Here is a 65,677-nt window from a genome sequence, read left to right on the forward strand (position 1 = left end):
CCACTTTAGGCTTTTTGGTGGTTAAGCAGGATCCTCAGCTCTCAGCCTCCTGAGTAGCTAGGGTTACCGGCATGAGCCACAGGCACCTGGCAGCCACTGAAGTTTTTAAATCTGGGATTTCTAAAACAGGCTAGACTTTGCTCTTCCTCATAACATCTCTAACTCATTTTGCAACTAAATCAGTCCTAATGTGGTCCCCAATGAAAATGAAAAAAAAAAAGTGGGGCGAGTTTTAAAACCTTTCTAAAATTGGAAAACAATTTCATTGTATACATTTAAGGAATACAACTTTAAGATTGGAGATTTAATATATATATTGTGCAATCACTGCCACAATTAGGTTACTTAAATATGCATCCTCTCATATAGTTTCCTCTTTTTTTATTTTTTGCCAGTCCTGGGGCTTGAACTCAGGGTCTGGGCACTGTCCCTGAGCTTCTTTTGCTCAAGGCTAGCGCTCTACCACTTGAGCCACAGCGCTACTTCCAGCCTTTTCTGTGTATGCGGTATTGAGGAATTGAACCCAGGGCTCTGTGCATGCTTTAGGCAAGCACTCTACCACTACCTTCCCAGCCCCCTCTTTTTTATTCTTTGTGATGAAATCAGTTCAAATCGACTCTCTGCAAATTTTAAGGACATAGTACAGTATGTGTTAGATTTCTCCAATTTATTGTGGCATAAATGAAACTTTGTACCCTTCAACCAACATGTCCCCTTTCCCCTTTCCTTCTAGCCATAACCACTGTTTTCTTTGGTATAAAAATGTATAAAATGAGGATAGAAATAAGGTCAGGCCAGGTCCTGATGGCTCACACTTGTTATCCTAGCTACTCAGGAACCTGAGATCCGAGGATCACGGTTCAAAGCCAGCCTGAGCAAGAAAGTCCATAAGACTCTTTTTTTTTGGGGGGGAGAGGGGTGGGGTCCGGTCGTGGGGCCTGAACTCTGGGCCTGGGCGCCATTCCTCAGCTCTTCAGCTCAAGGCTAGCGCTCTACCACTTGAGCCAAAGCGCCACTTCTGGCTTTTTTCTTTTTGCTTATGTGGTGCTGAGGAGTCAAACCCAGGGCCTCAGGCATGCAAGGCAAGCACTCTACCACTGAGCCACCTTCCCAGCCCTCCATGAGACTCTTCTCTCCAATTAACCACCAGAAAACCGAAAGTGGTGCTATGGCTCAAAGTGGTAGAGCACTAGCCTTGAGCAAAAGAGCTCAGGCATAGCGCCCAGGCCCTGAGTTCAAGCCCCACAACTGACCTAAAAAAAAAAGAGCTCAAAGCAACCTTTGCCCCTCCACCCCAGCCCACCTCTTGTTGATATTGGGTTCACTTCCTGCTCTCTTCATTCCATGAAGTCAGACCCTGTGAATGGACTGAGATTTTTCTCCTCCTGGCTGACGATATACCCCAGCTTTCCATATGTATCTTAACACAAATACCCCAAAATTCTGTAGTCACAACCCAGATCAGCAGCCCAAGTGATTTCATGCCCCATACCCCAATTCCCACAGGCCTTACCCCGACGGCCAGGCATTTGTCTGCACTTGCCTGGGTTGCACCACAGGAAGGGACCCCTGGGATCAGGATGCCGAGTGGTTATCTGGGCTGCCCATCCTCTCCTCCAGGGAGACAGTACAGTATCTGGAATGCCACTAACGCCTGAGGGCAGACGGGGAAAGGGTCCCTGGGTTGGAAGGTGAGCCGGGGCTCCCAGGACAGGAAGGGGGAGGTTTTGGAACCTTAGACTGCCTGTGAAGACAAGTTCCCTATCTTTAAGAGGCTGCTCTCTGTAGCTCCCAAGGCAATGAATTGCTCTCCAATCAACAGGCATGAAGCTTGTGGACGGACCCCTTTGCTTTAAACATGATAAAGTACCCAGGCCCCTGGGCATTCACACACAGTGAAACCAAGGAAGACACTCTTAGGAGAGATACTTGGGGCGGGATACCTGTGTGCATCTGATCACATTAAATAATATTTATGGAAATCATGGAGACAAGAAGTTGTTTTTTCTTCGTTGATGTTTTTGCTTTCTTTTCCTTTTGTCTTATTTGTTCATTTATCTGTCTTTGGGAGCATGAGGGGGGACACAGAGGTGGGAGGAGGATGGGTGAAGGAATGCAGCAGATACTCGCTAGATGCTGTGTTAAAAAGGAACTATATAGCTCGTGGGTGGGGATGGGGGAAGGGGAGAGAGCCAGGGGAAGGGTGACAATGTTCAAAAAGAAATGTACTTTTTTTTGTTGTTGTTGGTCAAGGGGCTTGAACTCTGGGCCTGGGCGCTCTCCCTGTACTCTTCAGATAAAGGCTACCACTGTACCACTTGAGCCACAGCTCCAGTTCTTTTGTTTTTTTGGAAGTTTATTGGAGATAAAAGTCTCAGTGAAGAGCACTAGCCTTGAGCTGAAGAGCTGAGGGACAGCGCCCAGGCCCAGAGTTCAGACCCCACAACCAGACCCCCCCCCCCCAAAAAAAAAGTCTCACCGACTTTGCTGCATGGGCTGGCTTTAAACCATGATCCTCAGATCTGAGCCTCCTGAGTAGCTAGGATTACAGGTGTGAGCCACCAGCGCCCTGCTTAGAAATGTACTCTTTATCTGACTCATGTAACTGGAACCCATCTGTATATCACATGATGTACAATAGCAATTTTTAAAATGTGGGAGGGTGGGGGGACCCAGCCTGGTGGTAGGAAAGTCCATGAGATACTTATCTCCAATAAACCACCAGAAAACTGGAAGTGGTGCTGTGGCTCAAGTGGTAGAGCACTAGCCTTGAGCTGAGGAGTTCAGGGATAAGCACCCAGGCCCAGAGTTCAAGACCCATAACCAACTCAAAAAAATGCTGAGAAACCTTGGGAGAATGATCACCCCTTAGCTCCTGGTTTCAGACATGAGGCACAGAGCAAGGATTACTGTTTGCATTTTTAAGTACAGAACAAGCTCTCCCTAGCTGCCCATAACCTGCTCAAGTCTTTTAAAATGAATATCTCCATGTTCTTCTTTTTGGTCGTTGTCAATTATTGTTTGGCTTTTTGAGACCAGATCTAGCTACTAACCCAGGTCAGCCTGGAACACTCTGCTTAAGCCTCTGGAGTGAAGGGATTAAAGGTTCACTTGGTCAAATTCTTCTTCAATTGTCTGGCCTACACAGGCCACAAGCGTCCTCTAGTGACTTGGATCTAGGGCTGGGGGGGGGGGGGGCGCGGTGGAGAAGCTCCGTGATGCCCAGCACCACAACAGAAAAGAAGAGAGATTTGCTCTAATTGGAACTGTAGAAAAATGACGAGTCTATTCAATCCGCACAGAGGCTGAGGGTGGGGCTCGGTGCTAGAGCCCTTGCCCAGCAAGCAACAAGGCCCTGGGTTTATCCCTAGCATTAAGCTTAAAAAAGAACAATAGACCAACCAGATATAAGCAGTGACTGCAGGAAATCCACCTAAGATGAACCTTGCTGATAAAGATGCAGTAGAAGCTTAACTTCAAGATGCTAAAAGCCAAGCGCCATATCACACGGCAGCGGCTAGGAGGGAGGAGATGAGGCACTTACTGCTGGCTTCATGGCAAATTGGAGGAGTTGGGGGCTGTACCTTGGTGGTTTCTAGGAGGTTGAGGCGATTCATAATTTATTTAATTTTTATGCTAATACTGGGGCACTGTCCCTTAGCTTTTTCACTAGAGGCTGGCATTCAACCACGTGAGCCATGTCTCCATGTCTAGCTTTTTGGTGGTTAATTGAAGAGTCTTGTTAACTTTTCTGCCTGAGCTGGTTTTGCTCTTTTTTTTTATTATAAAGGTGATATGCAGAGGGGTTAGTTATATACATAAGGTAATGAGTACATTTCTTTTTGAACAGTATTACCCCCTCCCTCATTTTCTCCCATTTACCCCTTCCAACTCCCCCCCAGTTATAAAGTTCATTTCCAACACAGTGTATAGTGTATAGTGTATAGTGTACAGTGTACAGTGTACAGTGTATAGTGTATAGTGTACAGTGTACAGTGTATAGTGTATGGTGCGGAGCGCTGCTGTTGGTTCACCCTTTGTCCCACTGTTTCTGTGCTTCCTCTTCCTTTCCCCAAATCAGAAAAAAACTTATATATAAGACAAAGGGTACAGAAATTTAAAAAGAAGTGACAACAGTGATAGACCAAAGGGGAAAAAATAGAAAGAAAAGAAAGAAATAACTGAAAACAGTACACTTAAAAAAAGTATCATTTTAGATAGTCATATGCACACAGCTTGAGCTATTATGATCCTTTGATAAGAATATCCTAGACAAATTCTAGTTATTACAAATGAGGGAAACCATGTAGCCTGTGTTTCTTTGGGTCTGGCTTACTTCACTTAATATACTTTTTCCCAAGTCTTGCTATTTCCTTAGGAATGGGGCGATGAGCTGTTTTTGAACCGTGATTCTCAGATCTCAGCCTTCTGAGTAGCTAGGATTGCAGGCATGAGCCATCAATGCCTACTGGTGGTTTTAAATCAGCCACACCTCCTCTAGGAATCTTGCTGTCTGAGTGTTTCGTGTATGCAGTGCCTCCTAGCCTTACTCATCTATATATACCTGCCTATGACAGCAGCACTGCTACCCAATCATTGGAAACAATAAGTGTTTATCAATAAGAGAGTGTATTAACAAATGACACAGTATTGATTCTCTGTATCTTGAAACAGTCAAGATTATCTAGAATGACCTAACATGAATCTGGTTTCCAGTCATAATGTTAATAAAGAGTATCATTTATGATTATATTTATAGGAACAGTTACAAAATTCAGAACCAGTTATATTATTTATAGTTTATGATTTTCTTGTTAAAGTTGGAGCTCAAGGACAGAAAAGAATGCGCAATAATTTCAGATTAAAAATTCATTTTGGAATGGAAGAATAGGACTAAACTAAATGGAAGAACCCTTCAACTGTACTTGAAAACTATTAGATGTTAAAGATATCTGGGAGAGAGCACAAAAGGAAATGTACTCAATTCCTGACTCATATAATTGTAATCCCTCTGTACATCAGTTTTAATGCAACAATAAAGTAAATTAAATAAGTAAACACAAAAAAGAGGGCTAAGAAAGAGTAATATAATGGAGGTGAATTTGATCAAGTATGTATGTATGTATGTAAATATCATAATAAAATCTCTTTATACAACTGATAAAATATATTTGGAGCATACTTGGGGGTATGCTTCAAGTGGGAATGAACTTGTCCAGAAAATGCAAAGCTCTGAGTTCAACCCCAGCACTGCCTATAAGTCTGAAGCAAAGATGGCAAAAATTAAACATGTTATGTAATCTGTAAAGTATTTAACTGGATGGTTATATTACTTTTCTCCGTGTCTTTTTGTCTATGGGAAATAACTTATAATTTAAAGCAGCTAAACAGCCTAAATAACTAACTTAAATAGTGAAACAAGTCACAGTGAACCCACAGGATGAACATCGTGAATCTTAAAAAAACAAAAACAAAAAACAAAAAAAAAGCCACTCTATCAAAGCTGGGTGTTGGTGGCTCACACCTGTAATCCTAGCTACTCAGGAGGCTGAGATCTGAGGATCGCGGTTCAAAGTCAGTCAGGGCAGGAAAGTTTGTGAGACTCTCATTTCCAGTGAACCACCAGAAAACCAGAAGTGGAGCTGTGGCTCAAAGTGGTAGAGTGCTAGCCTTGAACACAAATAGGTCACAGACAGCACCCAGGCCCTGAGTTCAAGACTCGTGATTGACCAAAAAAAACAAAAACAAAAACAAAAAGACAAAGAAACATTCTATCAAAGATTAAGGGAAAAATACTCAAGACACATTAGATAAAAAAGGGAAAATTAGAAAAAAAAGGTATGTGTGAATAATAATGAACCTTACAACTTCCTTGCGGGGGAGGAGGGGGAGGGAAGGAATAGTGGGAGAACAATGGAGAAGGCAACCAGGCTCAACAAGAAATATGCCTTCCTCGTGTAAATGCAACCCCGTGCGCCGCATCTGTACCATAAAACACAAATCTAAAAGACAAAAAATAGATGTAGCTTCCCCTCCAAATCGCATATCTATAAATATAAAGATAATTCAGACTGTTAACCTTGACTACACATGTATATTGTTGTCATGTTAGGTGTCATGTGGTTTTCTCCTATATACCAATGTGCAAAGAATTAAATAGTTTAGTTGTTTAATCACATAAAAGTGATGAATCTAATAATTTGTGAAAGTAATTTGTCTAAATTAAACTGAGCAATTAATGGCAACATTCAATTTCAGATGAAATACTGAGTATTTTCTGCTACTGTTTGATGTATTTATGCTGCCCTCGTGTGGAGAAAGAGAATGCTTTATGAATGCAGACTTTTTTTAAATATACTGTGTGAATAGTGTATTTGCTGTGTTTATGCTGCCATCGAGTGGACAAATGTGCAAGAACTAAAACTTTTTTTTTTTTTTTTTTTTTTTTGCTATGACTATGACAGTATTTGCTGTACTTATGGTGCCATCTTGTGGAAATGTGGAAGAAAGCTTTATGACTGGAGAGTTAGACTGCAGATTAGGATTTTATATAGTGATAAAGGTATTACATATCTTTTATAACTAAAAATTAGCACATGCTCATACATAAAATTAGCACATGTTCATACATAAAATTAGCATATGCTCATACACAAAATTTAGAAAACTTATAAAAGTAGAATGAAATTCAAAATGAGCAGAGTGGTGGCACACACTCCCGGAGTGTGAAGAATCCCCTCACCTGGGAGGCTGAGGCCGGAGGATCTTGATGGAGTTTGAGGTCAGCTGTGGATACATGGTGAAATTCTGTCCCACTAAAGAAAATACGAGAAAAACCAACCCATAATTTCACTTCAGCCACAACTCAAGGCTCTGAGTTCCTAGGCAGGGTATGTCAATATTAGGGTGTTATATTTCTCTCAATATTAAGTCAACTTTTCTATTATTCGAGTGCTAATCTTGGACCTGTTCTAATACTTGATTCTTGCTTTGTTTTCTTTGTTCACACAAATTGCTAGTAGTTCAATCGTGTTCAGCTACTGTGGTTGGTTTAAATTAATTTTTTTTTTTGGTCCGGTTGTGGGGCCTGAACTCTGGGCCTGGGCGCTGTCCCTCAGCTCTTCAGCTCAAGGCTAGCGCTCTACCACTTGAGCCACAGCGCCACTTCTGGCTTTTTTCTTATGTGGTGCTGAGGAATCAAACCCAGGGCCTCGAGCATGCAAGGCGAGTGCTCTACCACTGAGCCACCTTCCCAGCCCTTAAATTAATTTTTTACTATTATAAAAATATCTTCATATAGAAAAAATGGCAAAAGTACCTAAATATTCATATAGTGCAAATCATAGACAAGGTCTTGTTCAATGACTACTTGCCTTTCTAAAGTCAACTGATACTGATAAAGGGTCCTTCAGAAAGTTACAACACTGTCTACCTTTCCAACAATGCTTGCGCACACATTTCCCCACCCCTACCTCTACCCACCAGGCATCATGCAACTTAGCCACCTAATTCTTGCCAATTTGCAAGAGGTAGAAAATGCTATGCTGTTATTGTTTGAGTGTGTCCTTTTTTTTTCTCTCATGGGGCTTGAGTTTGGGGTCTCAATCCTGTCTCTGAGCTCTTTTTTGCTCAAGGCTGGCACTTTACCACTCTGAGCCACAGAACCACTTCCAGTGTTTTTGGTAGTTAGTTGGAGACAAGAGTCTCATCAGTTTTCCTGCCCCAAGTGACTTCAAACCATGATCCTCACCTCTCAGCCTCCTGACTAGCTAGGGTTACAGGCGTGAGTCGCCGGCAACGGGCTGAGTATGTGTGGCTATGAGAGAGATTGTTAATTTAGGCTTCTTTGGATCCTGTTGGGTACCTCAGCTTTTTTTTTTTTATTGAATTCATCTTCCTCTTTTTTTTTTGTCGGTAATGGGGCCTGAACTCAGCCTGGGCGCTGTCCCTCAGCTCTTCAGCTCAAGGCTAGCACTCTACCACTTGAGCCACAGCGCTACTTCTGGCTTTTTCTGCTTATGTGGTGCTAGAGGAATTGAACCCAGGGCCTCATGCATGCAAGGCAAGCGCTCTACCACTGAGCCACCTTCCCAGCCCTTCATCTTCCTCTTATATTTTAAACTTTCAATTTTTGAACCCTGCAGTACTGAGGTAAATACGCCCTTTGTCACGTTGCAACAGTTACATGTTTCAGTTGGCATTTTGTAATTCCTTCCTTATGCTTTGTCTGTTTTGCTATCCAAAGACTTAAAAATCATTATGCAGTAAAATTAGTAAATTTCACTTTTCAGTTTATGGGCAAAGATCAGTTATATTTTAAGAATAACTAACACAAACTAGAGACTAGAAACTCTAGTTAGAGAAGCACCTGTGCATGGACAAGGAGGAAGAATGCGGGGTGCTACACAAGCGAAAGGAGAACAGAGCCTCCGCTTGGCTGCTCATCCTGTGAGAGAGCAACGTGGATTCATCAGCTCTGGGATGCAGCGCTAAGGAGCTCCACAGCTGCTCAGCGCTAAGGTCATGGCAAGCAGAAGCAGCTGGGGAAATGGTGCTACTGGGTGGGTGGATGTAATAGTATAAAAAGTAGCACGTGGACCTGTCTGTTGTTTTTGGTTTGGTTTTGTTTTGCCAGTCCTAGGGTTTGAGGTCTGGGTCTGGGCACTGTCCCTGGACTCCTTTTGCTCAAGGCTAGCACTTTACCACTGGAGCCACAGTGCCACGTCCAGCTTTTTCTGTGATTAATTGGCACCACTGGCACCCGGCAGACCTGATTTTTAAAACACAGAAAAAAATGCCAGTCATCCTAGCTACTCAAGAGGCTGAGATCTGAGGAACACAGTTCAAAGCCAGCCCAGGCAGGAAAGTCCGGGAAATTAATCTCCAATTAACCACCAGAAAACCAGAAGTGGTGCTGTGGCTCAAGTGGTAGAGCGCCGGCCTTGAGCTGAAGAGCTGAGGGACAGGGCCCAGATCCAGAGTTCGAGCCCCATGACCGACCAAAAGAAAAAAAATACTTTGGACATGGTAGTGCATGCCTGCGGTGCCAGCACTCTGAAGGCTAAGGCAGGAGGATAATCAGTGGAGGGCCAGCCTGGGCCACACAGCAAAACCTTACCTCAAAGAGAAATAAACAAGCTGGGGCTCGTGGCTCACGCCTGTCATCCTAGCTACTCAGGAGGCTGAGATCTGAGGATCACAGTTCAAAGCCACCAGGCAGGAAAGTCCATGAGACTCTTATCTCCAATGAACCACTAGAAAACTGGAAGTGGCGCTGTGGCTCAAGTGGTAGAGCACTAGCCTTGAGCTGAAGAGCTCAGGGACAGCACCCAGGCCCAGAGTTCAAGCCCCATGACTGACCAAAATAACTAAATAAATAAATAAACAAGCCGTGTGCTGCAGGCTTATGCCTGTAATCCTAGCTACTCAGGAGGCTGAGATCAGAGGATCACGGTTCAAAGCCAGCCAGGGCAGGCAGGAAAGTCCGTGAGACTCTCGTCTTTAATTAGCCACCAGAAAAGCAGAAATAGACCAAAAAACAACAAATAAATAACAAAAACACAAAAGAACAGCAACAAGAGACTTGATTAATGTAAATGTATGAAAAATTACTGAAAATACCTACATTCTCTTTTTTTTTTTTTGGGTCCGGTTGTGGAGCCTGAACTCTGGGCCTGAGTGCTATCCCTCAGCTCTTCAGCTCAAGGCTAGCACTCTACCACTTGAGCCACAGCGCCACTTCCGGCTTTTTTTTCTTTTTGCTTATGTGGTGCTGAGAAATCGAACCCAGGGCCTCAAGCATGCAAGGCAAGCGCTCTACCACTGAGCCACCTTCCCAGCCCCTTGAAAATACCTACATTCTCATCACAGTATTTAATCCATTTCTATCTCATCGTTATTCAGACAAATGTTGCAACAAGCATGTCACTAATAAGGGATCAATATTTGTTTACAGAGCTTTACTTTGCATATGAACTTTATAGACAATGAAAAACACTACTCTTTATTATTATTATTATTATCATTTTTTGCCAGTACTAGGGCTTGAACTCAGGGCCTGGGCACTGTCCCTTAGCCTTTTTGCTCAAGGCTGGCTCTCTACCACTTGAGCCACAGCTCCATTTCTGGGTTTTGGTGGTTTATTGGAGAAAAGAGTTTTATTGACTTTCCTTTCCTGGACTGACTTTAAACAGTGATCCTCAGATCTCAGCCTCCTGAGTAGCTAGGATGACAGGTCTGAGCCATCAGCACCTGGCTGAATTTTCTGTATTAGCGTCTATTAAATGTATAACTTTGAAATGGCTGAAGCCAAACACCAGTGACTCAGGAGAGGTCAAAGAAAAAAAAAAGAATGGCATTCCATGTCCATTGTGTTCTTTTCCCTCTTCTTTGGATCACTGTCATGGCATCGCCTTGGGTTCCAAGAAGGATAAGATGGACTGGCAAAATCTTCATGAAAACGGACTACGACGTTGACCCGTAAGGGAAGGAATAGCGAAGGCCGCAGGGCGGACCACTCACAAGAGGAGTACAATTGCTGCTGCGGAACTGCACCCTGGAGCAGAAGCAATCATGTCCGGGAACGCAGACGCTCTCCTTAGGTGCTGGTAGCAATAAAGCTGCTCAAGAACCTCTAGCAGAACCCGGACCCAGGGAACGGTCAACCAGGCCACACTGTAACCAGATCTGTGTAACTCTTCATACTTCTCTACCCCTGCCTCCATTCTCCCTCTGTTTAAACCTAAAGCTCTCGTGTGCACCCCTCAAGGATGAGCTGTGTTGTGTAATAAATCTCCTTTCTCCAACCTTTATCATGACACTTCTCTTTAGTTGGTGTATCGGGGCAAGTGACAGAACGTGACCTATTAGAATCCCTGCGGTCGGGCCTCTGTCTTACAATTATGTGAAACAATGAGTCTTACTATGGTATTTTCATACATACATACACCTTACTGAGACAGGAGTTTGCTGTGTACCTTAGGCTACCTTCCAACTCCAGACCCTTCTGCTTCAATTTCCCAAGTGCTAAGAGTACAGCTTGACCAATGAAGTGCTCCTTAAATTATCTGGCTTGCACAGGCTGTATGATTCCCGGAGCTCTTGCTCTAGGGATGGGAATGAGCTCAGTGGTAGAGCATCTTAGCATACTCGGGCCCCAGAACCCATCCCTGTACCAAAGGAAGGAAGGAAAGTAGAAGGAGGGAAGGAGGAAGGGGGAAGATAATAGAAAAAATAAAATGAGATACGGTTTGAAAGAACAGAAGCTGGGCTGCGCCCCGAGCTGAGTACATACCTAGCAAGTGGGACGCCGCCCATTCCATGCTCAGCACTATAAAAGAAGACAAACAAGAAGCACTGGACACTCCAATGGACATGTTAAATTGTAACCCCCACGCACAATCATTTGATTCGGGGGGGGGGAAGGATAGGTCGTTCACATTTGTCACCCCAGCTATTTGGGCGGAGATGAACACTTTTTGGAGGGATGCCAGCCCTGACAAGAAGTTAGTGAGCACCCCTCTATTTAAACAAAATAAGGTACGAGTGATGATATATACCTGTAATCCAGCTGTTGGGGAGCATATGGGATGCAGGTAGAAGGATTATGGTCTGAGGCAGGACAAGGCAAAAACACAATACCTAGTCTGGAAAAAAAAAGTTGCAGGTTATATCTTAAAAAAATAAAAAAGACTGATGGTGTGGATCTTGATTTCTATTTGGATGTGTAACCATTTTATTGAGCTGTGATCTACATGAAGTACAATTACCTTATTTACAGTCTATGGGCCAGTGGTTTTAGTCATCACATCACCTTTAGAATATGTTCATCCCAACAACATAAACCTGCATTAGCAGCCAGTACTCAGTCGTCTGGCAAACCCCGCTGACTGACAACCTATTTTCTGCTTCTATGAATTTATCTGCTCTGGGCTCTGTACCCTGTAGTATCTGGTTTCAATCGCTTAACATGTGTTTACAAGATTCACCCAGATGGTGACAAGAAAAATAAATTGATTTCCTGGGTTTTTCTACACCAAGTTCACCTCTTTTAAGCACAGAACAATGCAGATCGAGGTACAAAGGCTAGTCTTGCTGGGCACTGGTGGCTCATGCCTGTCATTCTAGCTACTCAGGAGGCTGAGATCTGAGAATCACATTTGAAGCCAGCCCAAGGTGAAAAGTTCTGGTAAGACTCTTATCTATAATTAACCATCAAAAAAACAGAAATGGTGCTGTGGCTCAAGGTGGTAGGGCCCTGCCTTGAGCAAAAGAGCTCAGGGACAGTATCCAGGTCCTGAGTTCAAGCCCCATGGCTGGCAAACACACACACACACACACACACACACACACACACACAGAACTAGGGCTATCCTCATAAATGCAACAGACCATGTGCAGCGAGGGTGCTCTAGCAGAGCTCCATTCACATACAGATTTAACGTCCTTGCAAGATTTGTTGAGGATCCTTGCCTTTGAAACATTCATACCATCACCTGTCCTTCGTAGGTGATTCACAGCTACCTCAATGCCATCTGATTGCTAAAACCTGGGAAATCAAATTGAGGGGCATGGTCAGGAAAAGATCTCAAGCTATGGATCAATTGTGCAAGTGGCCTGAGGCTCATGTGAAGGAAGCTGCAGGAGGGGCACACTTCCTTGTGCTTGATCTCCCCTCCCCCAGCTCCCATGGGTCCCTGCTGCGTCCTCCATCACTCCAACCTTCCAATTCACGCTGCAAGGCCTCTGCTTAGCCACCGCGGGCTCGGTTGGAAACTGCTGTCCTTCTCAGATCAGCCCAGGGTTCTGCCACTATGTTGCTGCTTGCTCAGAACGCCCGCACTTCCCGGCAACAAGGGGCAACCCAAGCCTGGAACTTTCCACCGTATAGCCAGTACCTTGCTGCGCCTGCGCTTGCGCGTGCGCCGCGCAGCTTCCGTGGGCGGCGCTGGCTGTGGCGCTGCCGTGGCCGACGCGTCTCGCGCCCAGCGCGCCACGCGAGACCAGCGCGAGCGCTCACACCGCCGCCCGCCAGCAAGGCCGCGCAGCGCCCCGTCCCACGCCGTCCGCCACGGCCCCGACGTCCGTCCGTCGCGTGGAGCCCGCCCCGGGCCTGCCATGTCCCCCAGCGCCGCGGGGCCGCGGCCGCCCTGGGAGGAAAGCCGGCGGCAGGCAGGTCGGCCGGGGCCCGCAGGCCTCGCCCGCCGCGCACTGCAAGCCGCTTTGGCCGCCGCCATGAAAGCGTGGCAAGATGAGCACTCGCACGTGCGTCCTGCACGCGCCTCTGGCAGCCTCCTCCGGTGCGCATGCGCGCGTCTGCCGCGGCCTCGGTTGAGGGTGGGCACGCGCGCTCTCGTGGGCGGGAACAGCCGCCAGGCGCGCGCACGCGCGGCCCAGGAAAAGCCCGCCAGCAGCCTGCGAACCAGGCCTCCGCGGCCTAGGCCTCGGCGCCACGGCTGAGGGCAGGCGCACACGCGGGGAGGCTGCGGCCTGCGCGGCTCGGACCCCGCACGGCTGCTGCACGGGCGGCACGGCTGCCCGGGACCCATGGAAGCTGCCAGAACTCCGCAGCTGCAGGGCTCGTGCATGGTAAGGAGACTCAGCCACTTCTCTGCGCGCTCGCCGGGCGGTGCGGGTAGCAGGGCGGGCGTCGCCGCGGCTGACCTTCGTTCCCTGCACGACGCGCATTCCCGCCCTTTCACACAGAGCGGCGGGGTTCGACGCTCGCCTAGCACCGCTGGCGTCCCGGCTCCTGCCCCCTTCTCTGGTGAGTGACGAGGCCGGGGAGACGCAGCTTTCATGAGGTGAAATCCCAACTCCGCTGCTAGAACGGGGTCGCCCCATGAGCAGCGCCCGCCGCACGGCCTGGGGGGCCCGGCTGCCCCCGTTGCGTGGCTGCTGCAAACCCGAGCTGCTTCTCGCCACGCTCCCGGGGCGGGAGGCTGCCATGGCAGGGTTCCCACCGTCGCCGCCATGGCTCTCCCCGCGCCCGCACACGCCACGCGGGGCCCTCTGCGTGCACGCCAGGTAAGCACGGGCGGCGCCCACGTCAGCACGCTGAGTGGCACAGGCCAGGGCTGCGTGCAACGAAAGGCGACACAGCCGCCCCCCCCCCCCCCCCCCGCCGCCCTGTCGCCCTGCTCCTTCCTGCCTTGGCCTCCCCCACCTCTGCGTCCCGCCTCCCTCCCTCGCTGCCCAGCCCCGTCCCTTCTTCCCTTCTTCTCCGCCATGCGGCTCCTCTGCTGTCGCCTCCGCTCTCAGCCTCCCCCTTGCCCTCCTCCCTCACCACCGCCATGCCTCCTTCCTTTCTTCCCAGCCTCCCCCCCTTCCATCATCTCTCCGTCCCATGCCTAGCCTGGTCCTTGTCGCGTTCATCTGTGTCCCACTCTGTCCTCCTTCCCTTCTGCGTCCCCTACCTCTCGTTCTGCTTTGCTTGCTTATCTTTCCTCCATCTTTCCGCTTCTTCCTCCCTCATCGTATTTGTATTTCCTGCTTCCCTCCCTCCCACGCCTTCTCCATTCCTTCCTTCTCTCCATCCTTGCCTGTCCTTGCTCTACCTCTCACACTTCGAACCTCTCCCTCTCACTTTTCTTCTTTAAACCTGAGAAACAGAGTTATACAAATGATGCACTTTGAAATCTGTGCTTCCTCTAAGCAACACTGAAACGTTTCCCAAACACTGACACATAATGCTGACTTGCTTTGTAATACCCGATGAGAAGGATACAGGAGCCAGGAGCCTGTGGCTCCCGCCTGTCATCCTAGCTACTCAGGAGGCTGAGAGCTGAGGATCTCGGTTCAAAGCCAGCCCTGGCAAGGAAATCTGTGAGGCACTTACCTCGGATGAACCACCAGAAAAGGGGAAGTGACGCCGTGGCTCAAGTGATAGAGCACTCGCCTTGAGCTGAAGAGCTGAGGGACAGTGCCCAGGCCCAGAGTTCCACAACTGACAAACAAACAAACAAACAACAATATAGCATAGGTTTTCAAAATATCTTCTGAAAGTATTTTTAGGATTTTCCCCATGTGTCTCAGGCTCATTGGGTGTACATTGCACTTAAAGGTTGCTACAAATCTCTGATCACTTGCTTAGGAGGAATTCTGTGTTACGCAAAGGAAGCCGTCAGAGGGTTCTGGGGTCTTTTTAGTGTTGTTTTGAGGGATGTTTCTTTGTTTCTTTGTTTTGGTGGCAGTTTGAAGGCTGGAACTCGGGGCCTGGTTACTGGATTTGACATGGTTTGGCTCAAAGCCAGCGCTCTACCCCTTGAGCCACACCTCCGTTTGGACCCCTTTTTCCTTTTGTTTTTGGGGGGCAGTTTGGGCAGTCCCTGGGATAGGAGCCTCACGGACTTCCCTGCGCAGGCTGGCTTTGAAACCATCACCCTCACGTCTCAGCCCCAGGGTAGCTCGCCTGACAGGCACGCGCCACGCACGGGAGCCCGAACGGCTGCTCCCTTCTCTCTGCTTGGGTGGTCAGTTGTAGGGAGCGGCAGCGCGTGTGCCGTCTGGCATTTGCGGGCTCGCACCCGCTGCCCTTGAAGCGCTCCTGGCCTCACACTAGCAGGAGCTTTCCTACTCGGCTGCTGTTGGCCCTGCGCCCGCTGCTCCCCAGGCCTGCCGTGCCAGGCCCGACTGGCAGGAGCTCCTTTCGCAGGGATTCAACGCTATCTTCCCTAGAGGCGCGAAGTCAGGTGTCACGACTGCATCCCCCCAAACGGACGCTGCCGCTGCCCACACCTGTTCCTGTACCTGGACACGGGCCTCCACACGATGCCTCCTCCAACGCTGCACGCTGGGACTGGCTTTGGGGGGGAGGGCAGGGGGGAGGGCAGGGGGGGCAGAAGGCGTACGTGGTCAGCGGGATGGGAAGCGTGGGCTGAGTGGCCATGGCTGAGCAGCCACGCCCCACAGGCCGGCAGAGAGCACGCCCGGGTGCCCAGCCAGGCAGCAGAGCCATTGCCAGGGCAACCAGGCCTGGCTCACAGTGCTGAGCTCACAGTGGAGGGCGGGGCAGGGGTGGCACTGAAAGGCCGGCCTGCCAGGCCCAGCTTCAGAAGGCCCGCGGTGGGCCGCCGTGGAGGAGGTGTGAGAGGGGCTGGTCCACGTCACGGCCTCTGGCCAGTGAGCTGACCGCCTCTCGCCAGCGGGCTCGCCTCCCTCCGCCACAGCCACATCGCGGCATCTGCGCGTCCCTCCCAGTGAGCGGCCGCTGCCTGTAGCAGGTGAGATGGCGCCTCCCTCCCTGCCTCCCTCGGCCTGGAAACCGCTGGTGATCGCCTGGCGTGATCGCCTGCGTCTGGGGAGAGTCAGCGGTGACCTGGGCACTTAGACACCCAGCCCGGGGGGGTCCTTCCTTTCCCACCTCGAACACAGCTTTGCGGGGTGATGGGGTTTCACCCTGCTCACATGGAGGAGCCTCAGGTCCACCAGCTGAGCCGCGGCAAGTGTGAAAGCCTTTTAACTCCTTCCCTTTCCTCTAACATCGCTGCTTTTTCTTTTTAGATAAAAGGATCATCCTTTGAAAGCTCCTCACTTGAGGTAAGATGAAGACTCAGGAAGGCTAGTACTTTTACTCTATTTCTGCCATTGAGCCCTTTCATTCTGTGGTGTGTGTGTGTGTGTGTGTCATTCTGTGGGGTGTGTGTGATTCTGTGCTGTGTGTGTGTTATTCTGTGGTGTGTGTGTGTGTGTGTCATTCTGTGGGGTGTGTGTGTGTGATTCTGTGGTGTGTGTGTGTGTGTGATTCTGTGGGGTGTGTGTGTGATTCTGTGGGGTGTGTGTGTGTGATTCTGTGGTGTGTGTGTGTGTGTGATTCTGTGGGGGGTGTGTGTGTGTGATTCTGTGGTATGTGTATTATTCTATGGTGGGTGTGTGTGTGTGATTCTGTTGTGTGTGTGATTCTGTGGTGTGTGTGTGTGTGTGATTCTGTTGTATGTGTGTGTGTGATTCTGTGGTATGTGTGTGATTCTGTGGTGTGTGTGTGTGTGTGTGATTCTGTGGTGTGTGTGTGTGTCATTCTGTGGGGTGTGTGTGTGTGATTCTGTGGTATGTGTATGATTCTATGGTGTGTGTGTGTGTGTGATTCTGTTGTGTGTGTGATTCTGTGGTGTGTGTGTGTGTGTCATTCCGTGGTGTGTGTGTGTGTGTGATTCTGTGGTGTGTGTGTCATTCTGTGGTGTGTGTGTGTGTGTTTCTGTGGTGTGTGTGTGATTCTGTGGTGTGTGTGTGTGCGTGATTCTGTGGTGTGTGTGTGTGTCATTCTGTGGTGTGTGTGTGTGTGTCATTCTGTGGGGGGTGTGTGTGTGTGTGTCATTCTGTGGTGTGTGTGTGTGTGTGATTCTGTGGGGTGTGTGTGTGTGATTCTGTGGTGTGTGTGTGATTCTGTGGGGTGTGTGTGTGTGATTCTGTGGTGTGTGTGTGATTCTGTGGGGTGTGTGTGTGTGATTCTGTGGTGTGTGTGTGATTCTGTGGTGTGTGTGTGTGTGTATGATTCTGTGGGGTGTGTGTGATTCTGTGGGGTGTGTGTGTGTCATTTTGTGGGGTGTGTGTGTCATTCTGTGGTGTGTGTGTGTGTGTGTGTGTCATTCTGTGGTGTGTGTGTCATTCTGTGTGTGTCATTCTGTGTGTGTCATTCTGTGTGTGTGTGTGTGTGTGTGTGTGTCCGTCCGTGTCCGTCCTAGTACTGGGACTCGAAGCCTCTAGAGCGCAGACCCATAGCTTTGTGCTCCAGGCTAGTATTTGGTAGTTAATTGGAGATCAGAGCTTCATGGCTGTTGTTGCCTGGGCTGGCTTCAAACCGTGATCCTCAGATCTCCACCTCCTAAGTGGCTAGGATGACAGGCCTGAGTACCCAGCACCTAGCAGCACCTTCATTCCTTTAGAACAGAGGTGACATCATAATGGACTTTGGGCTTGCCTATTTGTTGAGCCTCTCTTGATGTGAATAAAGCCAGCAAATACTGAGAAAGCCAAAAGCACGGGGCGCATCCATGCACCCGGGGCCTGAATTGCCCTTTGTTTCTTTTTTTTTTTTTTTTGGTCCGGTCGTGGGGCCTGAACTCTTGGCCTGGGCATTAAATTTCTTTCCTTCTTTCTTTTTATTGGTCATGGGGCTTGAGCTCTGGGCCTGGGCGCTGTCCCTCAGCTCTTCAGCTCAAGGCTAGCGCTCTACCACTTGAGCCACAGCGCCACTTCCGGCTTTTTTCTTTTTGCTTATGTGGTGCTGGGGAATCGAACCCAGGGCCTCAGGCATGCAAGGCAAGCGCTCTACCACTGAGCCACCTTCCCAGCCCCGCCCTTTGTTTCTGTGTGACTTACTGACCTGAGCATGGCATTCAGCCTCTGTATGCTCTTTCCTCTTCTGTGACCTGGGGCTCATAATCGCGGTGTCATAGATCGTCACGACAACTGGATCCATTAATTTTCCTGGAGGACTCACAGTAGGGCTTGATTCACACAGAGCATAGGATAAGAATTCAATGAATATTTGGTAAAACACAGGATTTGTGAGATTTTCTTCTGGCCCCAAGGTCTGCCTAACGATATTCCTTTCGGGTGATTCATCTCTGTGTCTGTTTTCAGGACAATTAGCCATTTCTCCCTTCCTGCTAAAAATACTTCCTTGAACAACACTGATGAACATCTGATTCGAAAATGTGCGACCACGTACGGAAAATGTACAGGTAATTTTAAACAATAACTTCTATGGACTATTTCAAATGTGGCGTAAGGTTCTTTTTTCCTTTATTTCTGTACTTCCTTCCTTCCTTCCTTCTTTCTTTCCGTCTCTTTCTTTCCATCTCTTTCTTTCTTTCTTTTTGTTCTTGGACAAGACATATGAACATTTCAACTTCTTAAACATCTTTTGGTCTCTTTCTTTCTTTCTTTCTTTCTGTTCTTGGACAAGATGTATCGACATTTCAACTTCTGAAACATCTTTCGGTCTCTTTCTTTCTTTCTCTTTCTTTCTCTCTTTCTTTCTTTCTTTCTTTCTTTCTTTCTTTCTTTCTTCTTTCTTTCTTTCTTTCTTTCTTTCTTTCTTTCTCTCTTTGTGTTCTTGGACAAGATGTATGGACATTTCAACTTCTGAACCATCTTGTCGCAACCCCAAAACCATTTTCTGTGCTGCTGTGGGCGTTCAGCACCTGCCTAGCAAGCACGTCTCCATGCATACTCCGGCCACAGTCTTGGCTTTCAAGGCTTCCTGTCCTCTGACCTGAGCGAGGTAGAAACTCAGAAGCACACAGAATGCTTCCAGGGAGCTCTCAGACAGGATGGGCTAGAGACGGGCATGTTCGCACGAGGTACGTGCTCCATTCCTAAATCATGACACACGCTTGCTTTCTCCTCTACCCCTTTCTTCTATGGCGTTCCCGGTGTGGCTTCAAGAATCCTCAAATTCACCTTCTTGGTCTCAGAAATGAAGCAAGGAAGGCTGGAGTTAGCTGCCCTGGCTTGTACGTACATCACTTGGGCCTTGGGCATTATCTTAGCAATTAGTCGACACTGGCGAATCTGGGAATTTGATGCTAAGGAGGTCCAGATCGTTTTCATCGGGCTCTGGAAAGTGTATTACTACCAGAAGGTGAACGGCACCGAGTCTCTGATCGGTGTGACCATGCACACCGGCAGCAACGAAAGCTGGGTCATCCCCCCCGAAATTCAGTATGGCCGAGATCTCATCCTCCTAGCCAACTTCATGAAATCGGTAGTCCTGATCTTCAGCACGGAGGCCATCTTAGTGAGCTGGATTAAGGCTCCGTATCCCGATTTCTTGAGGTCGCACTATAACATTTCCGTATTGTTTCTTCTGCTGAGTAGCTTCTGCACCCTGACTGCGGTGTTCTGGAATCATATTGTCGATTTTTATGGCCAAACCACCTTCCAATTTACGAGCACATTCCCGGTCCAAAAAGAAGAGCTGTGCATGAAGCACTTCTCTTATGTACCCCCCCTGGGGATCTTCACGGTCACCCTGTCTGTCTCGACCGCAGCCATGTTCATCTATGAAATCTGCGCCCTGAGAGAGATGGCCCAGATGTCTCAGGCGCTGGTTAAATCCAAGCCCAAAAAGGACCAACTGATGATGGCCACGATGTCGGAAAATCTGCCATCCCTCAGTTGAGCCAGTGTCCTCCATGAACATGCAGTTTTGGCACATGTGTGCTCATTGAAAATAAAATACCAAATGATCTCAGCGTGTGCAAGAGTGCCGTGGGTCCCTACTCTCTAGGTCCCTCCCTCCCTCGAAGGTTTTTGCTACTGAAGACTGCTGACTTCGTCAGGTTGGGTAAGAGGATGTGATCTCTTCCACAGCACATGTCAGCAGGGATGAAATCAGCATAGACTCGTGTGTCCACATGCAGCCGCGATTGAAAGCGGGGGGAAGTACGGGGAGACCGCAAGCACGGTGGGGGGTGGGGGTGGGGGTGGGGAGGGTTACAGACACAACCGGCCCCAGGCTGAGGGTTTGCAGATGCGCTGGCACCGCACCATGGGAAGCAACCACACTTCCAGCTCAGAGGTCTAAGGCCTTCTCCTCAGCGGGACTGGGCAGGGTTTCTCAGCCATGACACTGAGGACCCTCTGGGCTGGGATCCCTTGGGGTGGAGAGGGAGTGAAGGAAGGCATTTAGTGGAAGCTGCGGCTTCTCCATACTTCCATGCCGGTAGCACTGTCTTCCTCCCTGCTTGTGGAAACAGAAGCATGCAGACGTCTCCACGTGTTCTACTGTGGGGAAGTGGGCGTGGGGGGAACAGGTGGGCCCTGATGTGGCCGGCGACCCAGGCTCACGAAGCCAGGGCCCGTTTACAGGACCTTGAGGAACCCTGCTGATCCAATAAAGCTGGTGGTGTCGAGGCAGCCTCTGTTGGCTCTCCTGGGTCTGTCCCTGACTGCCTGCGCCTCCAGGGAACAGTTGACAAGTCTAGTCTCCGTGAAAAGTGTCATCCTCCAGGTTCCACGCGCGCTCATAGGTTTGCAGAAGAGGAGACGAAAGAGATGGTCGGGACCCTCCCCCCACTGGGGCGTCCAGACAGCCAGGCATCGTGAGAGCACGGTTCCATCATGTGGAGGCAGGGGGACTGACAAACCACTGTCCTGAGCGCTCTTTTCAACGTGTCTTTCCTGTAAACGTGCTGAGGGATTGAAGGTGGGAGGGGTTGGCTCCTTCTACAACGCTGCCCACAGGCCTGCCTGCCTGCCCTGCGCCAAGGACTGCCAGCCGGGCGTCCAAATGGCCTTCATGCCACCAACCACTTGTCTGTGTGTGCACGGGTTTTGTGTGGGGAGGGTGTGCGTGATGTGTGTGCGTGTGTGGGTGTGGGTGTGCGTGATTGTGTGTGCGTGTGTGTGTGTGTGTGTGTGTGCGTGTGTGTGTGAGTTGTGTGTGTGTGCGTGGTGTGTGTGTGTGTGTGTGTGTGTATGCACTCAGTCTTGAGTTTTCCCTGGCTTTTTCACTCACGGTTGGCCCTCTAACGCTTGAGCCATGCCTCCAGTTCTAGCTGTGGGCTGGTTGATGGGAGCTAAGACTCTGAGAGTTGCCTGCCTGAGCTAGCTTCAAGAATAGTGGGGCTCAGGCCTCAGCCTGTGAGTAGCTCGGGTTGGAAAGGGAAGCCCCAGGGGCCTGGCCGCAGCAGCCTCTTTGAACTCCAGACGCCAGCTGCACAAAGCACCACCCTTTGGCCACCCCAGCTTCAGCCTCCACCCAGGCCTGAGGGCTAGCACTTCTTTTCTCCTGCAGAGGACCTGTGATGGGTCCCAGCACAGTCCCTCATGCAAATGAGGCATCCTCGGATTGGTGCAGACCTCCTTGTCACAGCCCCCTCGTAGCTATATAAGCAGGCAGCTCAGCTTCATTTGGGCGGGAGCAGCTGGAGACCCTCCCGGGAGGGCCCCTTAGTGCTCCAGCCCCAGGATTAACAGAGGCTTCCCCAGTGGTCTTCCCTGCCTCCTTGTGAGGATCGTCACTCGTACAGTGGCTCAGCTGGCGGCATGAAGCCAAGAAGACGACGATTGACCGTGGAGGGGCAGCCGTGCCAGGGGCCTCCTGAGCCAGCAGGGAAGCGGCAGGGCCAGAGAACAATCGCCATGCTAGTTGGCAGCCAGCGGCACAGGTGGCATGTGGCTGCCAGGGAGCAGCCAGGCCCGGGCCGCCCGGGCTGCAGCAGCCGTGCAGGGCAGGCCGAGCAGCAAGGGGCAGCTGACACGAGAAGTGAGAAGCTGGCCGAGCAGAGGCAGCGGGGCCTCCTGGGCAGCTGTAAGGGAAGGTGGCAGCAGCCAGAGAGGATCAGGGGCCAGAGACACACCTCCAGCCACAGGTCCCGGCCTGGCAGCCCACTAAGAGGCGTAGGACTTCACGCTGTGGCTTCACGGCCCTGTGCCCAGGCCCCTGTGCTAAACCCTAAGTGTGCAAACTCCTCGGGCCAAGCAGCTGCCTGCCCTCGCCACTGCTCCTGCTCGCACACCCCCATCCAGGATCCAGAGAACACAGCAGCTTCCCCCTCCTTCCCCCAGTTCCACATGGGTAGAGCAGGACCCAGCCAGCCGCCTGTGACAGAGACAGACGAGAGCAGTGGGAAAGTGGGGGTACATCTGGGAAGTTATCTGAAACAGTCTCAAAAGTGAATGGAAAACACAATGTCGATCATTTAAGAAACTCTTTCTGTGGCTCAAGTAGTAGTGTGCTAGCCTTGAGCAAAAGAGGGACAGCACCAAGGCCCTAAATTCAACCCCAGGACCAGCATACATACGCACGCACGCACACATACACTCACACAACACATACTGTAAGACAGAATATTCACTTTTGGTGATGTACGCCTATAAAAATACTCTTCAGCTCATCTAGCTACTTTGACTCCCATTTACCAATATATCAGAAGTAATTTTTTTTGGTCGGTTGTGGGGCAGAAGTATTTTCTTTATATCTTGTAATTTTATGTTGTATAAGTGTACTGACATGTTCTCAAACAATCCTCCTTTGTTGAACATTTAGGTCAAAATGAATTTTGTATTAATATTACTGTGGTATTGGGGGCTGGGAAGGTGGCTTAGTGGTAGAGCGCTTGCCTTGCATGCATGAGGCCCTGGGTTCCATTCCTCAGCACCCCATAAGCAGGAAAGGCTGGAAGTGGTGCTGTGGCTCAAGTGGTAGAGCGCTAGCCTTGAGCTGAAGAGCTGAGGGACAGCGCCCAGGCCCAGAGTTCAGGCCCCAGGACCGAACCCCCCCCCAAAAAATATTACTGTGATGTGAAGAATGTCCTTGGTTGCATTTTGTATGTGTTTATTGGGATTCATTTTGACAATTGTTGTGCTAAGATTTTGCTTTGTTGACCTATTTTGATCATCTTTGCCTTTGGTAAAATACATTGCTGACAGTGTGGTGTCAAACTGACATACATCCTCATTTATAAATTGTATTCAAGAATAAAGTAAAATTTTCAAGTGAAGAAAACTCTGGAGGATGAGAAAAGCTAGGTCAGATGAATCGATCCCATCAAATGAAGCAAAGAATCCAGTTAATACAAACGTGTTCCCAGAACATGCAGAATTACTTGATTCATCTGCTATGGTGAATCCCCTAGCTCCCAAACCAGGAACTAAATAAAATGGTTCAACTTAACAAACAGCCTAGTTTAGAAACTCACACATCCTGGAGGATCTAAATTATACAACTGTTATATTTCTGTGTGTGTGTGTGTGCGCTCGCGCGTGCACACGCTGGTCTTAGGGCTGGTACTAAAGGCCTGGGCACTGTCCCTGAGCTTCTTTTGTTCAAGGTTAGTGCTCTAGAATTTGAGCCACAGAGCCACTTCTAGCTTTTTTGGTAGTTTAGTGGAGATAAGAGTCTCACGGACTTTCCTGTCCAGGCTGGCTTCAAACCGTGATCCTCAGATCTCAGTCTTCTGAGTAGCTAGGATTACAGGCGTGAGCCACAGGCAATTGGCTACAACTGTTATTTTTGATGAGTTTAATCAAATTCAGGAGGTATTCAATAGTTTATTTATTTATTTATGCCAGTCCTGGGATTTGAACTCAGGGCCTGGGTGTTGTCCCTGAGCCTCTTTGTACTCAAGGTTAGTGCTCTACTGCTTGAAACACTGCACCACTTCCAGCTCTTTCTGAGTGGTTTATTGGTGATAAGAGAGTCTGACTTTTCTTCCTAGGCTAGCTTCATACCGCTATTCTCAGATCTCAGCTTCCTGAATAGCTAGGATTACAGATGTGAGCCACCAGGCACCCAGCTTTAATAGTTTTAGAAACCCAAGAAGTGATTGAAATATCTACCTGTGTCAACTTGATTTCTAGATAAAGAAGCAAATCCTTGAATCTGAGAACTAGTAAATTTATATTATCTGACAAATCTAATTCCTTCAGCTAGACCCCACCTCATTCCCAAAGTGGTAGCAATGAAAGCCTATGGTTCTGACATCAAAAATGGACACATATATCAAGGAACAGATAGAGATCCTACAAACAATCCATAGGCAATTTTTTGGCAGAGGCTCCAAGAACAAAGAGTGGAGAAAGTGCAAGCTCGTCAGTAGATAGGGTTAGGATAACTTAATATCTACCTGCAGAAGAATGAAAGCAGTCACTCAGACCATAAACAAAAATTAGCCCAAAGTAAGTTAAAGATGAAAACAAAACCTTCAATTATAAAACTAGTAGAGAAAACATAGGGAAAACTCTGTGATATGGGTCTGAGCATTTGGTTTGGGGATATGCACCTAAAAGCCCAGCATCAAAAGCAAAACTAGACAGTGCCAGATGCTTGTGGCTCACTCTTGTAATCCTAGCTACTCAGAAGGCTGAGATCTGAGGATTGTGGTTCAAAGCCAGCCCAGGCAGGAAAGTCTGTGAGACTCATCTCCAGTTAATCACCACAAAACTGGAAATGGACCTGTGGCTCAAGTGGTAGAGTGCTAGTCTTGAGCAAAAAAGCTTAGGTCCAGTGCCCAGGCCCTGAGTTCAAGCTCCAGGACTGGCACCAAAAATGATAAATGGGATATTGATCTAGAGAGCTTCTTAACATCAAAGGAAATGCCCAACAATTTGAAACTATTTTATAAATCATATGTCTGATAAGGGGTTAATATATAAGGAGATGAATTCAATAGGAAGCAACCAAATAAGCCAATTAAAATTGGGCAAAGGAATGGGGGAGACCTTCTCAGAAAAAGATCAGCAAGTGGCCAATACACATATGCGGTAATGAGATATTACCTCAGAGTTGGCAGGAGCGCTGTTATCCAAAAGACAAAAGACATTTTGCTAAATGAAATAAGCCAGGCGTGGAATGACAGAGACCACATGACCTGACATGTACCTGCAGTGTAAAATGGTAGAAGTGATAGAACTGTTAAAGAGGACACTTTCAGGGAACCTGGAAGGCCGCCCGTCATGGTCCTCTGGGGAGAAGGCAGGAAGAAAGGCTTCCTGAACTGAAAGGATGCTGCGGATCGCGACTCAACTCAGAATGCTTTGCTTTCAGTTCTGCAGTGTGGCTGGCCTTTTCTTGTTTCATTTGCTTTACCCAAGACAGTGCTGATGCCGAGTTGAAGAAAACAGGTTGCTTGGTTTTCCAGATTGGACAGTTGAGCGACTTCCCTAGGACAGTTGCATGCAGACAAGGTTCAAATCCCGGAAACAGAAGGCTAGAGGCAAGCCCTGGAGGTGCACGCTCCCAAAAGGCTCCCAGAAGGCTCCCAAAGCCCAGCACAAGCTTTCTGTGGGGTGGGCCCTCCCCGTCAATAGTTCACAGGGATGACTTGTTCGGGAGTGTATTTTTGTTTGTGTGCGGTGGTGGCTGTTAGCATTCTAGTGGAGCAGCCCCAGCGCGCCCGCGCGCCGCCTTTCATGAAGGGAATGAACAGCTTTGCTGCTTAACCTGAGCTTAATGGCACCTCTTGCGAATGTGCAGTACAGAAAACCCTTAGCATACAGCCGCCAGTCCTCTTTAGGGGGTCCTTTAAGACACTTTTGACTAGCTCCTTGCCTTGCCTTGCCCAGCTCTTTGGCCCCACGGGCCTTCTCATAGGATCCGCTTAGGAGCGGGCTCCCCGGCCGTGGCGGGGGCTGTGGGCTCTCCTGCCCGCTGGCCGGCAGCCCTAGCCTCGGTCGCTGCAGGCTCATCACGGGGTACTCAGGCCAAGGAAGGTAAATCTTTGGCCTTGTTCAAGGAGTCCCTCTGGCTGAAAGCAGGCGATGACTACTGTCGTAGTGATGGAAGTGTTAAGTTTCTGCTGAAAATCCACTGCCCTTTGGTGCAAATGACATTTGTTCTTTCTCTGAAAGAGAGATGCCCTCACTGGGTCTGCACACACCCTTCGCACAGACCCAGAGCAGCAGCGCCCTCATGCTGTCTTTGGTGACGGGTGGTGCAGGGACAGTGCAGGCAGGGGGACTCTTCCTCGTCGTTCTGTCCGCCCTGTACAGGCCCTTTCCCTCGCACTTCACTCTAACCCGAGACGTTGCTTTGCTGCCATGGATTGAAGCACACTCTGGAGGCTGACATGGCTCGGGGCTGCGCGGGTGCACACGTGCATTTGGAGCATGCTCACAGCCCCATCTGCAGGGCCACGCTGCACTTGGCCTACACATCTGCAGCTTTCATCTGCAAAAGGAAATGATGCCTCCTAATGTAGGTTTTAAAACAACAGCTGTTAAAAGTGGTAGGGAGCACAACCCAGGAAGAGCTGACTGGCTGGCAAGGACGTCGCCTTCACTCTTGCCCGTGGGCCACACAGCCGTCTGTGGGGAGCTAGATGGTGTCACCCAGCCTTCACAAGAAGAAAGGTGAGGAAGAACATAAGCCCCTTCTCTTTGGCAAGTGGCTAAGAAGAGTTTCTTCTGCGCAGATTAGCTTTTCTAGTATCCTCATCTTTATTCTGGGGAGCCTTGTTTCTCCATGTTTTAGAGCATGCTGGGTTTGCTTTAAAACTGGTTGAAGTAGCCATCCCCCTTACCCCCAGGGGAAAACTACCTTTTTGGTTTGGTTTGAAGCTTAAAAAGGGAAGGGAAAACTTCATTCTTGGAATTATGGTCAGGGGATGAAGTATTTGATAATTACACAGCAATGTCACCAATAAGTTTTAAGTCCAGTAGCTTCGTCATGGTAAAGATGTCTTGAAATGAATGGCTCATATTTGGGTGCAGTGTTGGATGTTCAAAACAAAATGTTACATTAAAATAAACAAAAACTAGGGGCTGGGAAGGTTGCTCAGTGGTAGAGCGCTTGCCTTGCATGCTTGAGGCCCTGGGTTCGATTCCTCAGCACCACATAAGCAAAAAGAAAAAAGCCGGAAGTGGCGCTGTGGCTCAAGTGGTAGAGTGCTAGCCTTGAGCTGAAGAGCTGAGGGACAGCACCCAGGCCCAGAGTTCAGGCCCCAAGACTGGACCCCCCCAAAAAAAATAAATAAACTTAAACTATGTAAAAAACAGAACTCATAGAAATAGAGTGAAATAGTCAAACAGTCAAAGGCTATAAAATTTCAATTAGGAAAAGTAAGTTAGAGAGCTTTCTTATATGACAAAAATGACTAGAGTCCCTAGCATTTACGTGGGGGTGCCAGTCCTAGGCTTGAACTCAGGGCCTATGTGCTGCCCTGAGTTTTAGTTTGTTTCTTTTTACTCAAGGTTAGCACTCTACTGTTTGAGCCATAGCTCCACTTCTGGCTTTTAAGGGATAGTTTATTGGAGATGAGTCTCACATATTTTCCTGCCCAAGCTGGCTTCTCAGCCTCCTAAATAGCTAGGAATACAAGCATAAGCCACCACACCAGTTGCTAGCAATTATTTTTGAAAATTGCCAGGGAGTAGATTTTAAGTGCTCTTGCCACAAAACATGATAAATAAGTATGCAAAATGATGCTTATAACTAACTTTTAAGTCATTCTGCTGGTATATGTGCTTCAAACCATCCTTGTATAAGCCAGGCACTGGTGGCTCCCGCCTGTCATCCTAGCTACTCAGGAGGCTGAGCTCTGAGGATCAAGGTTTGAAGCCAGCCTGGGCAGGAAAGTCCATGAGACTCTTATCTCTAATTAACCACAAGAAAATGGAAAGTGGTGCTGTGGCTCAAAGTAGAAGAAAACTAGCCTTGAGCACAAAAACTCAGGGACAGCCGAGAGGCCCTGAGTTCAAGCCTTATGACCAATTTAAAAAAAACTCAAAAACCCATCACATTGTAATTAGTGGCTATAAAATATTTGTGTCAATTTAAATAAAAAACAAGACAAAGCCATGGCTTGGAAATAAATATACTAACACAGAACTTTGATTCCAATTAGACATTTCTACTGTTAACTCCTGGGCAGAAAATTTTTTCTTTTTGACATACACATTCATATTTTAATGGAAATGAGATCCCACAATCACACAAATTACTATGCACCTCATGGTATATATTACACACATACAGAAAGAGGATATTTTTCTATTAGTTTGTGTGTGTTAATAATTGAGTGTAATTCCAGTATGCTGGGTTCACAGTATGCTTGGGATTGAACTGATTATGCTCGAATTCTGGCTCTGTCACTTCAAACATAGGCAACGTAAAAAAAAAAATGTAAACACATTTTATTTCAAGGCTCACAGGTCATTTTTTTGTTGTTGGTCTGGTCCTGGGGCTTGAACTCAGGGCCTGAGCACTGTTTCTTAGCCTTTTCTTTCAAGGGTAGCACTCTACCATTTGAGCCATAGCTCCACTCCTGCCTTTTTTGTAGTTAATTGGAGATGAAAATCTTACAGACTTTCCTGCCTGTGCTGGCTTTGAACCACAATCCTCAGATCTCAGCTCCAGAGTAGAGTTAAGCCATGAGCCACTGGTGCCCAGCAGGCTCCACATTTTTAACCAAGCCCAGCACCCTACTTTCCATGTCCTCCTCCTGACGAAACTATGTGTCTTAGTAACAATGAGGGCAAATGGAAACCTAGAATTTGCATCCCATTTTGCCAACCCACCTTCAAGCATGAATGTAGCCCTCTGTCAAACAACCAGAATGCATCTGCTTCCTGAAGCCAGCTACTTGCCAACCAGGCTGCGAGTGCTCAGCCCTCATTCATGTAGTCACACAGCTACCATTAATGTAGAGCACGGAAATGCCTCTCCTGTAAGGCAAACCAGGAGGACCTGCAGCTTAGCACATTACTCAGGCACAGGAGTTCTCATGGCTTGCGACAGGCATTTATACAATTTATTTTCATGAGGAAACACTGGGAAATGAAGTACTTGGTTGGGTATTAGAACCATTGATCAAGTGTTTTCCAAATCAATATTTATTTATTTTAAAATTAGTTTTAATTCTTTTATCATTGTCTTTTTGGTATCAGATTCCAACTTTTCTTTTCTTTTTTTGGTGGGGGTGGGGAATCAGTCCTGGGGCTTGAACTCAGGGCCTGGGCACTGGTCCCTGAGCTCTTTTGCCCATGGCTAGAGCTGTACCACTTCAAGCCTCAGCACCACTTCCAGCTTTCTAGTGGTTAATTGGAGATAAGAGTCTCATGGACTTTCCTACCCAAGCTGGCTTTGAACTGAGATCCTCAGATGTCAACCTCTTGAGTAGCTAGGATTGCTGGCACTAGCCACGGGCACCCACCTGGGTTCCATCTTTTCAAAACCTACCTTCATAGGAAACCTCTAATTACCCACACACCTTCCATTAAAACAGGAGATTGTGATCTTCTTGAGTTAAAAAAGACATACTCTTAGCATCCAGCAATTGTGCCCTTTGACATTATTCTACTAAAGGAAGTGCACAAAATGCATGTTCACATAAAACTGTCCATGGATATTTATAACATGCATTTGCAGTAGGTGACTGGATAATTAAGCTGTGCTCCGTTCAGACAATGAAATGCTATTTTGTATTAAAAAGATATGTGCTGGGTGCAGGTGGCTCACACTTGTAATCCTAGCCACTTAGGAGGCTGAGATCTGAGGATCATGGTTCAAAGCCAGCCTGGGTAGGAAAGTCTGTGAGACTCTTATCTCCAATTAACCACCGGAAAACCACATGTGGTGCTGTGGCTCAAGTGGTAGAGTGCTCTCCTTGAGCCAAAGAGCGCAGGGACAGCACCCGAGCCCAAAGTTCAAGCCCCACGACCGACAAAAAAAAAAAAAAAAGCAAGAAATGGAAACAAGAGGTATTTTATTGTACTGTTTGCATTTTTCTCTCTTTTTTCTTTTGTTTTTCCCCCTTTTGTTGCTGTTTTTTATTTCTGTACCCTTTGTCTTGTATATAAGTTTATCTGATTTGGGGAGGGGAAGAGGAAGAACAGAAATGGTAGGACAAAGGGTGAACTAATTTAGCAGTAATGCTCACTAGACAATATGTTGGAAACCAACTATATAACTTGGAGGGGAGGGAGGTCCGGAAGGGAAAAACTGGGAGAAAATGGGGAGGAGGTGACACGATTCAAAAAGAAATGTACTCATGAGCAGACATGCAACTGTACACCCTCTGTACATCACTTTTACAGTAAAAATAATCAAATAAAAGAAGGTAAAATGAAACAAACTTAAAAAGAAAAATAACTGAGCAACTGAGCCATGGAAACACATAGAGGAACCTTAAATGCATTCACTTAGTGTAAAAAAATATGTAGTGAAAATGCTACAGATCCTAGCTGCTCAGGAGGCTGCGGTTGGTCCAAGGACCGCAGTAAGAAGCCAGGCCAGGCAAAAGAGTCCCCATGGGACTCTTATCTCCAATTAAGTGCTCAAAAACTGCAAGTGGCACTGTGGCTCAAAGTGCTAGAGCGTTAGCCTTGAGCAAAAGTGACAGCTCTGAGGCCCTAAGTTCAAGCCCCACAACCAAAATAAATAAATAAAAAGCCACAAATGATAATTCTAACTATGTGACATTCAGAAAGTCAGAAAAAAAGATCCGTGTAAGAGGAAGGGGAAGATGAATAGTTTGAGCACAGAGGACTTATAGGTCTAAATGAAACCATAATGGTGTGAATCTGTCCAAATCTATAGGATGAACAACAGCAGGAGAGAGCCCTAATGTAAGCTGTGGATGGATTTTTTTTCCAGTCCTGGGGCTTGAACTCTGGGCCTAGGTTCTTTTTTTTTTTTTTTTATTGTGAAAATACCGTACAGAGGGGTTACAATTACATGAGCAAGGTAATGAGTACATTTCATTTTTTGGGGGGGTGACCGGTCGTGGGGCCTGAACTCTGGGCCTGGGCGCTGTCCCTCAGCTCTTCAGCTCAAGGCTAGCGCTCTACCACTTGAGCCACAGCACCACTTCTGGCTTTTTCTTTTTGCTTATGTGGTGCTGAGGAATCGAACCCAGGACCTCAGGCATGCAAGGCAAGCGCTCTACCACTGAGCCACCTTCCCAGCCCCATGAGTACATTTCTTATCCAGCATTGTTGCCTCCTCCTTTGTTTCCCCTTACCACCCTTGCCCATCTCCACCCGCCACCCCATCCCCCCACCCTACCCCTCCCCGCCCCAAAGTTGTAAAGTTCGTTTTTCAACGTAACATCTTGTTGCAATGGATCCACCTGTGTCCCTATTTAAACAATTTGTTTTTTCCCTTCCCCTCCACAAATTATACCAACATCAAATACAGTGAAAACAGGGGTTATATCATGAGGGAGGGACATACAAAGCAACAAAGAAATCATCTTATAAATATGTTAGAGACAATAGCAAGAAAGAAAAATCATTTGAATCCTTATCTTGGGGTTCATTTCGCCTAACATCAACTTATCTGACCTTTTCTGCTTGTCTCAGACATATACTAGTTATTGCAAATAAGGGAAACCATGGGACCTATGTTTCTTTGGGCCTGGCTTACTTCACTTAATAGAATTTTTTCCAAGTTTTTCCATTTCCTAACAAATGGGGCAATGTCATTCTTTCTGATGGAGGCCTAGCATTCCATTGTGTGTATATACCACATTCTCTTCATCCAAGAGCTGGGGGAATTTATGTTAAGTGAAGTCAGAGTCAGAGAGACACAGGGTGTGTGTCGCCCGTCTACATAGAAGCTAGACTTAGCTTACAAACCGGGGGCAAGTGGATACAAATGCATTCACTGAAATATGGTAGATTCAGGGAGATCTCCAATAGTGCAGTTCCTTACAAAGGCAAAGTCCAAGTTCGGCAAAATAGAACACGAGGAAGTGGGTATTCAAAAGGGGTGGGATGGGGCCAAGGGGGTGAATGAAGAGAAGAAGAGCAGAGCATACAGTTAAGAATCCAATGTATAAAGTACAAAATTAGGGCGTGAGGGACGGGGCTGGGAGGGGAGGGATGGCTGAGAAGGTTGAAAGGAGGGACATTGATCACGATGCGTCGTGTTCATAAACTGCTTTGTTAACGGCAATTCCTTTGCACAATTATTGAAAGATCTTGACATGCACCTGTTTTTCTAAGCATTTTAGTGGTCACACTCAATAATGATGAATTATTCCATCTCATCTCAGATTGGCCAACATTGAGAATTGGAAAAACAGCAAATGTTGGCAGGGATGTGGGTAAAAGGAACCCTTGTTGCACTGTTGGTGGGAATGTAGACTAGTACAACCTCTCTGGATAGCAGTTTGAAGGTTCTTCAAACACTAAACAAATTTTCTCTAGACCAGCCATACCTTTCCTAGACATCTACTCAGAGCATCACAAGATACGCATGTGCATTCATGTTCATTCCTGCACTATTCACAATAGTCAAGTTATGGGAACAGCACAGATGCCTAGCAATAGATAAGTGGATCCAAAAAACTGTACCAATGTACCTGTACACAATGGAATTTTACACAGCCACTAGAAAGAATAACATAATGTCAATTGCAGGGAAATGGACAGACCCAGAACAAATCATGTTAAGTGAGGTAAGCCAAGCTCAGGGAGACCAATGTGCATGTTCTCGCTCATGTGTGAAAGCTGATGTAAACTACATGATAAACGACACAGGACTCTATACAGTCACACACAGTGAGAGCCAAGGGAGATACTCTTAGGGGAGGAACACAGGGCGCAATGAACTCCAGGAAATGGAAACGAGCTGTTTTTCTTTGTTGTTTTCGTTTCCTTTTTGTCTTGCTTGTTCATTCATGTGTCTCTGAGATAGTAAGGGGCACAGAAATGGGACAAAGAGCGAACAAATGCAGCCGTGGCGCCTGCTAGACACTAGGTGGAAGATAAACTATACAACTTGTGGGTGGGGACGAGGGAAAAACTGGGAGAGAGCGAGGGAGAGGTGACATTATCCAAAGAGAAATGTGCTCCTTACCTGACTTATGAAATGGTAACTCCTCTGTACGGCACTCTTATAATTACAATTAAAGTTTTAATAATAAAAAGAAATTCTTAGCAAGATGGTCCTTATGCAATGACATAGCAGAAATGAAAGTATAGAAGAATAATTTTTACCTCAAGTTCGCTGGTCTCAGACTTGGTTCTGCTATAAAATTCATTAGATGAGGCAAATCTCGTCTTTGCATGTCTCACTCTTCTTACCTATAAAATGGAAAAAACAACACTAGATGTTTTCAAAAGTTCTGTGATGAAAATTCCAAATGGCATCCATGGGATAAAGGAGTCAGGGTTTCAGCGATGTGGATCAAGACTGAAGTAATTGAATGTGTTCATGTCCAACTATGAAAGAGTTTTATTACTGTTAATTGTTTATTTTTATGAAGGACTTTTTTCAGTAGGGCGGGGTCTGGTGGCGTATCTCTGATTCACCAGCGGCACACCAGACGGGGTCAGTGGCTCAAAGTGGTAGAGCGCTCCCCCTCAGCAAACAAGCTCAGGACAGCCCAGGCCCTGACTTCAGGCCCCACGACCACAAAAAATAAAAGCCCAAGGAGGCTAGTAACACACAATATATGCGTTTGAGAAAAAAGTAGGGACTAGGCAGCAGATGTTGATACCACACTGCTCTCCCCCAGGCCGAGGGAGAGCAGGCGCTGATGGAGATGCAGGCTGCACGGCACTCAAAGCCGTGCACACACGACTCTGTGGGTTGGGCAGCAGTTTGCTCCCCTCCTGCCTTCATCAGCCGCCCCTGGGGATTACTACTGTGACTTCCCATGGAGCACACTGGCGCTGACAAGGGCAGGGAATGGAAACGGCAGTGACGAATGGAGACGCCGTGTTCTTCCCAAGAAACATCTGGAAATGAGCCTATTTATCACATGAAATAAAACCAAAGTGAAATGGCAACCTGGAGCATCGTTCATAGGTTTGAGGCTCTGCATGGGAGACAGTTTCCCTGTGCCCTGGGGACCAGGCTGTCCTTTCCTCCCGGTGGGGACACAGTCTCCTGTGAGCGCTCCCAAATACTCTCCAAGCCCTTTCTATACTTCTGCATAATGGCATAGAAGACAGAAGAGGATTCAGTTGGAAAAGGAGACAGACCTCAGTTCCCAAGGGGGCAGGGAGCCAGGTGATGAGGAGGGGAGGGAGAAGATGACAAACGCCCACCCCAAAGGTAAAGAGCAGGGCAGCAAAGTATCAGAGCACAACGCGAGGCCGAAAGTCAGCGAGTTCTCAGGGGAGGTAAGAAAGGCCAGCGAAGCGAGCAGCTGGCCATAGACATGAGCAGACGGCCAGAGAGCAGCAGCAAGTAGACCAAGACGCCACTGTAGGGAGAATAGGAAGGCTGGGCTGGCAGACGACAGAAGCCTTGTAAATAATGGGTATTCAATCGCTTCCATCCTTTGCATAGAATTCTTTTTTTTTCTTTTGGCAATGCTGGGATGGAGCTCAGAAGCTCATCCAGGCCAGGCAAGCAGTCCTCAGTGAGCTGCGACCCCAGCCTCCACTGCCATCCTTACGAGAGTCACATAGATCCTCTACTAACACGATCAGGTCTCCAGTCAAAATGTCAAGAAAGAAAGGATAGCAGTTACTATTATATTTGTAGGTTGAAGGTTGAGTTTTGGGGAGTGTGTGTGTGTGTGTGTGTGTGTGTGTGTGTGTGTGTGTGTGTGTGTGTGTGTGTGTGTGTGTGTGTGTATCCTGGGCCTTGAACTCACGACCTAGGCACTGTTACTGAGCTTTTGTGCTGAAGGCTACCCCTCTATCACTTAAACCACAGCTGCACTGTAAGCTTTTTGGTAGTTCATTGGAGATAAGAGTCCCATGGACTTTCTACAAGCCTCAGATCTAAACCTCCTGAGTACATAGGATTACAGGCATGAACCACTGGCACCAGGCATTGTTTGTTTTTATGATATGTAGATGTGTAAATTCCTCTTTGCATCATATGTCTAAATATAAAGACAAATTTCAGGCTATCCTTGGCTACACCAAGTATTGCCACCATAGATGACATGCATTTTTCTTTTCTATGCCAAGATACAATGAATAGAGTGCCATTTTATCAGAAAAAAACAACCTAATGAATAACTTGCTTATGTTAGAATACTTAAAAAATAAACTGAAAATTAGCAGTAACTCTATCGCAGAATATTCTGTAAGCCTTGAAATAAAATGTCTTTACGTTGCCTATGTTTGAAGTGACAGAGCCAGAATTCAAGCATAATCAGTTCAATCCCAAGTATACTGTGAACCCAGCATACTGGAATTACACTCAATTATTAACTCACACAGACTAATAGAAAAATATTCTGTGTTTAGAGGATGTTTTTAAAACTCACGGGAGTGTGTGTGTAAGTTAGAACCAATTCGTGTCTCCTTTTATATAAGGGACCTGAGCATCCTCAGGCCCTGCTGAGACCAGTCTTCCGTGGATGTCAAGGGCCAACGGCCTTTTCACGTTCGTTACCTTTCTTAGAAGGGCTGTGATTTTATCCCCAATTGTTCAACTTCAGCACTGACAACATCCAGCCGCAGGTGAAGCCCTGTTGTGCGTACTGCCCTGGCCATGCTCTTTGCCCAGGATAACCCTAAGATCCCTTCAGCGCATGCGTTTGCCTGGCTGAGCAACGGCTGCTTGAGACAGAAGAGGGGGAGGGTGCTGTCAGGACGCCGCGGCCCATGGTCTGCGCTGCCTTGGACGGCTCAGATCAGGGAAAACACAGCGAGCGAGCAGAAGGCCTGGCCCTGCCGCGCGCCAAAGGGCCCTCCTGTGCGGTTGCACATTCCCCACCACGGTTCTCAGAACTCACACGGGCTGCCCTTCACGGACTGGCAGGTGAGCAAAGGCCTGATTGGACTCTAGAGATGGACGTCAAATCAGCCACCCAATCAGAGGGGCAAAGCGTCACATGTCGCGCTCGCGCAGACTGTGTGGAGCTCCTGATTGGCTGTGGCGGTGGCCCAGGCCGGGAGCTAGCTGATTATCCTGAGAGTCACGTTAACGTTCTCCTAGCAACACCTATCGATCCCCGCAGAACCCGCCGCAGTCAGCAGCGCTCTGCGGACACCCTGTGTAGCAAGAGCCCCGTTTACTTGCTCATCACCGAAGCCTTACTGTTTTGCTCCGCCTGTTTTGTGTGCGTTTATTCCTCAACACTAATGAGACAAAGAAGCCGGTGTAAGTGTTGCAGGTTTTTAGTCTTAGCGCAACGTGAGAAGCGTATTGATCCTGCATCCTCCTGTCTCTAACCAAAGCCAAATGAAGTCCCCAAAGCAGACCTGTGATACCCAGCTTTCCTCCTCTGCCCACCATTTCTCTGCACCCCATCATTCCTCAGTTCTCATAGGCATCTAACTCTCCCTATGCCACATTGAAACTATTTTTCAAGACCCAAGTGATCCCCTTCTAGTCATTCTCTCATGCTCTAACACAGCAATGCGTCTCTCAGTACTCTGTGCCCCCTTCTCTGTCCCTTACTGAGCCCAACTCCACGTGGGACACATCCCACACGAGAGGAGGTGGCATTTACTAAGCAGTCTCACATTGTCACATGCATTGTCATAGCATTGTCACATGAATTGTCACATAGCTTTCTATCTCAACGGCAAAACACCATCTGATCATCAGTGAGGGCACCGACACTCAGATTTACCACTTTGCCAAGGGTCCCATAAAAAAAATAAGTGGCAGCCGGTGCGGGTGGTTCACACCTGTCATCCTAGCTACTCAAGACTCTGAGATCTGAGGATTGCAGTTCAAAGCCAGTGCTGGCAAGGAAAGTCCATGAGACTCGGATTCCAGTTACCCACCAGAAAACTGGAAGTGGTGCTGTGGCTCAAGTGGTAGAGTGCTCACTTTCAGCTGACAAGCTGAGAGACAGCGCCCAGGTCCAGAATTCAGGCCCACGACCAACCCCTCCCCACCAAAAAAAAGTGGCAGTGCCAAAATTTGAACCCAGCTCTGTCAACTCTCAGCCTGTGCCATAAACAACTCAGCAACATGCTGATGTGCTCACTTTGCGTACATTTGCTCAGGTTCTGTGGTGTGTATGTCCTAGTCCTAGTTTCTTGACAAAGATGAAATGGTGTTGAAATTTGTCAAAGGCTTTTCCTGCATCTATTGAAATGCTTATGTAGTTTGGTTCTTTGATCCTGTTTATTTGCAATATGCTTATTATATATGTTGAATATATATTATATATGTTGAAGTACCATGCATCCTGAAATAACTTGATAACATCACATGCCCTTTTTAATGCATTGTTGAATTCAGTTTGCAAGCATTTTATGGAAAATTTTTGTGTCTATGTTTGTCAGAGAAATTGGTCTGGCATTTTCTTTCTGTTTTTGTTGTATCCTTACTTAGCTTTCATATCAGGGTAATGTTGACTTCATACAATGGGTTTGGCAACATTCTTTTCCTTTCTAGTTGATGGATTTTTTTTGTTTTTATTTGTGGGGTTATTTTTTGTTTTTGTTTTTGTTTTTTTGGTCAGTTGTGGGTCTTGAACTCTGGGCCTGGGCACTGTCCCTGAGCTCTTCAGCTCAAGGCAACTGTTCTACTACTTGAGCCACAGCGGTATTTCTGATTTTCTGGGGGTTCATGGGAGATAATAGTCTCACAGACTTTCTTGCCTGGGCTGGATTCGAACTGTGATCCTCAGCTCTCAGCCTCCTGAGTAGCTAGGATGACATGTGTGAGCCAGTGACACCCAGCTTAGTTGATGGATTTTGGAGGAGCATTAGTGTTAGGTCCTCTTTAAAGACTAGTAGAATTTGGTGGAGTCGCTCTGGTCCTGGGCTTTTCTTTGTTTGAAGATTCCTTTTAATCTTGTGTCAGACCAGAGCATAAACTCAACACTTGCACTTGCTTAACTGGCTTGTTTGGCTAGCCTGGACATCACTGATGTCACCCTGGGGCTGCGCATGCGCCCCGTGCCCCTGCTCGCCATGTGCGCCTCAGCCGCTGTGACCCTGCCACTGCGGGCCATCCCTGAGGGCTGTGGGGGTAAAGCTGCAGGGGGGACCCAGGAGGTTAGAGATGACGGGACTGTGAGGCGGCTGCTGGGGGTTCTGCGGATGGTGAGGGTCAGCTCCAGAGAAAGGCCGGGCGCCTGGCACCAGAGGCTCACATCTGTCACCCTAGTTACAGGAGGCTGAGAACTGAGGATTAAACTTCAAAGCCAGCCTGGAAAGGAAAGTCACTGAGACTCTTGTCTCCAATGAACCACCACAAAAACCAGAAGTGGAGCTGGGGCTCAAAATGGTAGAGCACCAGCGTTGACCACAAATGCTCAGGGACAGCACCAAAGCCCTGAATAAAAGCCTCATGACTGGCAAACATTTTCACATAATAATAAAAAATATTCTGGTAGTAAAAAATATATAAACTTAAAAAGCAACTAAAGTATGTAAACAAAGAAAAACTACCAGCTACTTGCATAAACCAAGACGGTGTATTATCAGTAAACAAAACAAGAATCAGGTATCAAACCTAGTCAATATAAGCACTCAAACAGCAGGAAAGCTGCCTTTATACTGAAAGAACAACTGCACCCTAATTTTGACATCTTGTGCCCAGGAACTCAGAGTCTTGTTATTCTTAAAGTGAAATTATGAATTAAGGTGGGTTTTTTGTTTTGTTTAGTTTATGGTCAGTCGTGGGGCTTGAACTTAGGGCCTAGGTGCTATACCTGAGCCTTTTTGCTCAAGCCTAGTGCTCTACCACTTCGAGCCACAGCACCACTTCTGGTTTTTCTAGTGGTTAATTGGAGATAAGAGTCTCACACGGACTTTTCTGCCTGGGCTGGCTTTGAACTGTGATCCTCAGATCTCAGCCTCCTGAGTAGGTAGGATGACAGGCATGAGCCACTAGTACCCAGGAAATTAGGTTTTTAAAGCCCGTCCTAGTTCTTTCTCTAACTCCTTCCCTTTCCCCTTTTCTCTTCATCATTCTCTCCATACTTCTCCCTTTTTTTTTTTTTTTTGAGCCAGGGTCTCACTATGAAATCTCTGCCCATATTAACAGCAGAAAACTCTGGTTTCAGATACTTTCCCTCAAATACTTTTAAAGAATATATTGTTCCAGCCAAGTGTCAGTGGCTCACTCCTGTAATCCTAGCTACTCAGATCACAGGATCTGAGAATTGCAATTTGAAACCAGCCCGGGCAGGAAAGAAAGTGTATGGAGACTTATCTTCAGTTAACCACCAAAGAAGGCAGAAATGGAGCTGTGGCTCAAGTGTAGAGGGCTAGCCTGGAGCACAAAGCAGACCAAAAAGAATATATTGTTCAATAAGAAACACTCTCAAAAAACAAATAACATTTTTAAACCTATTCTATAGTCATGAAACAATCTTGCATTAGACCACATGATGGCAATATAAACACATCTAACTCAGTGCAAGCAAAAATACTTAAATTACTATATATTCATAAAACACACTTCCATTTATCCACAGGGACGCAGCATAATGACCAACAGCACTGAAAATAACTGACACACATGCATGGAAGTGTTACAATGAGGTTCATTGCTTTGCACAACTTGTAACTACATTACTTGGGCAGAGGCCTGACATCAGGAGCTCCACATCTGGAACTCAAACACCAAATAAAGAGAAGAATAGTGGTGAAGGGAAGAAAATGAAAATTTATTATGCAGTGTCTTGTGCTGTGGAATGAGAGATCAATCATTTCAGTCCACTGTTAGGTTTAATTAGAGGAAGAATTAGGGTAGAAAAAGAGGGTGAAGCTGGGCGCCGGTGGCTCAAGCTCGTAATTGTAACTACTCAGGAGGCTGAGATCTGAGGATCGCGGTTCAAAGCCAGCCCGGGCAGGAAAGTCCGTGAGACTCTTATCTCCAATAAACCACTAGCAAACTGGAAGTGTCGCTGTGGCTCAAGTTGTGGAACGCTCGCCTTGAGCTGAAGAGCTGAAGGACAGCGCCCAGACCCAGAGTTCAAGCTCCACAACCGACAAAAAAAAAAAAAAAAAAAAAAAGAGGGTGCAGTTAACCAGTCCTAGTCCACAGTCTCTTCCTATAGCTCTTCATACCTCCTCTACCTCTTACACCCACTTCCTTCCTTCCCTCCTTCCTTCCCTCCTTCCTTCCCTCCTTCCTTCCTTCCTTCCTTCCTTCCTTCCTTCCTTCCTTCCTTCCTTCCTTCCTTCCTTCCTTCCTTCCTTCCCTCCTTCCTTCCTTCCCTTTCTCTCTCCCTCTTAGGAGCCCAAGTGGCTCTCTGGCACCACATGCTGGGCTGTTGCCCTTAAAAGACTGGCACAGGAACAATGAACTGATTGGACCCCAGAAATGTGTATCCAAATGAGAACAGTCATGCTCGACCTCATGCCACTTCTCCATACCTCCTCCTCACTCCTCAGTTCTCACAAGCTCTCTACACTCACGCAGCACCCCACTGAAAGAATTGTTCCTAAGACCCCAAGTCCTACCCGTCTTTTACGTAGACCCCGCTCTTGTGAAGCTGTTTGCTTCTTATTTTTGTCTCCCAAGTATTAAGATGACAGGTCTTCAACAATATGTCCACTCTGTTAGTGCTTCTTTCTTTTATAAATTTTTAATATTAATATGTGAGCAACTATTCACTTTTAACAATAAATGTCACCGATAAAAGTCATACTTAAACAGCATACCTGGATTCCATCACAGTCACACAACCTTTTCCATTTGCCTACGAGGGTGGGGGGCAGGAGCAACATGAATATATCAGAACACTTGCAGTTGCTTTGCATGCAGAAAGAATTCTTAGATTTTACCACAGCACGGCAGCATAACAACACAGTTCTAAGCAAAAATGGTTGTAGCTGCTATAAATTCATGAAGCATTCTTCACCTTGACCACATAGTGGCAACAGAACCACATTAAATGCAAGACTAGCTGAAATAATTTTGCTCCTGTGCATTCATTATGTGTTCTTCCCAATCACCACAGGATGGCAACATGAACGCAAAAATATTGTAGCAAAATGGATTGCAGATGATTTAATCAGAAATTGAGTGCTGCTGTTCACCCTTCATTCTTTTGTGTGTGTGCTGCTCCTGTGGCTTGAACTCTGGGCCTGAGTGCTGTCCCTGAGCTTTTCTGCTCAAGGGTAGTGCTCTATCCCTTCAGCCACAGCTCCATTTCTGGCTCTTTGATGGTTAATTGGACATAAGGCTCTCACAGACTTTACTCACTGGCCGGGCTTTGAGTTGGAATCCTCAGATCTCAGCCTCTTGAGTAGCTAGCCTTACAGGTGTGAGCCACCGGTACTAGCCAATTCCTCATTTCTTTTTTATAACAGTTGAAAAACACATTGTTCATTTCTTTTGCCTAATAATATGCCTATATATTCATTACACATTTGTTGTATAAGAAAAAGACATAAGTTATCTCAGTACTTAGCTACATATGAATTATAAATTATTAGTTATCTTCTTGTTTATAGATATGTGTTGTAAAAAGAAAGCTACATATTTTAAACAAAGTAATTTATATAGGTGGATTTTCCCCCCATCTGTCCTTTCTCATAAAACATGTTCACAAACATTCCTGCCCGAGCTTGCTTCAAATCATGATCCTTACATCTCAGCCTCTTGAGTAGCTAGGATTACCAGTACCCAGCTGCTTCAGAAATATTGAACAACTATAGTTGAATAAAATAAATAGTAAAAAACATAAAGCATTTTCTACCTATTCTACAGTCATTAAGCATTCTTGCAAAGCTCCACAAGACGGCAGCAAAAGCACATTTAATTCAGTACTAAATCCTTTCTTTACTATATATTCATAAAGCCTTCTTCCATTTTTCCACAAGGCGGCAGCATAATGGCCACAAACATGGTACCAAAACATGACATATATGTATGGAAGTATTATAATTCGACCCACTTGCTTTGCACAATTGTAATCATATTATGTGGGCAGAGGCCCTGTACCAGTAGTTCCACATCTGAGGTCTGGCCTGTCAAGCACAAACATCGAATAAAGAGGGGAATAATGGTGAAGGTCAGAGAAGGGAGATTTATTATGCAGTATATGTGTGCTGCAGAAAGTGAGATTGAACATTTCAGTCTGCCTTTAGAATACTGACATCAAATTTACTTTTAAATAGAGGAAGAATGGGGGTAGAGAAATGAAGCCATAGGTTACCTAGTCCCCGGCCCTTCCTTCACAATCCCATTCTCTTCTTCTCTCCCTCCAATCACTCCTTCCCCCTCTCCCTTTCTTCCTTCTTTACTTCTTCCTTCTTTCCTTCCTTTTTCCCTTTCTTCCCTTTCTTCCTCCTTCCTTTTCTTCCTTTGCTTCCTTCCTGTTCGTTTTCTTTCTTCCTTCCTTTCTTCCTTCTTTTTTTCCTTTTTTTTTTACTCAAAGTACAACTATGTAGCACTACCTTACCTTAAACACACAAACCTCTTGTTTTTGCAGACCAAGTGCTGGGTTACAGGCATTTGTCCCTATATCTAGTGTATTTTTAGTCCCTACAACCTTAATGGATTCTCTAAAATTGTTGTATGTGTATGTATTAAGTTTTAACAATAAAGTTACAGATAAATCATTACCAATATTTAAAGAATGTATCTGTATTTTTTCACCAAATCATATTCTTCCATCCCACAGGGGTGCAGCAAAGATATATAACTATAGTACTAGCAAAAATAATTTCTCTTACTTTTTATGTATAGTGCATTCTTATATATGTCCACACGGTGGCAGCTGGACCACATGAAATAAAGCTACTAGTAAAATGCTATGTATTCTTCCATTTGTCCACTGGATGGTAGCACATACACATCAAATATCATTGTAACAAAAAAGTATTTGGTCTGAAATTAATGCTGATGTAAATTCTTCATTTTTAAAATTTTACTTACACAATTTTTTTCATTCCTTTCTTTTTCTTTTCACATGACGATATATTTATTGTAAATTTGATGACTGGGAAGAAAACAAGTCATTTATTGTGGCCGTACTCAGGTAGGTGAGACTGAAAATTATCTTATGCTTATAGATATGTGTGAGACTGAAATTGATCTTCATGTTTATAGATATCTGATGTGAAAGGAAAACTACATGTTTTCAAAACAGAGATTCTTCACACAGTGTTCTTTTCTCATCTATTCTTTTATATTGAATGTGTTCTGTATTGTTTTCTAAAATCTTTGGTACAATATTTTAGAGAGTACACAGTGTTTATCTTGTGAATTCATTGTATCTTGTATAGCTGATTAAAAATAGATTTTAGGCTATTTAATCTAACTTCTATTTTAAAAGATTTGCTTTATACAAGCCAAACAAAAAAATAAACAGAAAAATGACCCCCAAAATATCACAGTTAATCATTGACTTTTTGATTCATGTTAAATTTTGACGTGTTCACTTCAGATATTTTTTTAAATTAGATTTAAATACGAAATATATATATATATATATATAGTTCCAACTATATAACAGGCTTGTATGGAGCTATCATAATGAAATCCCCACACTGCACAATTAATATCCACTAACAAAATATAGACAGAAAGAAATAAAAGCTGAAGTTTTTCTATCCAATTAAGTCTTATCCTTCTATGTCTAACATTTCTATCATAATAATATTGTTCCTTTTTTGAATAGTCCTGATCTCCCACTTTAACTATAAAAATATGTTCCATGAAGCTGGTGGCTCACACCTGTAATCCTAGCTAATCAGGAGGCTGAGATCTGAGGAGGATCGTAGTTTGAAGCCAGCCTGGACAGGAAAGTCCTCGTGAGACTCTTATGTCCAATCAACTACTCAGAAAAAGCCAGACATAGTGCTGCAGTTCAAGTGGTAGAGCACTAGCCTTGAGCACAGAGAGACTCAGGGACAGTGTCCAGACCCTGAGTTCAAGCCTGAGGACCAGCAAAAAAATCCATAAATTATAAAAGCTTGTAAATTTTAATATTCTAACCCCAAACATAATCACATGGGTATATCATTTATTCCCTTCACATTATGATTAGAGATGTTCCACTATTACTATGGCACTACATGTTTTGAATGTTCAAAGGTACTATTTAGCAATATAACTTATTAGCATACTCCCCTATTGATGAATACTTATTGTTTCCCGAGATGGGCGGGTGTGCTTGAACCATGCTAGGAGGAGCTGTAGACAAGAGGCACCCAGGGAGTTGATGAGAGTTCTAGAGAAGGCATGGCTGCTTTGAAAACACGGTGTGCCGCAGTGTCCTGGACACCATTGGAACGTCCTCCAACTCCTCCAACTTACAACTGAGCCGGCGTCCTGTTTCCTCCTGTAGTCACCACTGCTGTGTAGCATGAGCAGCGGCTTTCGGTCTCTTTCGGTTAAGCATTTACAGTATCTTTATGAACTAGCATCATCTCCTTTATTTTTTTAAACCATCTTTAGTTGTACCAAGTAGGATTGTCTTTTGTGATTTCCCCTCTAGTCATTCTTGCCTTCTTGTTGGTTGTTTTGCCTTTTTAAAAACTTTGATTTTTTTAGCTGGGGCCCTGGCGGCTCATGCTTACAATCCTCGCTATTCAGGAGGCTGAGATCTGATGATGACGATTCCCAGCCAGCCTGGGCAGGAAACTTTGTGAGACTCTTATCTTCAAGAAACTACTCAAAAAAGCCGGAAGTGGCGCTGTGGCTCAAGTGGTAGAGCACTTGTCTTGAGCAAAAGAAGCTCAGGGACAGCGCCCAGGCCCAGAGTTCAAGCCCTAGGACTGGCAAGAAAAAATCCTGACATTTTTTGTGGGGGGGCATCAGTTATAGGGCTTCAACTGTGGGCACTCGGCTTCCTGAGGAGCCAGGATTACAGGCGCCACTGGCACCCAGCTTCATTTTTTCTTTCTGGCAGTGCCCAAAATGAACCTGAGGCCTTACATATACTAGACAGCCTAACACTGAGCTACATCCTCAGGCCCGGCCCATTCTCTTCTACAAGAAGCATGTGGCCTGTGCATGCCAAACAGTCAGAGGAGCAATGAATGAAGCAAGCCTGTACTAGCAGGCTTGTAGTGAGCAGGGTTGCTGATAAGGCCTGCCCTTCCGGGAAGCCTCGATGACTGGGAAAGATGGACTCAGAGAACAGGAAACAGACACAACTGAAGGCAGGAACACCAAGCTTTTCATGTGCTTTTAGTTAACTCAAGGGCTTAGGTCAGGAGTGAGTGTTTATAGCAAAGGCAGATAGGAATATAATCCACATAAAACCGCAAATTTTCATGGTTGGTTTTTGCTTTTGAAATTTGTATGTACTTGTGACCTGATTTCCCGGATTCCTATCAAGCCAAAAATTACAACTATTGAATGAGTACACAGCTCTGACTTTCTAAGTTGGTTGTGGAGGAAGACAATAGACAAGGGAAAGATGAAAGGTGAAGTTAGTTGTGTCAGCACAGGGACACATTGAGGTGGAGCAGCGTCGGCATGCAGCGTGCACCCGCCCCAGAACAGAAGCCATGCAGGGTCCGCCAGGAAGAAGCCCGGAAGCCACGGGACTAAAAGGAAAGCCAGGACCGACACAAGGTGGTACCGACACAGGCGGCACATGGCAAGGAGCCCCCGTTACCCTCCCCGTGACACAGACACGTCACAGCACTGCAGCTTGAGGAGAAGGATTCGAAATCACAAAGGAGGAGAAGGAAAGTGATAGATGGCTGACAGAGTTGACTTTCCTGTGTCTCCACAGACCACAAAGGAAACGTCAGATACATGGTTTTAAGGAAGGAAGCCAAGTCAATAAAGTCAGGAAAGGAAGTTGTAAAAGGCTAGATAGTAGCTAGAGAAAATAGAAAAATATCTGTTTAACGCTCTAAAAGAAACCAAAAGGCTGGGTGCCAGTGGCTCACGCCTCTAAATCTAGCTATTCAAGAGGCTCAGATCTGAGTATAAAGGTTCAAAGCCCACCCTTGCAGGAAAGTTTGTGAGACTCTTCTCTCTAATTAACCACCAGAAAACCAGAAGTGGGGCTGTGGCTTCCAAAGAGGTCCAATGCTAGCCTGAGCATAAAAGCTGAACAACAGCGCCCGTGTCGTGAGTTCAAGCCCCACAACCACCAACAACAAAAAAGCCTTCACAGCGGACCCCAGTGCAGTGGGTGGGTAAAACCACTGGGCAATTGAGCCTTGGGTCCAACGAAGAGTAGGCGCAGAAGCACGAGACCGTCTGGCTAGATTCACACACTTGTGTGTATGAATCCACACAAGTTCTAAGAAGTACCAGCCATTCATTCTCCAAATGAAACACAACGCTGGAGGCCTAAGGACAAAGGGAAAAGCACACTGTGGACAAAGGCCTAAGCCTTATTTCGGAGCAAAGCACTGGCTTTGAGTGTGGTAGAGATGATTCTGACTCACTAAGCATGCCCAGGGGCTTCACAACCCACTGTCAAGTGCTCCTTCACCTGCCCACAACGCCCACACCAGAACCCCGAGAAAGCTGCATGCGCTTGTGAGTTGCCTACTCCACAGGTCCCGCCGTGCTTCACTCCAGCGGCTGCCGATGGTCCAAAGCTGAAGGCAGCCGGGAGCTGCATCAAGGCTGTGCTGGGCCAGTCCAGGCCCGGGGGGAGGCCGGCATCAGCGGCACGGGCAACGCTCAGGCAGAAAGCTCAGGACCCAGAACCCGAGACCGCGGTCCGGCTTCCACGTGCTGACAGCACAGCAGAAGACACTCTTCTAAACAAGAAGTTCTGCTGGGCACCCGTGGCTCCTGCCTGTCATCCCAGCTACTCAGGAGGCTGAGATCTGAGGATCGCAGTTCAAAGCCAGCCTGAGCAGGAAAGTCCGTGAGACTCCTATCTCCAATAAACCACCAGAAAACGGAAAGTGGCGCTGTGGCTCAAGTGGTAGAGCGCTAGCCTTGAGCTGAAGAGCTGAGGGACAGCGCCCAGGCCCAGAGTTCAAGCCCCACGACCGACAAAACAAAACAAGAAGTTCTGTGGGGAGTGGTTGGAGAGATGGTTTGTATGCATCCTCAGAAGTCTTACAGCAGAAGTCCCTTTGTACAACTCACATAATATTAATAAACATGGGGGAAAATCAGAAGATTTTTTTGCTAATACACTTCCTTCTTAATCAGCATGTCTTTGCGTGACCATGAAACAGATTTTAGTCAAAACAACAACAGCTCTTCAGTTCCTTTACTTGTATTTATATGACACCATGGCTGCTAAATAATAGGTCCTGAGGCAGGAAGGTAAAACAACATATGTGGTTGCCATAGCAACTTGTAAGAGTGGTCTCCAAAAGGACCCCTGTCTGAGAACCACCTGAAAGCCACTCTAAGTCCACCCTCATGACCACCAAGGGATAATAAAATGTCCCACAAGTCAGACAAATGAACGCCACATCCCAGTAACAAACATGTTGCTTGGCAAAATAAAAGCCCACTGGATGGCACATGCGCACTACTGTACTTGGCTGTCCTGAAGTGAACTTTCAAGAGAGACCTCTAATTAAGGCCTCATGCTTCTGTCCTATGTCTCCATACTGCCATTACGACAAAGTCACTGTGGGACTGGCCAGGCACCGTTTTTAAAACTGTTAACTACACACAAGAGAAACAACAAAAAAATCACAGTACATTTTAGATACGTTAAAAACAATAGCAAACAAGAAACTAAACAAGTTGTGTCGCTATCTTGGTGTTCATTTCATTTGACATCATCTTAGCTGGTCATATGGATATAGCTGTTGACTTGTTCTGCTTGACTCAGACATATACCACATATTACAAATAAGGGAAATCATGGGACCTATGTTTCTTTGGGCTTCTTTGGGCCTGGCTTACTTCACTTCATATAATTTTGTCCAAGTCTTTCCATTTCCTAACAAATGGAGCGATGTCATCTTTCTGATGTTTTCACTGTATTTGACACCAGTGCCCTGCACCTTGTATATACATTTTTCTAATTTGGGGAGGGGAAGGGAAATAACAAAATGGTGAAACAAGGATACAGGATGACCCATTGTAACCATGACATGTACAACACAGGATCTTGAAAGCGAACTTTACAACTTGGGGTGGGGGGAGAGGGGCTGGGGAGGTGGGGAGGGCAGGGATGGCAGGGGAAAAACAAAGGCGGAAGTGCCAATGCTGGATAGGAAATGTGCTCATGTAACTGTAACCCCTCTGTACACTATTTTTTACAATTAAAAAACATTAAAAAAAAACCTGTTAACTGCCACCTGCCAGTCAAAAGTCTCCATCACTGAAGGGAGGAATACTCCAACCACTTCCTTGGCCCAAACCAGACTTAGCTTGTTGCAGACACCATTGCTCGGGCTCTTGGCGCGCCCCTGCTCAGACTCACAGCCAGGTTGTGGACCACACTCCCACCTTCCTCCTCCTCTACTTTCACCTCAACTCATCTGTGCTCCGCTCATTACTCTTGTGTGTTTTGCCCGTTTCTTTGTTCAAACTGCCAAGAACTGCAATGCAGACGCCCAGCCAGCTGAGCACCGGGCTGTCTTTGAATGGCTCGATGGCTGCTAAATTTCTGGAGTTTATTAGAAGAAAATTCGGGTGCACGTCAACCTGCTGAAATAAAGCAAAGCATCAACATGAAAAGGGCACCCCACGTGAACCAGGAGTTGCCCTTCAGGGAAGCAGGAGCGGTTATGCAGTGACCTAATTTCAGTTTTTTTTTTTTTTTTTTTTTTTTTTTTTTTTGTCAGTCGTGGGGCTTGAACTCTGGGCCTGGGCGCTGTCCCTCAGCTCTTCAGCTCAAGGCGAGCGCTCTACCACTTGAGCCACAGCGCCACTTCCGGTTTTCTGGTGGTTTATTGGAGATAGGAGTCTCACGGTCTTTCCTGCCCGGGCTGGCTTTGAACCGCGATCCTCAGATCTCAGCCTCCTGAGTAGCTAGGATGACAGGCATGAGCCACCAGCACCCGGCTCCTAATTTCAGTTTTTGCCTCATAACCAGATGTCTGCTCAACTGAGCATTGTTCCCGAGCCATCCATTGGGTTCAAGGCGTTTTAATTGTTTCTCCAGTACTGGAGTTTGAACTCGGGGTGTGACTAAGCCAGTGCTAACTTGACTTGTACCCTCAGCTCTTTACGCTTTTGCTATTTTTTCAGATGGTATTGTGTGCTTTTTTTGGGTCAGGATTGGCCTTGTATCAAGATCCTCCTACCTCAGCCTCCCACAAGCTGTGTTTACAAAAGGGACATCTTGTGCAGAATTTAAGGGTTGTGTTCTCTGGGGAACATTGCCTGCTGCCTGGTTACTTCCAGAAACCTAGTACATGCTGCAGTATGTACTTGGATTTGCCTGGCACAGCAATTTCTGGGCCAAGTTTGTCTCCCAACATCCCAGTTTTTCCCTTGATTCTCCTCACCACAGACATTCATAGTAAAGCAATGGCATCCAGGAAACCAAGTGACAGGTACACACACTGAAACAGGACCAAATGTGGGAATCTGGGGTTCTTTTTCCTTTCTTTTTCTTTTCCAAGTCCTAGGACTTGAACTCAGGGCCTGGGCACTGCCTGAATGTTCTTTTGCTCAAGGCTAGCACTCTACCACTAAGCCACACTCCCAGCTCTGGGGTTCTTTGGGAAATCATATTCCCACCTATACTTCTGTAACAGGTACTCAGAAATATCTGTTATTTTTGCAAGATGATTATTTCACTACTCTTGTATTGGATTACTTCTGTGTTGAGACAGTACATGTTTCTAGCTCTTATCAAAAATAACCATTTTTTAAGCTGCACTTTTGACCTTATGATTTTTATGGTATATAAGACAATTTATAAACATGATATTAAAAACTCATTGTTTTTTTAGACTTTTGATATTATTTGATACTGTACAAATTCTATTAAATCAGGATCAATGACGTAAAGAGACAGATTTCCTGACTACTCACACCCCAGCTTTGTGCCACTTACTACCAAGACCTGGGTCATGTCTGCATAAGAAGCTTCTTTCCTTTCATTGCTGTATTTAGTTTGTGATAAATTTTTCACTATATGATGTTTATTGCTCTAAATTACTACACAAGTCTTATATTCAACTGTAAATTGCCAAAAAGCATCAACTTCCCACACGGGTCCACAAATTAACTAAAGGCAGAAAAGACTGGGGTCCCTGCATCCACTTTTCATCTGTCTTGTCTTCTCTCAGTCCTTCTTCTATGACTGCCTTGGCTTCCAGGAAGAACAATCCTGAGCAAAACATTTCTGAGCGCTGGTGGCTCACGCCTGTCATCCTAGCTACTCAGGAGGCTGACATCTGAGGATCACAGTTCAAAGCCAGCCCAAGCAAGAAAGTCTCTGAGATTCTTGTCTCCAATAAACCACCCAAAAAGTCAGAAGTGGAGCTGTGACTCAAGTGGTAGAGCACTAGCCTTGAACAAAAGAAACACAGGGACAACCCAGGCCCTGAGTTCAAGTCCTAGGACCGGAGTGCGCAAAAACGTGCACGTACACACACACACAACCAAACCCACATTTATGACAAGGGACTATACTATCCAAGAAAAGGAGCAACTCTCAGGACAGATCATTCTCGCTCGGAAATGACTATTGCCCAGAATGACGGTGCTGTGCCCTAAAGTAGGACTAATCATCTCATGGGACCCAGGTTGCTCCCCACAAATGGTCACAGCCATGGCAACTTTTCAGGGACCCCTTGCAGAACCACATCTGAAGTAAGCATCAACCCTTGCTCTAATTCTTTCTCTATTTAAACATAAAGCTAGTGCCAGCACCCCAAAAGTGGACTGAAATGCTTACTTTGACCCTCCACGGCACACATGTACTGATAAGAAGTTACTGTTCTTTCTCTTTCATCAGTGCTTTTTATCTGGCTTTACTCTTTATTTACTTACGGGGTAAGTGGCTAGACATGAGATGAGGAACTTGCAAGGTGGCCTTCTGCCCAAGAAATATAGTTAGAAATTTGCAAAGTAGTGGGCCATATTACATTTCCATATCCACATATTCATAATTCATGCTGAGTCCTGCTTCCAGTGAGGATCCACCTGCCACTAGACCCTTAGAACTGAGATTACTGTTTTGCCTTAAGTTATCACGGTAGCGCAGGTCGAAGGATTTCCACAGAGATGTGTGGAGTCCTGAGGACACAGTTCAGTGGTAAAAAGTTTGTCTAGTTGGGCTGGGAAGGTGGCTCAGTGGTAGAGTGCTTGCCTTGCATGCATGAGGCCCTGGGCTCAAGTCCTCAGGACCACATAAGCAGAAAAAGTTGGAAGTGGCGCTGTGGCTCAAGTGGTAGGGCGCTAGCCTTGAGCTGAAGAGCTGAGGGACAGCGCCCAGGCCCAGAGTTCAAGCCCCACAACCGGACCCAAAAAAAAAAAGTTTGTCTAGTATGCACAAGGTCCTGGGTTCCATTCCCAACACACACACACACACACACACACACACACACACACACACACACGAGCCAATGAGATGTTATGACTTTGGAGGGAGAGAAGCCTCAGAGGCATGGCTAAAGGTAACAAAGGAGTTTGTTTTACACTAAAAAAGGTTACTTACACTAGAAAGGTGGCCTATGACTACGCTGTCCTGGGCTAGCTACCCAGAACCAAGAGCAGCCTCCACCTCCAAACCTCCAAGCCTCCAATGGGCAGTCCCGACCTTTATTAATCAGTTTGCAAACCTCCAAAGGGGAAGGCAGCGCCCCTCCCCCACTCCCATGCCTCCAGTGGTTTAACTGCCACTCACGCCCCTCCCCCAAGCTGCCCACTCCCACCCCTGCTTGATGCCCCGCCCCCTCCAGCCACTGGCCTGTAGTTCTTACAGGGTGAGCAAAGATTTCAGAAAGGAAAAGGGTTAATGACCAAAGACAAGCTTTGAAGGCCAAGATGCATGAGATGCATGTTGAGATGCGCGGCCGAGGAAGGGAGGAAATAGCACACTGGCCACTGGCTGAAGTGGAAAGGGGAAGAGTTTCGAGGAGACTGAGAAGGCTCTGGGTTTCAGTTGGTCATGCTTTCTCTACAAGCCCAGTCGGGATGAGCTTCTGGGGAGAGGCCTAGGGTGTTCCTCGGCTCCATGGCCCGCCCCAGGAACACGGAAACCCTGGCATTGGAAGCAATATGTGTTCATCAATAGTTGAATGTGTTCCTAAGTCATCGTATATGGAAACTTTAGATGTTGGTGCACTCGCGATCAGGGTGAAGCCCACTCAGGTCTGCTGTCCAGTCATTATGTGCAGAGAATAAAGGATACCATTTGCCGTTCTGTTTAGAGACAGCTTTAGAAGTCAGAACCACACTACCTTGTTCGTGGAACATACTTGTCTAGTTCAAGTCTGAGATTACCACCTTGCCTAAGCCTACGAGGCCGAGTTCCCAGCAGCCTGGTCAGCGGGGTCTTGGCCAGCGGCTGTGGGCCCAGCGCGGGAGGGGGGGGTGCCAGAGTTTTTGGTGGCTGCCATGGTTACCGCCAGCCTCAGATATTATTATTATTAATAATAGTAGTTTACAGGTACAAAGTCTTTAGGGGATGGGAGAAGAGGACTAAACTGGATCTAAATTATACAACTGTTATATTTGTGTGTGTGTGTGTGCGCTCGCGCGTGCACACGCTGGTCTTAGGGCTGGTACTAAAGGCCTGGGCACTGTCCCTGAGCTTCTTTTGTTCAAGGTTAGTGCTCTAGAATTTGAGCCACAGAGCCACTTCTAGCTTTTTTGGTAGTTTAGTGGAGATAAGAGTCTCACGGACTTTCCTGTCCAGGCTGGCTTCAAACCGTGATCCTCAGATCTCAGTCTTCTGAGTAGCTAGGATTACAGGCATGAGCCACAGGCAATTGACACCTTGCTGCATTTGTTCCAATAGCAACCAAAAAGCACTGTGCGACCAGGCCTAGCTACTCAGGAGGCTGAGATCTGAGGATTGCGGTTCAAAGCCAACCCCAGCAGTCAAGCCCGTGAGACTATGATGTCCAATGAACCACCAGAAAACCACACGTGGCCCAGTGACTCCAAGTGGTAGAGCCCTAGCCTTGAGTTAAAAGCTCAGGGACCGCGCCCAGGCCGTGGGTTCAAGCCCCACTATCGCTGACAATAAAAAGAGAAAGCACTGTGGAGCTCTTACATTCTGCACTTGACAGTGATGGGAAACGTGAAAAGCATTTTCCTATTGAACTTGACACCGCTAATTATGTAGACCATCTATATAACTCCAAAGCTAAAGTAACAACATTAAGGATTAAACTTTCCAGTTTGAATTTAGAAAAGAAGAAACTTACTAAACTTGTAGCTCCAGAAGTGGAGCTGTGGTTCAAGGGGTAGGGTGCCAGCCTTGAGCCTGGAAAAGCTAAGGAACAACGTCCAGGCCCTGAGTTCAAGCCTCAGTACTGGCACAAAAATAAAAATATCCCTTTAATGCTAATGTGCAGTGACAGCAACCATTTCGAACTTTTCTACTCTGTACATTGGAACAATTCGAATAATGAGGCCACTTTGGTTTCTCTGACTCTGAAATGTTTTGATTTTTTTTCCTTTGGTTGGTCGTGGGGCTTGGACTCCCGCCAGGGTGCTGGCCTTCAGCTCTTCAGCTTAAGGTGAGCGCTCTACCACTTGAGCCACAGCACCATTTTCGGTTTTCTAGTGGTTCACTGAAGATAAGACTCTCACGGACTTTCCTGCCCGGGCTGGCTTTGAACCACAATCCTCAGATCTCAGCCTCCTGAGTAGTTACAATTACAAGCTTGAGCCACTTGGGCCCAGTTTGATTTTTTTTTCAGATCTTTATTTATTTACTTACTTATTTTTCAGTTTGATTTTATTTCTATATAATAAATTGAATATTCATGTAAAAATATCTGAATCCAAACTAGCAAAAATCGAACATACATTGAATTTGTAGAGTGATTAGTTGTATATGCGTAATTGTATTACTTGTTCTCTTTACATTTGTATGTGGGAATTCTTTTTTTTTTTTTTTTTTTTTTTTGTGGGTCATGGGTCTTGAACTCTGGGTCTGGGCGCTGTCCCTCAGCTCTTCAGCTCAAGGCGAGCGCTCTACCACTTGAGCTACAGCGCCACTTTTGGTTTTCTGGTGGTTTATTGGAGATAGGAGTCTCACAGTCTCTCCTGCCCGGGCTGGCTTTGAACCGCCATCCTCAGATCTCAGCCTCCTGAGTAGCTAGGGTGACAGGCGGGAGCCACCGACACCCGGCTGACGTGATTTTTTTTTTACCTGCATACCAAGTAACAATGAATATAGTTTTTGGCAAATCAGAAAACACCCTCATTTCAAATATCCATAATGTTCCATTTCAGAACAAATACACTCCAATTCATTTTACTATCACGGCCTCGCAGTGGACCTGTGGCTATCCTTTTGACAAATGCAAGAGTTTATCACTGTGAATAGGTGCCAGTACTGAAGCTTGAACCCAGGGCCTCATACGCTTGCTTAGCTTCTTTTGCTCAAAGCTAGTGTTCTACCACTTGAGCCGCACCTCTAGTTCTGTTTTTTTACTAGTTAATTGGATATAAGAATTTCGCAGACTTTTCTGCCAAAGCTAGCTTCAAACCATGACCTCAAATCTCAGCCTAGGATTATAGGCATGAGCCATTGATGCCTGGTGTTTCTCTGTCTGTCTGTCTGTCTGCCTGCCTGCCTGTCTGCTTCTTTGTCTCTGTGTCTCTTTGTCTCTGTCTCTCTGTCTCTCTCTTTCTCAACAGTAGGCCGGATTGAACGCAGATCCTGGAGCTTTCTCTAGGACCTGACATTTCTTAACCACTAAGCCACTGCCACATGCTGTTGCTGCTTGAGTTCGATTTTCAGGTAAGTTATGCCTTGCGGCAGATCGTCATCATCTATCCGGTGTCTACTTCCCAAGTCCCTGCGATGAGATGCGAGGCTCACCATGCCGGGCTCCATTGTTTCCCTATTGCCAAAGGTATTCTGGTGTGATGGGTTAATACAGCGAATGTCTTTCCTGGTCTACAGGTATTCCAACAGCGGCTGGTCACGGGAGGACAGGAAGCCAAAGGCTGAGGGGCACTTATCACACGAGATCTTCTTTCCCCTCTGGTTAGAACTGTGACTTAAGAGTGTATAAGTGGCCCGAGGCAGCCATGAAGGCCGCTCCATTCCTGGGTACACTGTTTAGCCCGTTTCCCTATCCTCTCCTTGAAACTGCACCCCCTTGGGGCCAGGCTTGGTCTCTCCATGGTCCTGCTGGCTCAGTGTGTTTTCTGAGTCCCCAAACCAGCACCACCCGCTTTAGCGTCCAACCTGGGCCTGCAGGAAATCCTGTTCCCAGGACGCGACGCACTTGGGAAATTAAAATCTAGGCCCTAAAATCATAGGCTTCCATCCAAACTGATGGATTCGCTGAGCCCCGCCGCTCTGCCATACGTGTGCGCCTTGTAGGCTGCCAGCATCCGCCTTCAACACTGTGTCTGGGCGCGAGGAATGGAGGCCGGCCCCACGGCCTTGCAGTGACATACTGCTGTCAGCATATCAAGGCTTCTTTTTCAAGCCCGGCGCTGGTGGCTCACGCCTGTCACCCCCGCTACTGAGGAAACAGATCTGGGGATGCAGTTCAAAGCCACCCAGGCAGGACAGTCTGTGAGGCTCTTATCGCCAATGAACCACTTAAAAGCTGAAAGTGGACTATGGCTCAAAGTAGAAGAGCACTAGCCTTGAATAAAAAAGCTCAGGGACACCAGGTCCTGATTAAAAAAAAAAATGACTTATGCCGGGTGCCAGTAGCTACTCAGGAAACAGATCTGGGAATGCAGTTCAAAGCCAGCCGAGGCAGGAAAGTCCGGGAGATTTATCTCCAATAAAACCACTCAGGAAACCAGAAATGGAGCTGTGGCTGAAGGGATAGAGCACTACCCTTGAGCAGAAAAGCTCAGGGACAGCACTCAGGCCCAGAGTTCAAGCCACAGGAGCAGCACACACACAAAAGAATGAAGGGTGAACAGCAGCATTCAATTTCTGATTAAATCATCTGCAATCCATTTGGCTACAATATTTTTGCGTTCATGATGCCATCCTGTGGCGATTGGGAAGAACACATAATGAATGCACAGGAGCAAAATTATTTCAGCCTATGAGAGTGGGGGGGCAGGGGCAACATGATGGTTAATTGGACATAAGGCTCTCACAGACTTTACTCACTGGCCGGGCTTTGAGTTGGAATCCTCAGATCTCAGCCTCTTGAGTAGCTAGCCTTACAGGTGTGAGCCACCGGCACCTAGCCAACTCCTCATTTCTTTTTTATAACAGTTGAAAAACACATTGTTCATTTCTTTTGCTGGCTGAGGTCCTCACGAAGCCTACCCTCCTACTGGGGTGGGCAAGGTACAAAACATGAGCAACCTGGTATAACCAAGGCTAGCACTGGCCTCCCTGGACAAGAAGGTGCCAGGATGTCCGGGGTCCTGCTGCCCTGAGGCCACTGTTAGTGGAAGACATTAACAGTGAACTTGCACAAAGCCTTTTGTTGCCTTGACTCTATGCCCTCCCAGCCTATACTTAGGGTGGCATGTGAGCCCATAGCTACCTTCAAGAGTGGGGGCAGGTGAGGCAGTGCAGCTGGTGGGGAGAACGATCGTGGTGCTGCTGGGTTATTTCTGTCATTTTTAGTCATGGTAGTAGGCGATGTTAAGTAAAGGCTTTACTTACGATCTTCAGCTTCATGGATGATTTGAGAGGAAGGTGAGGCCATTTCCCACACACCCCCTGTCCCCACACGTGCACAGCCCTTCCCCCCTTCCTAGCTCCCGGGTCCAGATTGGAACACGCATAACAGCTGACGAGCTGCGCTGCACCGCATTGCCGCCCACACTCCATAGTGAGCAGCGTGCACTCGGGGTCGTGCACTCTGTGGGTTTGGACAAATGCACAGCGTGATCCTATACATTATGCTTACGAATCGTTTTTGCTTTGACTAGTTTAGGTGAATCAAGTAATTCTACACGTTCAGGGAACACATCTGGGTTAACTATATTTTTCTATGTGCTTCATTTGATGCAACTGATTCTTCTGACATGGCTTTTAGATACACTTTATCTCATCTTTCAATTTTTTTGTCCTGGGATTTTTTTAGGTTATTTTTCCTTGCTAGTCTTCAGACAATGAATATGTTACTAGAATTGCCTTTGATTTAGGAATGGATACCCCACCAGAAGTAAAGCTGGCAGATACAGATGAACAAAAACCATTATTTTCAGCACTTTACACACACGAATGTTTTGCTCTTTTAGGAGAAGTTTAGAGTTTATCAGTCCTATTGTAGATGCTAAAAGCATCATCTCTGTTTCTGTCAAAGAACATTTCTTTGTATGTGAAGTTCTTGAAGCCTACTGAAGACTTACTGCATTTTCTCAATTTATGGATGTCTTTCCTTAATCGGGAACAATTTCATTCTCACCTCTACCACTGTCTTTTCAGTCTCTTGTTAATCCATGGAAATGAAACTCATGTGACTTCCTCCCTCTTAAATGATCGACATTGTGTTTTCCATTCACTTTTGAGACTGTTTCAGATAACTTCCCAGATGTACCCCCACTTTCCCACTCGTCTCATCTGTCTCTGTCACAGGCGGCTGGCTGGGTCCTGCTCTACCCATGTGGAACTGGGGGAAGGAGGGGGAAGCTGCTGTGTTCTCTGGATCCTGGATGGGGGTGTGCGAGCAGGAGCAGTGGCGAGGGCAGGCAGCTGCTTGGCCCGAGGAGTTTGCACACTCAGGGTTTAGCACAGGGGCCTGGGCACAGGGCCGTGAAGCCACAGCGTGAAGTCCTACGCCTCTTAGTGGGCTGCCAGGCCGGGACCTGTGGCTGGAGGTGTGTCTCTGGCCCCTGATCCTCTCTCTGGCGGCTGCCACCTTCCCTTACAGCTGCCCAGGAGGCCCCGCTGCCTCTGCTGGGCCAGCTTCTCGCTTCTCGTGTCAGCTGCCCCTTGCTGCTCGGCCTGCCCTGCACGGCTGCTGCAGCCCGGGCAGTCCGGGCCTGGCTGCTCCCTGGCAACCACATGCCACCTGTGCCGCTGGCTGCCAACTAGCATGGCGATTGTTCTCTGGCCCTGCCGCTTCCCTGCTGGCTCAGGAGGCCCCTGGCACGGCTGCCCCTCCACGGTCAATCGTCGTCTTCTTGGCTTCATGCCGCCAGCTGAGCCACTGTACGAGTGACGATCCTCACAAGTCGGCAGGGAAGACCACTGGGGAAGCCTCTGTTAATCCTGGGGCTGGAGCACTAAGGGGCCCTCCCGGGAGGGTCTCCAGCTGCTCCCGCCCAAATGAAGCTGAGCTGCCTGCTTATATAGCTACGAGGGGGCTGTGACAAGGAGGTCTGCACCAATCCGAGGATGCCTCATTTGCATGAGGGACTGTGCTGGGACCCATCACAGGTCCTCTGCAGGAGAAAAGAAGTCCTAGCCCTCAGGCCTGGGTGGAGGCTGAAGCTGGGGTGGCCAAAGGGTGGTGCTTTGTGCAGCTGGCCTTTGGAGTTCAAAGAGGCTGCTGCGGCCAGGCCCTGGGGCTTCCCTTTCCAACCCGAGCTACTCACAGGCTGAGGCCTGAGCCCCACTATTCTTGAAGCTAGCTCAGGCAGGCAACTCTCAGAGTCTTATCTCCCATCAACCAGCCCAAAGCTAGAACTGGAGGCATGGCTCAAGCGTTAGAGGGCCAACCGTGAGTGAAAAAGCCAGGGAAAACTCAAGACTGAGTGCATACACACACACACACACACACACACCACGCACACACACACAACTCACACACACACACGCACACACACACACACACACACACACCACGCACGCACACACCACGCACACGCACACACACACACACAAAACCCGTGCACACGCACACCCAAGTGGTTGGTGGCATGAAGGCCATTTGGATGCCCGGCTGGCAGTCCTTGGCGCAGGGCAGGCAGGCAGGCAGGCCTGTGGGCAGCGTTGTAGAAGGAGCCAACCCCTCCCACCTTCAATCCCTCAGCACGTTTACAGGAAAGACACGTTGAAAAGAGCGCTCAGGACAGTGGTTTGTCAGTCCCCCTGCCTCCACATGATGGAACCGTGCTCTCACGATGCCTGGCTGTCTGGACGCCCCAGTGGGGGGAGGGTCCCGACCATCTCTTTCGTCTCCTCTTCTGCAAACCTATGAGCGCGTGTGGAACCTGGAGGATGACACTTTTCACGGAGACTAGACTTGTCCACTGTTCCCTGGAGGCGCAGGCAGTCAGGGACAGACCCAGGAGAGCCAACAGAGGCTGCCTCGACACCACCAGCTTTATTGGATCAGCAGGGTTCCTCAAGGTCCTGTAAACGGGCCCTGGCTTCGTGAGCCTGGGTCGCCGGCCACATCAGGGCCCACCTGTTCCCCCCACGCCCACTTCCCCACAGTAGAACACGTGGAGACGTCTGCATGCTTCTGTTTCCACAAGCAGGGAGGAAGACAGTGCTACCGGCATGGAAGTGTGGAGAAGCCGCAGCTTCAACTAAATGCCTTCCTTCACTCCCTCTCCACCCCAAGGGATCCCAGCCCAGAGGATCCTCAGTGTCATGGCTGAGAAACCCTGCCCAGTCCCGCTGAGGAGAAGGCCTTAGACCTCTGAGCTGGAAGTGTGGTTGCTTCCCATGGTGCGGTGCCAGCGCATCTGCAAACCCTCAGCCTGGGGCCGGTTGTGTCTGTAACCCTCCCCACCCCCACCCCCACCCCCACCCCACCCCCACCCCCCACCGTGCTTGCGGTCTCCCCGTACTTCCCCCCGCTTTCAATCGCGGCTGCATGTGGACGCACGAGTCTATGCTGATTTCATCCCTGCTGACATGTGCTGTGGAAGAGATCACATCCTCTTACCCAACCTGACGAAGTCAGCAGTCTTCAGTAGCAAAAACCTTCGAGGGAGGGAGGGACCTAGAGAGTAGGGACCCACGGCACTCTTGCACACGCTGAGATCATTTGGTATTTTATTTTCAATGAGCACACATGTGCCAAAACTGCATGTTCATGGAGGACACTGGCTCAACTGAGGGATGGCAGATTTTCCGACATCGTGGCCATCATCAGTTGGTCCTTTTTGGGCTTGGATTTAACCAGCGCCTGAGACATCTGGGCCATCTCTCTCAGGGCGCAGATTTCATAGATGAACATGGCTGCGGTCGAGACAGACAGGGTGACCGTGAAGATCCCCAGGGGGGGTACATAAGAGAAGTGCTTCATGCACAGCTCTTCTTTTTGGACCGGGAATGTGCTCGTAAATTGGAAGGTGGTTTGGCCATAAAAATCGACAATATGATTCCAGAACACCGCGGTCAGGGTGCAGAAGCTACTCAGCAGAAGAAACAATACGGAAATGTTATAGTGCGACCTCAAGAAATCGGGATACGGAGCCTTAATCCAGCTCACTAAGATGGCCTCCGTGCTGAAGATCAGGACTACCGATTTCATGAAGTTGGCTAGGAGGATGAGATCTCGGCCATACTGAATTTCGGGGGGGATGACCCAGCTTTCGTTGCTGCCGGTGCGCATGGTCACACCGATCAGAGACTCGGTGCCGTTCACCTTCTGGTAGTAATACACTTTCCAGAGCCCGATGAAAACGATCTGGACCTCCTTAGCATCAAATTCCCAGATTCGCCAGTGTCGACTAATTGCTAAGATAATGCCCAAGGCCCAAGTGATGTACGTACAAGCCAGGGCAGCTAACTCCAGCCTTCCTTGCTTCATTTCTGAGACCAAGAAGGTGAATTTGAGGATTCTTGAAGCCACACCGGGAACGCCATAGAAGAAAGGGGTAGAGGAGAAAGCAAGCGTGTGTCATGATTTAGGAATGGAGCACGTACCTCGTGCGAACATGCCCGTCTCTAGCCCATCCTGTCTGAGAGCTCCCTGGAAGCATTCTGTGTGCTTCTGAGTTTCTACCTCGCTCAGGTCAGAGGACAGGAAGCCTTGAAAGCCAAGACTGTGGCCGGAGTATGCATGGACACGTGCTTGCTAGGCAGGTGCTGAACGCCCACAGCAGCACAGAAAATGGTTTTGGGGTTGCGACAAGATGGTTCAGAAGTTGAAATGTCCATACATCTTGTCCAAGAACACAAAGAGAGAAAGAAAGAAAGAAAGAAAGAAAGAAAGAAAGAAAGAAAGAAAGAAAGAAAGAAAGAAAGAAAGAAAGAAAGAGAGAAAGAAAGAGAAAGAAAGAAAGAGACCGAAAGATGTTTCAGAAGTTGAAATGTCGATACATCTTGTCCAAGAACAGAAAGAAAGAAAGAAAGAAAGAGAAAGAAAGAAAGAGACCAAAAGATGTTTAAGAAGTTGAAATGTTCATATGTCTTGTCCAAGAACAAAAAGAAAGAAAGAAAGAGATGGAAAGAAAGAGACGGAAAGAAAGAAGGAAGGAAGGAAGGAAGTACAGAAATAAAGGAAAAAAGAACCTTACGCCACATTTGAAATAGTCCATAGAAGTTATTGTTTAAAATTACCTGTACATTTTCCGTACGTGGTCGCACATTTTCGAATCAGATGTTCATCAGTGTTGTTCAAGGAAGTATTTTTAGCAGGAAGGGAGAAATGGCTAATTGTCCTGAAAACAGACACAGAGATGAATCACCCGAAAGGAATATCGTTAGGCAGACCTTGGGGCCAGAAGAAAATCTCACAAATCCTGTGTTTTACCAAATATTCATTGAATTCTTATCCTATGCTCTGTGTGAATCAAGCCCTACTGTGAGTCCTCCAGGAAAATTAATGGATCCAGTTGTCGTGACGATCTATGACACCGCGATTATGAGCCCCAGGTCACAGAAGAGGAAAGAGCATACAGAGGCTGAATGCCATGCTCAGGTCAGTAAGTCACACAGAAACAAAGGGCGGGGCTGGGAAGGTGGCTCAGTGGTAGAGCGCTTGCCTTGCATGCCTGAGGCCCTGGGTTCGATTCCCCAGCACCACATAAGCAAAAAGAAAAAAGCCGGAAGTGGCGCTGTGGCTCAAGTGGTAGAGCACTCGCCTTGAGCTGAAGAGCTGAGGGACAGCGCCCAGGCCCAGAGTTCAAGCCCCATGACCAATAAAAAGAAAGAAGGAAAGAAATTTAATGCCCAGGCCAAGAGTTCAGGCCCCACGACCGGACCCAAAAAAAAAAAAAAGAAACAAAGGGCAATTCAGGCCCCGGGTGCATGGATGCGCCCCGTGCTTTTGGCTTTCTCAGTATTTGCTGGCTTTATTCACATCAAGAGAGGCTCAACAAATAGGCAAGCCCAAAGTCCATTATGATGTCACCTCTGTTCTAAAGGAATGAAGGTGCTGCTAGGTGCTGGGTACTCAGGCCTGTCATCCTAGCCACTTAGGAGGTGGAGATCTGAGGATCACGGTTTGAAGCCAGCCCAGGCAACAACAGCCATGAAGCTCTGATCTCCAATTAACTACCAAATACTAGCCTGGAGCACAAAGCTATGGGTCTGCGCTCTAGACCCTGGTTTCAAGTCCCAGTACTAGGACGGACACACACACACACACACACACACACACACACACACACACACACACACAGAATGACACACACACACACACACACCCCACAGAATCACACACACACACACATACCCCACAGAATCACACACACACCCCACAGAATCACACACACACCACAGAATGACACACACACACATACACCACAGAGTCACACACACACACACACACCACAGAATGACACACACACACACCACAGAATCACACACACACACACACCACGGAATGACACACACACACACCACAGAATCACACACACACACCACAGAATCACACACACACCACAGAATGACACACACACACACCACAGAATCACACACACACACACCACAGAATCACACACACACCACAGAATGACACACACACACACCACAGAATGACACACACACACACCATAGAATCACACACACACACACACACACGCACCACAGAATCACACACACCACAGAATCACACACACACACACCACAGAATCACACACACACACACCCCACAGAATCACACACACACACCCCACAGAATCACACACACACACACCACAGAATGACACACACACCCCACAGAATCACACACACCCCACAGAATCACACACATCCCACAGAATCACACACACACACACACACCCCACAGAATCACACACACCCCACAGAATCACACACACACACACACACCCCACAGAATGACACACACACACACCACAGAATCACACACACCCCACAGAATCACACACACACACACCCCACAGAATCACACACACACCACAGAATCACACACACACACCCCACAGAATCACACACACACACACCCCACAGAATCACACACACCCCACAGAATCACACACACACACACACCACAGAATCACACACACACACCCCACAGAATGACACACACACACACACCACAGAATCACACACACACCCCACAGAATCACACACACACACACACCACAGAATCACACACACACACCCCACAGAATGACACACACACACACCCCACAGAATCACACACACACCCCACAGAATCACACACACACACACACACCACAGAATCACACACACACACCCCACAGAATGACACACACACACACCACAGAATAACACACACACAGCACAGAATCACACACACCCCACAGAATGACACACACACACACACACACCACAGAATGAAAGGGCTCAATGGCAGAAATAGAGTAAAAGTACTAGCCTTCCTGAGTCTTCATCTTACCTCAAGTGAGGAGCTTTCAAAGGATGATCCTTTTATCTAAAAAGAAAAAGCAGCAATGTTAGAGGAAAGGGAAGGAGTTAAAAGGCTTTCACACTTGCCGCGGCTCAGCTGGTGGACCTGAGGCTCCTCCATGTGAGCAGGGTGAAACCCCATCACCCCTCCCTGTCCAAGGCAGGCAGTTGACACACGCCAAGCTGTGTTCGAGGTGGGAAAGGAAGGACCCCCCCGGGCTGGGTGTCTAAGTGCCCAGGTCACCGCTGACTCTCCCCAGACGCAGGCGATCACGCCAGGCGATCACCAGCGGTTTCCAGGCCGAGGGAGGCAGGGAGGGAGGCGCCATCTCACCTGCTACAGGCCGCGGCCGCTCACTGGGAGGGACGCGCAGATGCCGCGATGTGGCTGTGGCGGAGGGAGGCGAGCCCGCTGGCGAGAGGCGGTCAGCTCACTGGCCAGAGGCCGTGACGTGGACCAGCCCCTCTCACACCTCCTCCACGGCGGCCCACCGCGGGCCTTCTGAAGCTGGGCCTGGCAGGCCGGCCTTTCAGTGCCACCCCTGCCCCGCCCTCCACTGTGAGCTCAGCACTGTGAGCCAGGCCTGGTTGTCCTGGCAATGGCTCTGCTGCCTGGCTGGGCACCCGGGCGTGCTCTCTGCCGGCCTGTGGGGCGTGGCTGCTCAGCCATGGCCACTCAGCCCACGCTTCCCATCCCGCTGACCACGTACGCCTTCTGCCCCCCCTACCCTCCCCCCCAAAGCCAGGCCCAGCGCGCAGCGTTCGAGGAGGCATCGTGTGGAGGCCCGTGTCCAGGTACAGGAACAGGTGTGGGCAGCGGCAGCGTCCGTTTGGGGGGATGCAGTCGTGAGACCTGACTTCGCGCCTCTAGGGAAGATAGCGTTGAATCCCTGCGAAAGGAGCTCCTGCCAGTCGGGCCTGGCACGGCAGGCCTGGGGAGCAGCGGGCGCAGGGCCAACAGCAGCCGAGTAGGAAAGCTCCTGCTAGCGTGAGGCCAGGAGCGCTTCAAGGGCAGGACCACACAGCCTAGCCCTCCTCCTCCAGGGAGCCCAGCGCTAGGCCGGGACTGCAGGAGGCTGCCACACGGTGTGGAACGCAAGACACCTGTGTCCCCTTGTGCATGCTCGGCCCAGCGGGACGGGCGCTTCAGGAGGACCAAGCAAGGAGCTATGGGAGCCATTCCTCTTTCCTCCCCTTCAGACAGGGAACACGCACATCAATAAAAGACAGACACAGACAGACACAGACAGACAGACAGACAGACAGACAGACACAGACAGACACAGACAGACAGACACAGACAGACACAGACAGACAGACAGACAGACAGACAGACACACAGATGAGAAACGAAAAAGTGGAGTGAACAAAGAAGGAGAAAGAAGAGACAAGACGAAAATGGACTGAGAGAAAGAAGAAAGACAAGGCAGGAGGAAGAGGAGGGGGAGGAAAGGGAGAAGAGGAGGAAGAGGAGGAGGACAAAGAGGAGGACAAGGACAAAGAGTAGGAGGAACAGGAGGAGGAACAGGAGGAGAAGAAGAGGAAGAGGAGGAGGAGGAAGAAGACAGGAGGAGAGGAGGAGGAGGAGCAGGAGGAGTTGAGAAGGAGGAAGAAGAGGAGCAGGAGAAGGACAGGAGGAGGGGGAGGAGGGGGGAGGAGGAGAAGAGAAGGAGGAAGAGTAGAGGAGGAGACGA

At 47.5% G+C, this 65,677-nt stretch overlaps 2 protein-coding genes and 1 long non-coding RNA gene across 3 annotated transcripts in view; 1 reads left to right on the forward strand and 2 right to left on the reverse strand.

Annotated features, from left to right (window-relative positions):
* Positions 1-6,742: 6,742 nt before the first annotated feature.
* LOC138839725 (uncharacterized) lies at positions 6,743-35,793 on the reverse strand. Its single transcript, XR_011376015.1, has 6 exons — positions 35,750-35,793; positions 33,388-33,474; positions 14,837-14,944; positions 11,559-11,645; positions 11,294-11,329; positions 6,743-6,815 (listed from the first exon to the last, which is right to left on the reverse strand). It is a non-coding gene; the product is annotated as an uncharacterized lncRNA (long non-coding RNA).
* LOC138839724 (uncharacterized) lies at positions 16,032-20,208 on the forward strand. Its single transcript, XM_070039302.1, has 4 exons — positions 16,032-16,220; positions 16,501-16,536; positions 18,580-18,680; positions 19,387-20,208. Exons 3-4 carry the CDS (start codon positions 18,652-18,654, stop codon positions 20,120-20,122), a joined length of 765 nt encoding a protein of 254 aa, XP_069895403.1. The 5' UTR covers positions 16,032-16,220; positions 16,501-16,536; positions 18,580-18,651; the 3' UTR covers positions 20,123-20,208.
* Positions 35,794-61,714: 25,921 nt separating the features above from the next.
* LOC138839940 (cytokine receptor-like factor 2) overlaps positions 61,715-65,677 on the reverse strand; it is a gene marked incomplete at its 5' end in the record, with an annotated part of 9,994 nt that continues 6,031 nt past the window's right edge. The window contains 2 exons of the mRNA XM_070039408.1: positions 61,715-61,807; positions 63,973-64,008. Of these exons, the coding sequence (XP_069895509.1) occupies positions 61,799-61,807; positions 63,973-64,008 (45 nt within the window). The remainder of the gene's footprint in view (positions 61,808-63,972; positions 64,009-65,677) is intronic.

Source organism: Dipodomys merriami, unplaced genomic scaffold (genome assembly GCF_024711535.1).
Source record: "Dipodomys merriami isolate MVZ:Mamm:240054 unplaced genomic scaffold, mDipMer1.0.p SCAF_3, whole genome shotgun sequence".
In the NCBI taxonomy this organism is placed as follows: domain Eukaryota; kingdom Metazoa; phylum Chordata; class Mammalia; order Rodentia; family Heteromyidae; genus Dipodomys; species Dipodomys merriami.

Excerpts from the sequence above, each read along its gene's own strand:
- LOC138839724 (XM_070039302.1), top strand. The coding sequence starts at position 18,652 with ATGTGCGACCACGTACGGAAAATGTACAG. Across the intron at positions 18,681-19,386 it reads CACGTACGGAAAATGTACAG|AATCCTCAAATTCACCTTCT; the intron begins GTAATTTTAAAC and ends TGTGGCTTCAAG.